This window comes from Nomascus leucogenys, chromosome 17 (assembly GCF_006542625.1).
Source record: "Nomascus leucogenys isolate Asia chromosome 17, Asia_NLE_v1, whole genome shotgun sequence".
Lineage (NCBI taxonomy): Eukaryota > Metazoa > Chordata > Mammalia > Primates > Hylobatidae > Nomascus > Nomascus leucogenys.
Window position 1 is genome coordinate 91,819,976 of NC_044397.1, and position 67,745 is coordinate 91,887,720.

Genomic DNA, 67,745 nt, shown 5'->3' on the forward strand with positions numbered 1-67,745 from the left:
TAGGCTCACTGCAACCTCCGCCTCCCGGGCACAAGCGATTCTCCTACCTTAGCCTCCCGATTAGCTGGGACTACAGGCGCGCCACCATGCCCAGCGAATTTTTGTATTTTTAGTAGAGACGGGGCTTCACCATGCTGGCCAGGCTGTTCTCTAACTCCTGACATTGTGATCCGCCCTCCTCGGTCTCCCAAAGTGCTGGGATTATAGGCGTGAGCCACCGCGCCCGGCTGTTTGAGAAACATTCACAAGGCAGCAATCCCACTTCTGGGCATATACCCAAGAGATTTGAAAAGATAGACTCCGACGGGTGCGGTGACTCACGCCTCTAATCCCAGCACTTTGGGAGGCTGAGGCGGGGAGATTACCTGAGGTCGGGAGTTCGAGACCAGCCTGACCAACACGGAGAAACCCCATCTCTCCTAAAAATACAAAATTAGCCGGCGCCAATCCCAGCTACTCGGGAGGCTGAGGCAGGAGAATTGCTTGAACCCAGGAGGTTGAAGTTGCAGTGAACTGAGATTGTGCTACTGCACTCTAGCCTGGCCACAGAGCGAGACTCTGTCTAAACAAACTCACACCACAGCAGGCCAAATGAACATCATGTTGGCATCTGTGTCCCAAGTCCTCCAAGTCCCATGGGGCAGTGCAAAGGGCCCAGGTGCAAGCTGCTCACACAGCGGGTTTCCAGTGCCCTAAGGTACCCTGAGCTGGGGGAACCTGCTGCTTTTTTTCAGCTGATTTCAACCTCCTGCCCTTTCCACCTACAGTCTGCTCTCCTCACAGCAGCCAGCAGAGGGCGTGTGTGAGCACCTGAGTCAAACCCTGTCCCCCCTCTGCCCACCGCCCTCTATGGCTCCCACCTTCCTCGGGATAAAAGCGCCAGTCTTCCCTGAGGCCTACAAGGCCGTGCACGACCTGCCCCATCACCTCCCTGCTCTCACCTTCACTAGAATGTCAGCCCCACCAGGTCTGTGTCCCCAGTCCCTCAGTTAATGCCTGGCACATACAAAGTGCTCTGTAAGTATGTATGGAATGAATGAATACAACCTACGTAGCAACTCTGAAATAGTTTCTGCATTTCATAATTTTAAACAATTATGTTCAGCGCTTCTAAAGCACAGCACTATTGACAACTAGATAATTCTCTTGGGTGGGGCCGTCCAGAGCCGGGTGCTGAACAGCACCCATTCTGCCAGGGCAAGCACAAATGTCCCCAGACATTGCCAGTGTCCCCTGGGGAGGCAGGATGGACCTTGGCTGAGACCCCCTGGGTTAGGGGATTCCACGGACCTCCAGGAGACTCTGTGTCTCTTGATCCTCTGCCCTGCTGAGGTCCCAGGAGGCTGCACACATTGAAATTCACACCCTGAGTGGGGAGGGAGAGAGGAGGAGAATCCTGGGAGCTGGGGTCTCCCTGATATATGCCGTTCACCCCATCGGGAGTTTATTCTCGTGTCTCAATGTTTTTTCCAAATAATTGAGGCAGGATTTAAATAGCAACCTCAACATCATCAACATTTGGGGCCAGATCCTTCTCTGGGGTGGGGTTGTCCTGGGCACCTTTGGGTGCTGAGCAGCATCCCTGGCCTCCGCCCACTCTATGCCAGGAGCACCCCAAGTCGTGAGAACCATGCATATCTCCAGACACTGCTGAGTGTCCCCTTGGAGCAGAATCCACGTGGGAGGTTTGTCAGGTGCTCGGGTTCCTGCCTGTAACACCAGCTGCTCAGGAGTCTGTGGCAGGGGAACCAGTTGAGCCTATGGTTCCAGACCAGCCTGGGCAACATCTTGTGGGAAAAAAAACATCCCCTGGGGCGGCCAGGCACAGTGGCTCACGCTTGTAATCCCATCACTTTGGGAGGCAGAGGCAGACAGATCACTGGAGGCCAGGAGTTCAAGACCAGCCTGGGCAACATGGCGAAACCCCATCTCTACTAAAAATATAGAAATTAGTTGGCCGTGGTGGCGCGTGCCTTTAGTTCCAGCTACTTGGGAGGCTGAGGCAGGAGACTCGCCTGAGCTCAGGAGGTGGAGGTTGCAGTGAGCTGAGATTGCACCATTGCACTCCAACCTGGGACACAGAGTGAGACTCCGTCTCAAAAAAAGAGAATACAGCAGTGAGGATGCACAAATGCCAGCCACCCACAAAGTGGACAAATCCTTCTAGGTAACGTTGAGTGCAAGAAGAGGCTGGATCCAGAAGAGGCTGTGCTGCACCATCAAGGTGTGAGAAGCTCAAAAATAGGCCACACAAAAAAAATCTGTGTCAGGAGATAGGGTGATTATCCTTGGCAGGGCACAGGGTGTTTCTGGGGCCTGGTCACGTTGTGTGTTGTTAGATCTTGGTGCTGGGTATTGGAGTGTTTTCAGTTTGTGACAATCACAGGCTTTATACATTCCATTCATATTCTTTCTGTATATAGATTACGCTTTATTTTAATATTATTATTATTTGGCCGGGCGTGGTGGCTCACACCTATAATCCCAGCACTTTGGGAGGCCGAGGCGGGTGGATCACGAGATCAGGAGATCGAGACCATCCTGGCTAACGCGGTGAAACCCTGTCTCTATTAAAAATACAAAAAATTAGCCGGGCGTCGTGGCGGGCACCTGTAGTCCCAGCTACTCAGGAGGCTGAGGCAGGAGAATGGCGTGAACCTGGGAGGCAGAGCTTGCAGTGAGCCGAGATTGTGCCACTGCACTCCAGCCTGGGCGACAGAGTGAGATTCCGTCTCAAGAAAAAAATAAAATCACCTCCTTCATGATGCCCTCCCTGATTCCCCACGATAGATCTCAGTCCTCTCCTGTTTTTGTTTTTGTTTTTTCATTTTTATGAGATGAAGTCTTACTCTGTCACCCAGGCTGGAGTGCCGTAGGTCAATCTCAGCTCACTGCAACCTCTGCCTCGTGGGTTCAAGTGATTCTCCTGCCTCAGCCTCCCGACTAACTGGGACTACAGCTGCGTGCCACCACACCTGGCTAATTTTTGTATTTTTAGTAGAAACGAGGTTTCACCATGTTGGCCAGGCTGGTCTCAAACTCCTGACCTCAGGATATCCACCTGCCTCCGCCTCCCGAAGTGCTGGGATTACAGGCGTGAGTCACCGCGCCCGGCCTATCCTCCTGTATGATGCCCTCTCTTTACTCAGTCTCCCTCTCCCTCCTAGTGCAATTTGAGAGCTTCCATTTGTGCAGATACTTGATTGGCTATTTCCTCTCCAGCCCGCCATCTCTGGAGGGCAGGGATTTCCGAGTGTTTTAAAGCTGGGTCCCATGTTTGCTGAACTCACGAGTGCCAGGGTCTGAGGAATGTTAGGAACTGGGTTTCGGGGGAAGTTGAAAACCAGGGGAAAAACTGATGCTTGTGTTTGCGGGCAAGATGGGTGTGGCCCAGTGGAAAAAATCCCCTACTCCAGAGGCCCCCAGGCAGCCAAAAAAACAAAGAAATGCAAAACAGGTGGCTGAAGGCTCTAATGCACGTCCCTGAGGTTGCACTGGGAGCCCTCAGCAGAAGGGGGAGTCTGGACAGACCGAGACCCTCAGTTTAAGCCTCAGTAATCTGGGGCTGCATAAATCCGTATTCACCATAAAGGCTCTGCATAGCTATGTGATCAGAAGTACCAGCTTTTGCTTGGAGCTCCTATTCTTTTTTTTTTTTTTATTTTTTTTTCTTTTTTTTTTTGAAATGGAGTTTTTCTCTTGTTGCCCAGGTTGGAGTGCAATGACATGATCTCGGCTCACTGCAACCTCTGCCTCCCGGGTTCAAGCGATTCTCGTGTCTCAGCCTCCCGAGTAGCTGGGATTACAGTCACGTACCACCATGCCCAGCTAACTTTTGTGTTTTTGGTAGAGACGGGGTTTCACCATGTTGGCCAGGCTGGCCCCGCCCACCTTGGCCTCCCAAAGTGCTGGGATTACAGGCATGAGCCACTGCGCCCGGCCTTTTTTCTTTCTTTTCGGGGTGTGGAGTCTCCCACTATCACCCAGGCTGGAGTGCAGTGTCGTGATCTCTGCCCACTGGAACCTCGGCCTCCTGAGTTCAAGCAATTCTCTTGCCTCAGCCTCCTGAGTAGTTAGGACCACAGGCGCCCACCACCACGCCCGGCTAATTTTTGTATTTTTAGTAGAGATGGGGTTTCGTCATGTTGGCCAGGCTGGTCTCCAACTCCTGACCTCAAGTGATTCACCCACCTCCGCCTCCCAAAGTGCTGGGACTACAGGCATGAGCCACTGTGCCTGTTCTTACTACACAGACTCACCAGGCCTCCCTGAACCCATTTGTTTAATCATCCAAAAGAGAAAATCCACTTTTTTTTTTTTTTTGAGACGGAGTCTCGCTCTGTCACCCAGGCTGGAGTGCAGTGGCGTGATCTCGGCTCACTGCAAGCTCCGCCTCCCGGGTTTGCGCCATTCTCCTGCCTCAGCCTCCCGAGTAGCTGGGACTGCAGGCGCCTGCCACCACGCCCTGCTAATTTTTTGTGTTTTTAGTAGAGACGGCGTTTCACCGTGTTAGCCAGGATGGTCTCCATCTCCTGACCTCGTGATCCGCCCGCCTCGGCCTCCCAAAGTGCTGGGATTACAAGCGTGAGCCACCGCGCCCGGCCTAATTATTATTATTTTAATGGAGACGGGGGTCTCCTTATGTTGCCCAGGCTGGGGTCAAACTCCTGGGCTCAAGCAATCCTCCCACTTCGACCTCCCAAGTTGTTGGGATTACAGGTGTGAGTCACCATGTCTGACCTATTTCTATTCATTTCTTTAAATCTCACAAGAGCCCTATAAAACCGATTCTGTTACGATTTAATATATTACATGTAGCACTCGTGGTGCAGAGAGGTTGAGTAACTTGCCCAAGGTCACACAGCCAGAGAGGGAAGAAGCCAAGTGTAAACTCAGTGCGTCTGGCTTTGTTTTCCTTATTTTGACAGTCTCACTCTTTCACCCAGGCTGGAGTGCAGTGACCTGATCTTGGCTCACTGCAACCTCCACCTCCCCGGTTCAAGCAGTTTTCTTGCCTCAGCCTCCCGAGTAGCTGGGATTACAGGTGCCTGCCACCAAGACTGGCTAATTTTTGTATTGTTAGTAGAGATGGGGTTTTGCCATATTGGTCAGGCTGGTCTCAGTCTCCTAACCTCAGGTGATCTTCCCGTTTCTGCCTCCCAAAGTGCTGGGATTACAGGCATAAACCACCATGTCTGGCCCGTTTTCCCAAATCTGAAATGCATCTGGACAACAGTTGCAGGACCGGGTTCTTTCCTGATTAAACCACTCCTTGAGTCGGATTTGGCTGCACCTTTACTAGCTCTGTGAACATGGGCAAATGACTTAACTTCTCTGAGTCTCCATTTTCTCAGGCGTAAAGGAGGCCACCCGAAGCCCAGGGTGTGGGTAGGTTAGCTGAAGTATTTGATTTAAAGGACCGTGAGGTCAGGTCCTAGTAAACGCTCAATAAACTGTTAAAAGACAGTGTTGGCCAGGTGCGGTGGCTCACGCCTGTAATCTCAGTGCTTTGGGAGGCCAAGGTGGGCGGATCACAAGGTCAGGGCTTCAAGACCAGCCCGGCCAACATGATGAAACCCCGTCTCTACTAAAAATACAAAAAAATTACCTGGGCGTGGTGGTGTGTCCGGAATTGGTGGGTTCTTGGTCTCACTGACTTCAAGAACGAAGCCGTGGACCCTCGCGGTGAGTCTTACGGTTCTTAAAGGTGGCCTGTCCGGAGTTTGTTCCTTCTGATGTTCGGATGTGTTCGGAGCTTCTTCCTTCTGGTGGGTTCGTGGTCTCGCTGGCTCAGGAGTGAAGCTGCAGACCTTCGCGGTGATTGTTACAGCTCATAAAAGCAGTGTGGACCCAAAGAGCGAAAGAACAAAGCTTCCACAGTGCGTAAGAGGACCCAAGTGGGTTGCCACTGCTGGCTCGGGCAGCCTGCTTTTATTCTCTTATCTGGCCCCACCGACGTCCTGCTGATTGGTAGAGCCTAGTGGTCTGTTTTGACAGGGCGCTGATTGGTGCGTTTACAATCCCTGAGCTAGACATAAAGGTTCTCTATGTCCTCATCAGATCAGTTAGATACAGAGTATCGACACAAAGGTTCTCTTTTTTTTTTTTTGAGACGGAGTCTCGCTCTTTCACCCAGGCTGGAGTGCAGTGGCGCAATCTCGGCTCACTGCAGGCTCCGCCCCCCGGGGTTCACGCCATTCTCCTGCCTCAGCCTCCCGCGTAGCTGGGACTACAGGCGCCTGCCACCTCGCCCAGCTAATTTTTTGTATTTTTAGTAGAGACAGGGTTTCACCCTGTTAGCCAGGATGGTCTCAATCTCCTGACCTCGTGATCCGCCCGCCTTGGCCTCCCAAAGTGCTGGGATTACAGGTGTGAGCCACTGCGCCTGGCCAGACACAAAGGTTCTCCAAGGCCCCACCAGAGCAGCTAGATACAGAGTGTCGATTGGTGCACTCACAAACCTCGAGCTAGACACAGGGTGCTGATTGGTGTGTTTACAAACCTTGAGCTAGATACAGAGGGCCGATTGGTGCACTCACAGACCCTGAGCTAGACACGGGGTGCTGCTTTGGTGTATTTACAATCCCTGAGCTAGACATAAAGGTTCTCCACATCTCCACCAGACTCAGGAGCCCAGCTGGCTTCACCCAGTGGATCCCGCACCGGGGCTGCAGGTGGAGTTGCCTGCCAGTCCCCCGCCGTGCGCTCGCACTCCTCAGCCCTTGGGTGGTCGATGGGACTGGGCGCCGTGGAGCAGGGGGTGGCGCTCGTCAGGGAGGCTCGGGCAGCACAGGAGCCCATGGAGGGGGTGGGAGGCTCACGCATGGCGGGCTGCAGCTCCCGAGCCCTGCCCCGCGGGAAGGCAGCTAAGGCCCGGTGAGAAATCGAGCGCAGTGCAGGTGGGCTGGCACTGCTGGCGGACTTAGTACACCCTCTGCAGCCGCTGGCCCGGGTGCTAAGTCCTTCATTGCCCGGGGCCGGCAGGGCTGGCCGCCTGCTCCGAGTGCGGGGCCCCCCAAGCCCACGCCCACCCGGAACTCCAGCCGGCCCGCAAGCGCCCTGCGCAGCCCCGGTTCCGCTTGCGCCTCTCCCTCCACACCTCCCTGCAAGCTGAGGGGGCCGGCTCCCGCCTTGGCCAGCCCAGAAACGGGCTCCCACAGTGCAGCGGTGGGCTGAAGGGCTCCTCAAGTGCCGCCAAAGTGGGAGCCCAGGCAGAGGAGGCGCCGAGAGCGAGCGAGGGCTGTGAGGACTGCCGGCATGCTGTCACCACTCAGTGGCAGGCGCCTGTAATCCCAGCTATTCGGGAGGCTGAGGCAGGTGAATCGCTTGAACCCGGGAGGCGGAGGTTGCAGTGAGCTGAGACCGCAGCACTGCATTCCAGCCTGGCAACAGAGCGAGACTCGGTCTCAAAAAAAAAAAAAAAAAAAAAAAAAAAAGGCAGTGTCTAGAGGCCTGCACTGGCGACTGTTGGTCAGCAGGGGCCGCTACTGCGGTCTCTGAGCCCTCCTGGCGCCGCAGCAGGCGCATGCGCAGCGGAGCTTCTCTGCAGAGGTGAATTTTTTATTGGTCCCCACCCTTTAAACGCAGCCTATATTTATTATTGTACTTATTACAGCTGACCTGGTTGTGGCTGCTTGTGGTACTCCAGGATTCTGCTCTTCGTGGATGTGGGGATGACAGTGGGAGACATCCTTCTCTGCCAATAACCTGGCTCCATCCCTGCAGCTGTGGGGTTGAAAATTCCCCTTTTTCCCTTAAGCTCTCCCCCTAGTTCTTTAAATTACATGATATTAGAATTTTTTAATAAGCAATCCATGCACTTGAGAAGAAATTCAACCCCTCTTTTATTAAGTTCCGGGATACCTGTGAACAACCCCTCCCCCCCTTTTTTTTTGAGACAGTCTTATTCTTAGTCGCACAGGCTGGAGTGCAGTGGCGTGATCTCAGCTCACTGCAACCTCCGCCTCTCGGGTTCAAGCGATTCTCCTGCCTCAGCCTCCCAAGTAGCTGGGATTTCAGGCGTTCACCACCACGCCGGGCTAATTTTTTTATTTTTAGTAAAGACGGGGTTTTTCCATGTTGGGTAGGCTGGTCTGGAACTCCTGACCTCAGGTGATTTGCCTTCCTGGGCCTCCCAAAGTGCTGGGATTACAGGCGTGATCCAACGCACCCAGTCTAACCCCTCTTTAATTTTTTAAATTTTAAAAAAATTTTTTGAGACGGAATCTCGCTCTGTTGCCAGGCTGGAGTGCAGTGGCGCGATCTCAGCTAACTGCAACCTCCGCCTCTCGCCTAACCCCTCTTTTAATGAAAACCTTTCCATTACATCTCCGAAATGCTCCCACTTTGCAAGGGAAAAACGCCCGCGAAGCGCCCAATGGGAAACGCAACACGTAGTAGGTAGGTGCTCAGTGCATTTAAAGATTTTGAAGAATTTTATTATTAATAATGCGAAACCGAATACCCCTCTGCTAAAAACTCATGCCCCAAATGGCGCATGCGCTTGACTTGTAACTTAACATTAAACGCGTCACAGGCACAGGTGTAGGTGGTTAGGGACCCCGGGCGCTCACATCTGCTCCCTGCCACGCCCTCTGCCTTTCAGAGCCTCAATCCTTTCAGAAGATACTTTTCAGTTTTCCATTGGGTTAAATGGTGATAGCAAGAGCAATCATCCGTTAAATGAAACCCAAGGTTGAGACAGCGCTTTGTAAAGCAAAGTGCCCGAAGCATTCGTGAGGAGGAGGAGTGTACAGGTTTATTTTAGATTCCAGGCTGGAATTTGCATTGCTTTTTGTGGATCCACACCTCCCCCTCTCCCAGCCCAGGAAAAGCACTGCAGTGGCTCTCCTGTTTCACAAAGTGAGTTTAAGGAAAGATGTACCGCAGGGGGTTCATTTGCACTGTGAGAACATCATTCATGCAAGAAATGCTGAGTACCTACTATGTGCTAAACAGCGGGTTGGGCTCTTCATGAGGAATAGAGATACTCAATTGAATGCCAATTCATGAGATATGAAATACATTCAACTGTTTCTTAGGGTCAGATTAGGACACAAATGCTAAACAGTCTTCCTGCGCCTCCCCCTGGAGAGGAAATGAAATAGAAAATGAAATTGTGCCAGTAAACCGCTTAGCCGGGTGCCTGGGACATGGCAAACCAGTCCCGAAATAAATAACTGTTTTATTAATAGCAATCTTAGCTAATTAAAATAGATAGCATTTATTGAGCGTTGGGTATCAGGCACGGTCCTAATTCTTTTAGATGTCTTCAGTTCATTGTATACTCCCCTAAACAGTAGGGTGGTATTGATCACCTCCGAGCAGGTGAAATTGAGGCACAGAGAAATCCTAGTAGCTGGTAGAAGAACACGCAGTGTGGTCAAGCTAGCAAGGTGTTTGGTCCACTGCTATATCTACAAAACTCCTAACAATGCCTGGTGCATAGATGCTCAGTATACATTTGTGGGATCAGTGATTCCGATACCTGCTTCTTTTTTTTTTTTTTTTTTTTGAGATGGAGTCTCGCTCTGTCGCTCAGGCTGGAGTGCAGTGGCGCGATCTCGGCTCACTGCAAGCTCCGCCTCCCGGGTTCACGCCATTCTCCTCCCTCAGCCTCCCGAGTAGCTGGGACCACAGGTGCCCGCCACCTCGCCCGGCTAATTTTTTGTATTTTTTTTTAGTAGAGACGGGGTTTCACCATGTTAGCCAGGATGGTCTCGATCTCCTGACCTCGTGATCCGCCCGCCTAGGCCTCCCAAAGTGCTGGGATTACAGGCGTGAGCCACGGCGCCCGGCCTGACGCCTGCTTCTTATAAAGCTTTTTACTTTCAAATAATTACAGGTAAGGAGTTGCAAAAACAGTATAGTGGTCGCCAGTGTCGTTTTTCCCTCGGCCTCTCCCAGGGGTATCGTCTTACGTAACAATGCCCAAACAGGGAAATTGACTCGGGTATAATCCACAGACTCTATTCACCTGGTAAATTGGTTTTAATAGAAGTACTGGACAATTTGTAAGCTAATATCGTTGCTATGGTTCTTGTTCTCAGCTAAAACGGCGCTCTTTACTTTGTGCACCTGAACACTGCACACCGAGGGCGACCACCGCCCCCGAGATGCCCAGCTTGTATCCTAGGGCGCCGCACCGGCGCCGAATGGGTTAACGGGGTGGGGCACACGCCTCCGTGCGCTTGCGCGGCGTCCCTTCGCCCCTCCTCCGCAGCGCAGTCACATGACCCACCCAACCGGCGTCCGCCTATAAAAAGCTGAGTGTTGACGTCAGCGTTCTCTTCCGCCGTCGTCGCCGCCATCCTCGGCGCGACTCGCTTCTTTCGGTTCTACCTGGGAGAATCCACCGCCATCCGCCACCATGGTGAGTAACCCTGCCTCGCTGGTGCCCCGGAACTGCGGCGGGGCCTCCGCGGGGCCGACGCTGCCTAGCTTGGGACGCTGGGGCCCCCCGTGCCAGGAGGAGACGTAGCGGCTGCGGGGCCGGAGGAGCCGGGGCTGGGGAAGCGGCCGCCGCCATGTCTGTGCGCCGCGCTGTTCACCGAGCCCCTTCTCCGCTTCCGAGGGCGCCGTAACCTTGCCCAGACCTGGCTGGAGCTGGGGTGTTAGCGGGGGTGGGGGTGGGGGTGGGATATGATGATGTGGCAGGCGTAGTAATGGCGGGCACCGCGGTGGAAACGGGGAGACAGGGAGGCGCCTTATGTAACCCGCGGGCCGCGAGTTTGAGATCGATTTTCTGCCGGGGGACTAGGGGCAGCAGGGAAATGGCAGAACGAGCAAAGCGACACCTGAAAGGCCCCCTTTTTCCTTCCAAATACCTTTTCCTGATGCTGTTAACTGTCGACCCTAGGCACTTGTCCTTCTTGTGACTCCTAAATATACAAAGACTGTTTCTGAGACACGAGATGTAGGCTTGTGGCGGTTAGGGCCTGTCCGGCTCCCCGTTATTTCCTGGGGTGGGTGGCCTTGTCTGATCCGCTTTGCCGAGGGGTGACCTTGCATTTTATGCTGAAGCTTCTTGCTAGGGGAAGTTTGGGTGGCCCGGTGACAACGTGGAGGAGGTTTTAGGAGAGGGTTCATTCCTTAGGTGTTTGGCCCCAAAGGAGACTTTAGTATTTGTATCTGGTATCAAGGAAATCTGTCGCCACTCAGTTTTATTCCTGAGCACTTTTATTTCCGGGTTGTCAATCGAATGACAGCTACTATCAGTGGTTTGGAGATTCTGGGGTGGCCCTTAAAGGGTGTTAGGCTGGCAAGATTGGGTGGGCTTGGGGCACCCCAGCACCAACCCCCTTCTGGCCTTGGGCACGCTGGTTCGTTTGGACTGCATGCTCCGTGCCAAGCTGTGTTCCTGGAAATCGAGAGCTGGTCTGAGCCTCCTTCTCTTACCCAGGTGAACTTCACGGTAGACCAGATCCGCGCCATCATGGACAAGAAGGCCAACATCCGCAACATGTCTGTCATCGCCCACGTGGATCACGGCAAGTCCACGCTGACAGACTCCCTGGTGTGCAAGGCGGGCATCATCGCCTCAGCCCGGGCCGGGGAGACACGCTTCACTGATACCCGGAAGGACGAGCAGGAGCGTTGCATCACCATCAAGTCAACGTGAGTTCCCCGTGCCCTCTGTACCCAGGCAGGGAGGTGCTGGCCTGACAGCTGGAGGCCACTGGGCCAGGGTGGGCGGGGAGAGACTTGACAACGCTTCTTTCCCCTGGTTTCTTAATTCATGGGAGAATGAGTGAGGTTCAGTCCAGCGAGACAGGATAGAGAGGCACAGGGATTGGGGGTACTGCGAGCTGGAAGGTTTTGAGGAGGGGGCTTCACTCAGTGGTTCTCCCTCCCTGGGGAACTTGCTCCCACTCCTACAATATCTGGAGAGGTTTCGCTGTCACACCTGGGAGGGGAGGGTGTTGCTAGTGCTCGGGATGCTGGGAAGCTCCTGTGTTGCACTGCATGGCGTTCATTCCACATCAATTTCTGGCCCCTGATGTGAGTAGAGTGAGCGCAGAGCACAGTGACCCCAACTGCTTTTTGTCCTGGGTTGGTCCCATGGTGAGGGACTCTGGCTAAAGCTCTTCATTTCCGCTGGAGCAGGGGCAGAAGTGAGGAGGGGAGGGTCGGAGTCTCTGGAGGCTTTTGCTGTCCTGCTGGGTCTTGTAGTTGCTACTTTGAGTCAGGTGTGATGAATCTTGGGACCAGGTCGGTGGGGCAGGATGTCTGGTCAGAAGGGCTCTGAGGAGCTGGTTATGGGGCTGGTACCAGGAGTTCCCTGTCGTGGGGGTGGCATGTCTTGGACAGGGGCAAAGGACAAGGGTGGGTTGGCCGTTGTGGGAGCCTCTCCAGGGATGAGTCATGGAGGGAGGAGCAGCCTGGCTTCTGACAGCATCCCAGCCTCCCTGGGTCAGGTGTGTGGCTCCTGTCCCACTGACGGGTCCCTCCCTCCATCAGTGCCATCTCCCTCTTCTACGAGCTCTCGGAGAATGACTTGAACTTCATCAAGCAGAGCAAGGATGGCGCCGGCTTCCTCATCAACCTCATTGATTCCCCTGGGCATGTCGACTTCTCCTCAGAGGTGACCGCTGCCCTCCGAGTCACCGATGGCGCATTGGTGGTGGTAGACTGCGTGTCAGGTAAGCAGTGGGTTCCCTGAGGCAGAGCCTGGAACCCAGGGCCATCCTTGCTTGAGGATGACAGCGCCGCCCTGTGCACTGCGTCCCCAGGCGTGTGTGTGCAGACGGAGACAGTGCTGCGGCAGGCCATTGCCGAGCGCATCAAGCCTGTGCTGATGATGAACAAGATGGACCGCGCTCTGCTGGAGCTGCAGCTGGAGCCCGAGGAGCTCTACCAGACTTTCCAGCGCATCGTGGAGAATGTGAACGTCATCATTTCCACCTACGGCGAGGGCGAGAGCGGCCCCATGGGCAACATCATGGTACGGCCTCTCTGGCTGGATGCTGGGCTGGCCACTGCGGGATCCGCAGGAGACCGTGGGGAGCGGAGTTGAGCTGAGGGGACTGGAAGTGTGTGTTTTTGCCAGGAATGTTGGGGTGACAGAGAAGGGGGCTGGAATGTTCTCATCTGGCTTGACCCAGCCCTTGAACTTTGGGCAGCTGGAAGAGATGAGCTCAGGGAATGGTGCTGTGGGTGGCGGAGGGGCTGGCCCCCCTCTTCGTGATGACTGATCATTTCTTCACTTTGACCTGATACCTACTGAAGAAATCCAGTGTCTGAGGCCCATGCCCGAGGCACCCAGCCCGTAGCTTCAGGCTCTGCGCAGGGGCCCTCCTCACGGCTGCTTCTCGTTTCTCACACTTCCAGATCGATCCTGTCCTTGGTACCGTGGGCTTCGGGTCTGGCCTCCACGGGTGGGCCTTCACCCTGAAGCAGTTTGCCGAGATGTATGTGGCCAAGTTTGCCGCCAAGGGGGAGGGCCAGTTGGGGCCTGCCGAGCGGGCCAAGAAAGTAGAGGACATGATGAAGAAGCTGTGGGGTGACAGGTGAGCCCCGCGGCATATAGTCGGGGATTCCTGACACCTGGGGGGGAGTGGCAGCGACGCAGGGGCGTGGTGCGCTATTCACAGCATGGCTCAAGCCCACCAGTCACCCTATAGAGTCTTGCCCAAGTATGTCCACTTGGCGACCACACCCCCCCAGTCATCCCCTGGAGGCCCTAACTTGATTTGGCTTGGCCTCTCCCTGCCAGGTACTTTGACCCAGCCAACGGCAAGTTCAGCAAGTCAGCCACCAGCCCCGAAGGGAAGAAGCTGCCACGCACCTTCTGCCAGCTGATCCTTGACCCCATTTTCAAGGTGAGTGAGGGCTGCGCCAGACACCCTCCCAATGTGACTATTGGTTCCGGCCGGTAGCCTGTCAGCTTGACTGGGCCCATCTCCCTGTGGGGCAGGTGCGAGATGGGAGGAGACACAGTTTGTAACTGAGGTGGAGTCAGGGCTCCTGTCTTAAGATCTGGACTGCACAGCCAGAGCCTTGGGACCTTTCCTGCATGGAGGGGGTTGGATAACTTGTGGCTTTGGTGACAGGTGGCGGTTCAGTGCTTGTGAGTCAGAACTTGTCTCCTTGTCTGAATGAGAGTGGCCTTTTTCCTCTGCTGCACCACGAGGTTTCTTCCAGCTCCCGACCCGCTCAGCTGGCTGGGCCCTGTGCTAGGCAGGCCAGGCCTGCTCCTGCTCCCGTGCTGCGTCCCCCTGCACTGACCTGAGTCTTCCAAGCAGGAAGCAGTGCCAGGCTTCCTCTTGCTGTTCCCAAATGGGCTTTCCTGTTTCTTGGTGGGGAATGTAGGTGTTTGATGCGATCATGAATTTCAAGAAAGAGGAGACAGCAAAGCTGATAGAGAAACTGGACATCAAACTGGACAGCGAGGACAAGGACAAAGAAGGCAAACCCCTGCTGAAGGTGCGGCCTGGGCCCAGCCCTTGGGATGGAGGGATCACAGGCTGCCGCTTCCGGATGCTCTGACAGCCCAGGCCTGGGGGCTGAAGTCCTCAGCTGGGCAGGGACAGCTGTTGCCCCTTTCGCTTTAGACTCTGGGTGCTGCTGGAGACACATCCCAGCAGCCAGCCCCATCTGGGACAGGTGTGGGCGAGGGCCTTGGCAGGAATGTGCATAGCTTTTGCCGCTTTCCAGAAGGGGCCGTGCTTTGGAGAACGTTACTCCTGACTTTGGCTTCCTTGGCTTCAAGAGAGGAAGTGTGCACGGGGCTATCCTGGGCTCCCCAGGTGTCTCATGTGCTGCTCTCTGCCCCCGCAGGCTGTGATGCGCCGCTGGCTGCCTGCTGGAGACGCCTTGCTGCAGATGATCACCATCCACCTGCCCTCCCCTGTGACGGCCCAGAAGTACCGCTGCGAGCTCCTGTACGAGGGGCCCCCGGACGACGAGGCTGCCATGGGTACGTGTTCCTGGCGGCCGGGCCCTGAGTTGCAGCCGGAGGACTTTGTGTTGCCCAAGGTTGCGGGTTGCAGGGTTCCAGAAGGCTGAGCTGCATTGGAATAAAGCTTGCGGGTTTTCTCTGTTCTTCAGGTATTAAAAGCTGTGACCCCAAAGGCCCCCTTATGATGTATATTTCCAAAATGGTGCCAACCTCCGACAAAGGTCGGTTCTACGCCTTTGGGCGAGTCTTCTCAGGGCTGGTCTCTACCGGCCTGAAGGTCAGGATCATGGGGCCCAACTATACCCCCGGGAAGAAGGAGGACCTCTACCTGAAGCCAATCCAGAGGTGAGCCGCTGGGTGATGGCCAGGCCCCTCGGCACTGCTGCGGGCCCTGCCCTACTCCAAGTCTTGGGCTCCTCAGTCGGGAGCTAGAAGTAAGGAGCATAGAAGGAATATAGGGTGACACTTGTGCCAGCCACAGCTTTTATCCTTAGCCCAGTGAGGGCGTTCCTGGAGAAGCTCCAATCCCCAGGGCACAGCAGACCCCCGCTCATCTGTGTCCCGGGGCACAGGTGGGTGGCGTCTGTCAACCCATACCCAGGGAGAGGGCAGTGATTCCGAAGAGGATGTTTCCTGGCAGCCCCCACGGGGCAGTCAGGGCCTTGCGGAGGCCACCAGTCTGCTCTGGGACCAGGCAGGAGGGCCACCAACTTCAGGAGGGACCTGCCCTGGCCCTCCAGGATCCAGCACAACCATCCCTGCGGCCTGCTGCCGCTTTTTGCTTCTTCCAGAACAATCTTGATGATGGGCCGCTACGTGGAGCCCATCGAGGACGTGCCTTGTGGGAACATTGTGGGCCTGGTGGGCGTGGACCAGTTCCTGGTGAAGACGGGCACCATCACCACCTTCGAGCACGCGCACAACATGCGGGTGATGAAGTTCAGTGTTAGCCCTGTTGTCAGAGTGGCTGTGGAGGCCAAGAACCCGGCCGACCTGCCCAAGCTGGTGGAGGGGCTGAAGCGGCTGGCCAAGTCCGACCCCATGGTGCAGGTGGGCACGGAGTGCACCTGCTGGGAGCAGACACCCTGGGGGGGCGGGGGCGGCTTGTGGCCTGAGTTGTGGCTGTGTGGGTTGCTGTGGTTGTCGGATTGGGGTGACTGGTCATGAAAGGAGGGGTTCTTGGCTGTGGCTGTAAATGGAGACTCCCGCCCAGGCAACCACCACCCTCTCCTAGGCTGCCCTGCGCGTGTTTACTGTAGCTTGTGGGTCTTAAATTTCTTCAGGAGTTTGTGCTGGTCCCAGTTTCCCGGCACCTTCCCTGAAATCTTGTCCTGGCGGGGTCGCTCGCTAAAGGGAAGCTGGGAGCCTGGTCCTGCCTGTTTAGAGCCCGCTACCCCTTTGGTGCTGACCCACATACGTCCCTTTCAGTGCATCATCGAGGAGTCGGGAGAGCACATCATCGCTGGCGCCGGCGAGCTGCACCTGGAGATCTGCCTGAAGGACCTGGAGGAGGACCATGCCTGCATCCCCATCAAGGTGAGGCTCCAGTGACCAGCTGTCCCCACGCCTCACCCCGGACACCCGCCCTCTGCTTTAAAGCTGAGCTGAGCTGGGCTCTGCAGGCGCCTAGACTTGATCTCGGCCTTGGTCTCAGCTTCTTAGGTTCCTCAAGTTTCTTCTTTACAGTCTGCCACAGGCATGCGGGGCTGTTTTTATTTTATTTTTTTGAGATAGAGTCTCGCTGTGTCACCCAGGCTGGAGTGCAGTGGCGTGATGTCGGCTCGCTAGAACCTCCACCTCCTGCGTTCAAGCAATTCTCCTGCCTCACTCAGCTTCCTGAGTAACTGGGACTATAGGCGCGTGCTACCACGCCAGGCTAATTTTTTTTTTTTTTTTTTGTATTTTTTAGTAGAGACGGGGTTTCACTGTGTTAGGATGGTCTCGATCTCCTAACCTCGTGATCCCCCCGCCTCGGCCTCCCAAAGTGCTGGGATTACAGGTGTGAGCCACCATGCCTGGTCCAGGGCTATTTTTTTTTTTTTTTTTGAGACAAGCGTCTCTGTCGCTCAGGCTGGAGTGCAGCGGCGTGATCTCGGCTCACTGCAAGCTCTGCCTCCCAAGTTCACGCCATTCTCCTGCCTCAGCCTCCTGAGTAGCTGGGACTTCAGGCACCCGCCACCATGCCCGGCTAATTTTTTTGTATTTTTTAGTAGAGACGGGGTTTCACCGCGTTAGCCAGGATGGTCTCGATCTCCTGACCTTGGCCTCCCGAAGTGCTGGGATTACAGGCGTGAGCCACCACGCCCGGCTTCCGGGGCTGTTACTGAGTTACTCGGAGACAGCTCATCCTGCTCTCTTCTGTCCACAAACACAAATGCTTTGGAGGGGTCGGGGCAAGCCTGCTCCAGACCTTGTTTCTTTGCTGTTAATGCTTAAGATTCCACAAGCCCGTGGTTTCTGCGCCGGAGAGCTCAGTGGAGCCCCTGCTCCTTGTCCTTGCCTGGTGTGAGATGTGCTTGGCGATGCAACACTGACTCCACTTCATTCTCATTGAAGTGGCTCTGCCAGGCTGTATTAGGTCCTTAAAAGCTCTGCCAGGCTTTTAAGGATGCTTCTGCGTGTAAGGTCACCTCTTCCTCCAGGCAAGTGTGGGACTTTCCTCTTCTCTCTGCAGAAATCTGACCCGGTCGTCTCGTACCGCGAGACGGTCAGTGAAGAGTCGAACGTACTCTGCCTCTCCAAGTCCCCCAACAAGCACAACCGGCTGTACATGAAGGCGCGGCCTTTCCCTGACGGCCTGGCCGAGGACATCGATAAAGGCGAGGTGTCCGCCCGCCAGGAGCTCAAGCAGCGGGCACGCTACCTGGCCGAGAAGTACGAGTGGGACGTGGCTGAGGCCCGCAAGATCTGGTGCTTTGGGCCCGACGGCACTGGCCCCAACATCCTCACCGACATCACCAAGGGTGTGCAGTACCTCAACGAGATCAAGGACAGTGTGGTGGCCGGCTTCCAGTGGGCCACCAAGGAGGTGAGGCACGGCTCAGCACATGGCGACCACACCTGTTTCCAGGCTCTGGAGGGACCTCAAGGTCCTGCCTCCCGAGACAGAGACCCTAATGGGGCCAAGGCGGGCAAGGCCCCAGGTCCCCCTGGTGGAGACCTGCAGGACTTGGCAGGTGGAGGGCAAGCAGCTGAGGTGCATCCGGCCCTTGACGGTGGCTCTCCCTCTCCCCCAGGGCGCCCTGTGTGAGGAGAATATGCGGGGTGTGCGCTTCGATGTCCACGACGTGACCCTGCACGCCGACGCCATCCACCGTGGGGGCGGCCAGATCATCCCCACAGCGCGGCGCTGCCTCTATGCCAGTGTGCTGACCGCCCAGCCGCGCCTCATGGAGCCCATCTACCTTGTGGAGATCCAGGTGAGGTCTGCCCACCCACCGCTGACCCTGCCACTATCCTGCCCAGCGGCCACTGACAGCTTGTCATTCTCTTTTGGCAGTGTCCAGAGCAAGTGGTCGGTGGCATCTACGGGGTTTTGAACAGGAAGCGGGGCCATGTGTTCGAGGAGTCCCAGGTGGCCGGCACCCCCATGTTTGTTGTCAAGGCCTATCTGCCCGTCAACGAGTCCTTTGGTGAGTGCCTGCCTGGCATGGCCTACAGAGCCTGGCAGGCTAGTTTGGGGGACAGAAACCTAGTTAAGCTTAGCAGGGTGTTAAAGGAGGTGTCTTGATGGGAGCAGGTGATGGACTTAGCAGGCGGCCCAGCTTCTGACAGCTTGTGGACCTCCAAATCACTGAATTCCCAGGGGAGGGGCTCTCCTATCCCTAGCGTGAGAAGGGCTCTGGGCCCGGAGCTCTGAAGGCCTAGGCCCTGGGCCAGTAGAGCAGCCGAGCTGGAGCACAGGGTCGTCCCGAACAAGCAGGGGCATGAGGCCCATGAGCGGCTTGCTAGGCCCTTGGTGAAGTGCTGGGCACCAGGCCGAGTGTCTGGTCTGCAGGGTGACTCAGGCTGAGGAACTGAGTCCTGCCACTTTGTTGTCTCTGTGAGCTTCTCGCTTCCCTCTGCAGGCTTCACTGCTGACCTGAGGTCCAACACGGGCGGCCAGGCCTTCCCCCAGTGTGTGTTCGACCACTGGCAGATCCTGCCCGGAGACCCCTTCGACAACAGCAGCCGCCCCAGCCAGGTGGTGGCGGAGACCCGCAAGCGCAAGGGCCTGAAGGAAGGCATCCCAGCCCTGGACAACTTCCTGGACAAATTGTAGGCAGCCCTTCGTGCAGAGCCTGCCGCCCCGGGGACTCGCAGCACCCACAGCACCACGTTCTTGCATCCTCAGATGACACCTGGAGACTGTCCGACACAGCGACGCTCCCCTGAGAGGTTTCTGGGGCCTGCTGCGTGCCATCACTCAACCTTAACACTTGATGCCGTTTCTTTCGATATTTATTTCCAGAGTCCAAAGGCAGCAGACACGCCCTCTTAAGCAGGGACTTACTGGGCCGGTTGGGGAGGGGGAGGCGGGATGGGACACCCAACACTTTTTCCATTTCTTCAGAGGGAAACTCAGATGTCCAAACAAATTTTAACAAACGCATTAAGAAGTTTATTTGGGTACATGGCCCGTAGTGGCTTTTGCCCCAGAAAGGGGAAAGGAACATGTGGGTAGATGATTTCTAGCAGGCAGGAAGTCCTGTGCAGTGTCACCATGAGCACCTCCAGCTGTACTAGTGCCATTGGAATAATAAATTTGATAAGGTGGTGACTCTGTGCTGCATTTTTCACGGTGTCTTTGCAGGGGAGCAGGGCTGCCCAGTACAGGGCTCCCCAGAACCTAGAAGGGGACCCAGGACCTAGTTAGTTGCAGCCTGGGGCTGCCTCAGTGTTAGGTGGAATGTTCTGGAATGGTGGGAATGCCCTACCGGTGTGTCATTTGAGAAGCAGCTGCCAGCTGCGTGGGTCTACTGAGCATTTGAAGTAGGATCAGTGCGGCAAGGAATTACAAGATGTCACTTCAAATGCATTTGGATGGCCCTGTGGAGCGAGGGGCTCCGGATTGAACTTTGCAGGCTTCAGCAACCTTCCGAATTGCTGACGAGCTCACAAGTTCTATCTGCCATCAGGATTTTCTGTGGTCACCCCAGTCCGGAGTAGTTTGCTAGAAACCCATTTGCTTGCTGTTAAATTTTTTTTCTTTTTTTGAGACGGAGTCTCACTCTATTATTTGCTAGGCTGTAGTGGAATGGCACCATCTCTGCTCACTGCAACCTTCACCTGGGTTCAAGCAATTCTCCTGCCTCAGGCTCCCGAGTAGTTGGGACTGCAGGTGCCCGCCACCACGCCTATCTAATTTTTTGTATTTATTAGTAGAGATGGGGTTTCACCGTGTTAGCTAGGATGGTCTTGATCTCCTGACCTCGTGATCCGCCTGCTGCGGGCTCCCAAAGTGTTGGAATTACAGGCGTGAGCCACCACGCCCTGCCACTTTTTTTTTTTCTTTGAGATGGAGTCTCCGTCCGTCACCCAGGCTGTAGTATAGTAGCAGGATCTCGGCTCACTGCAACCTCCACCTCCTGGGTTCAAGCACTTCTCCTGTGCCTGCCTCCCGAGTAGCTGGGATTACAGGCATGTGCCACCAGGCCTGGCTAACTTGTATTTTTAGTATAGACAGGGTTTCACCATGTTGACTAGGCTGGTCTTGAACTCCTACCTCAAGTGATCTGCCTGTCTTGGCTGCCCAAACTTGGGATTACGGGCGTGATCCACCATGCTTGGCCAACCCATTGTATGTTGAAAATATAAATAAAAAATAAAAAGGCTGGTTTGTGGGTCACATCTGTAATCCCAGCACTTTTGAGAGGCCGAGGCCGGCGGATCAGACCATCCTGGCCAACATGGTGAAACCTTGTGTCTACTAAAAATACAAAAATCATCTGGGAGTGTGGCGTGCGCCTGTAGTCGCAGCTACTCAAGAGGCTGAGGCAGGAGAATCGCTTGAACCCAGGAGGCAGAGGTTGCAGTGAGCCGAGTTCGCACCACTGCACTCCAGCCTGGATGATAGAAGGAGACGGTCTTAAAAAAAAAAAGCCAGGCGAGGTGGCTCATGCCTGTAATTCCTGCATTTTGGGAGGCCAAGGCGGGCGGATCATGAGGTCATGAGATCGAGACCATCCTGGCTAACACAGTGAAGCCCTGTCTCTACTAATAAATACAAAAAATTAGCTGGGCGTGGTGGCGGGCGCCTGTAGTCCCAGCCATTGGGGAGGCTGAGGCAGGAGAATGGCATTGACCTGGGAGGTGGAGCTTAAAGTGAGCCGAGATTGTGCCACTGCACTCCAGCCTGGGTGACAGCGAGTCTCTGTCTCAATAATAAAAAAATGCATTTAGGCCGGGCACAATGGCTCACGCCTGTAATCCCAGCACTTTGGAAAGCTGAGGTGCCGGATCACCTGAGCTTAGGAGTTTGAGACCAGCCTGGGCAACGTGTTGAAACCCCGGCTCTACTAAAAATACAAAAATTAGCCGGGCATGGTGATGGGCACCTGTAATCCCAGCTACTTGGGAGGCAGAGGCACGAGAATCGTTTGAACCCGGGAGGTGGAGGTTGCAGTGAGCTGGATACCGCCGCTGCACTCCTGCCTGGGTGACAGAGTGAGACCCTGTCTCAAAAAAAACAAACAAAACCTGTTACCTCCCAGTGTTGTCAGTTGGCACATACTATGTTTCAATAAAACGCTTGCTGTTATTCTCTATTTTGAGACGAAGAGGGACCCTGTGAATGACAACCCCAGACTGACCTCATTTGCATTTTTAAGTATTTAGAATGTGGGTAACAGTTTTCAGTAGAGGAAACTGCCACATAGGGACTAAAGCAGTCCCAGGGTCCACTCCAGGAGCTGCCATGCGCTCTCAGCCACAGGTGAGCCATCCATTCGCGCAACCGGTGCTCCAGGAAGGCCGGAAGCGGGATGCAGGGCTTCAGCTTCGCTCCTCGCAGCTTCAGCACCAGGGTCAGAGGAGAGGCGGGCGGGGCGATCAAGGGACCGGAAGTTGGCGTTTTTTCCGTTCGCTTGACCAGCGTCGACTGCAGCCAATGAAATCAGGGATGGCGAGTGTTCAGCCAATGGCGAGGCTGCATCCGGGTGTGGGGGCCGAAAAGGCAGCTGGGGGCGAGGCGTCGAGGTGCGGCACGAGTGGCGGGCGGACCGGCCAATAGGCGGTAGGGTTCGTTTCCCGGGGGCGGGCACTGGCGGGCGCGGTGACCTCGGCGCAGGCGCGTCGCGGCGGCAGGAGAGCGGGGCTTCTGGAGGAGGTGGCGGTGGCCAGCGCGGCGCCTCCGGCCGTGGACTCCGGGCTGCGGAGGGTAAAAAGCGGGCTCGGGCCGAGGCTGGAGGGCTGAGTGGGGCCGGGGCGGCGCCCCGGGGGCCCGCGGAGGACGAGGGAGGGAGAGAACCTGAGGAGCTGGTAGGTTTGGGGACCCATCTGGGTGACCGGCCGGGGAAAGGGCTCGGCCGGGCCTGCGAGGGGCGTAGCGGCCCCAGGGATGCTGGAGCGGAGCCTTAGGGATGGGCAAGGCCTTGGGGGCGGGGGGGGTTCTGCAAAGGGAGCCACTGGGGTCTGCCTAGGGGCTTGTGCGGAGATTGCGGGCGAGAGGAGGCAGAGAACGGTGGAGGAGACTCAGATGGGGCCCTTTTTGGAGGCCCATTTTGAGGGATAGGGGAGACGGCGGTTGGGGGACTTTGATACATGGAGCGTGGAGGAAGAGGTTATTGCGAGGACAGTGGAGGTCAGCGGGGGAGGGAGGCAAAGTGGGTTTGCAGGAGCGTGGAAGGCGTCGTCCGGTTCCTGGAAAATTTAGAATTGGAGGGAGTCAGAGATGGTTAGGGGTGGGCGGGGGTGTTCTATCGATGAGGGTCTTAAAAGACCTGCCGTGGGCAAGGACAAGGAGGGGTTAAGGTAGTAACTTAACTTGGGAATTTTGATCGGAATGGCAGCACTTTGGGAGGCCTGGGACGATCGCTTGAGCCTTGGAGTTCCAGGCTGCAGTGAGCCATGATCGCACCACTGCATTCCAGCCTGGGCGACAGAGCAAGACTCTTTCTCAAAACAGCAACAACAAAGAAAGAAGTAGACTTGAGAACTTCGTTCAGACTTTGGCCGGGGAGTAAGGTAGCCCTGGGATTTGAGGTTGAGGAGAACGTGCAGGAATGGTGGGGGATTTTGGCTGAGCAGGTTGGGAGAAGTCTAGGAGTGAGAGTCAAAAAAAGACGCAGGCAGCGTCAGGGAAATCAGAATTATGTGTCTGGAGAGAGTTTTGCGGGGTCAAGGTGGCCCAGTGGGGCTGTTACCAACCTTTTGAGTGGTTATGGGGCTCTAAAAGAGGTGACATGACAGGACCCAGCCCACTAAACACAGCACCTCTTTTTGTCGAGTTTAGAGCTTTAGAGTGGAGAGGTGGGAGGCTTGTGTTTGCTGGACAGGTCTGTCTATCAATCTAGGAGAAAAGGGTGGTGTCTCAGTTCCTCACTTCTCTCTTTCCCTGTCTTCTCCAGGGTCACCATTAGGGGACTCCTGAGGTCCTATCTCCAGGCTGCGGTGACTGCGCTTTCCCTGGAGTGGAAGCTGCTGGAAGGCGGACCGGCCGCCATGTCCACGTTCAGGCAGGAGGACGTGGAGGACCATTATGAGATGGGGGAGGAGCTGGGCAGGTGAGCTGTCTGCCCCCACGTCTGGGCTCCAGGGACAGGAGAGAGGTGCTGTGGGGTTTTCTGAACAGCAACTCTCCTTTCCTGTTCTTTATCCTGTATCCGGAGAAGGAATGAGTCAGTATCATGTGCTGGGGGAACGAATTTGGGCTGTGGAGTCAGACAGCCCTGGCTGTGAATTCCTGCTTAGGAATCCTCTGTGTTTCCTGTGGGGAGAAATGTAATTGAGCCGTTACAGCAGCCAAGACCGTGCCTGACATGGGGCACCAGAGCAACAGATGCCAGCTGCTTTTGTTATTAAAAGATCTGTCTTCTGCCTGGGCAAAGTAGCAAGACCCCATCTCTACAAAAAATAAAAATGAAAAAAAATTAACCAGGTGTGGTAGCTCATGCCTGTAGTTCCACCTATTAGGGAAGCTGAGACGGGAGGATGGCTTGAGCCCAGGAGTCGGAGGCTGCAGTGAGCTATGATCGTGCCACTGCACTGCAGCCTGGGCAACAGAGTGAAATGCCATTTATTAAAAAAACAAATTCTCCCTGTTAATCCTCTTTTGTGGGAGGCACTTTAGTTTTTTTCCCAGCTCTTAGATGTTTAAAGTAGGGGGAGGGAGGGGCGTGTCTCCCAGCTGGGCCCACACCTCGGTCAATTGTTTAACATGCTTGTGGGAAAAAGCAGAGGTTTCCTCTTCCAGGGAGGCAGCTGATTTCCTGCCTGTCTGGGCCTTGGAGGGTCCCCTGGGACCCCGCCCCCTCCAGACTAGCGAGGCACCGCTAGGCCCTGCCTCCTTTTGTAGAGCCTCCAACCTTATTTGGTGAGTTTGCTACTGGCCAGCCTCCCTGGAGCCGCCTCGTGATGTCACCAGAAGGGAATGTAAATAAGTGAGCTCCGTGTCAGGCCGGGGAGAGTGCTGCAGGCTCTTTTGGGATCCTGAGGTCCCTCCTTCAGGAATTTCCTCCTTAGTGGCAGAGAAGGCGTGCCCCCTCCTCCCCCTTCTCATGCTTCAGTGTTGACCCGTCCTGCTAGGGGTCGTTTGGCAAAAGTCAGCAAAATTCAGCCAAATCGATGATGTCTATTTCTTTTAACCTGCTGATTTCGCCTCTAGGAATTAATTCATTGGAAAACTGTACATACATGGATGGAATGACTTAAGACTGGGGTAGTTGCTAGAACGTTTACCAGAACACCAGCCTTTTTTTTTTTTTTCCTTGACACTATCTCATTCTGTCACCCAGGCTGGAGTGCAGTGATGCGATCTCGGTTCACTGCAGCCTCAGCCTCCTGGGTTCCAGGGATTCTCCATCCTAGCCTCCCGAGTAGCTGGGATTACAGGCGCTTGCCACCACCCCTGGCTAATTTTTGTATTTTTAGGAGAGACAGAGTTTCACCATGTTGGCCAGGCTGGTCTCGAACTACTGACCTCAGGTGATTCACCTGCCTTGGCCTCCCAAAATGCTGGGATTACAGGCGTGAACCACTGCGCCCCTCTGGGAACAGCAGCCTCTTAAATGGCCTTCCCCAAACCACTGCACCAGGGCTGGAATAGGATGCAGCTTTTTTTTTTTTTTTTTCGAGACGGAGTCTCGCTCTGTCGCCCAGGCTGGAGTGCAGTGGCGCAATCTCGGCTCACTGCAAGCTCTGCCTCCCGGGTTCATGCCATTCTCCTGCCTCAGCCTCTACGAGTAGCTGGGACTACAGGCGCCCACCACCACGCACGGCTAATTTTTTTGTATTTTTAGTAGAGACGGGGTTCACCGTGGTCTCAATCTCCTGACCTCATGATCCGCCCACCTTGGCCTCCCAAAGTGCTGGGATTACAAGTGTGAGCCACCGCGCCCGCCCTGGATGCAGCTTTTAAAAAGAACCAGGCAGGGCCGCGTGCGGTGGCTTCTGCCTGTAATCCTAGCGCTTTGGGAGGCTGAGGCGGGAGGATCGCTTGAGCCTAGGACTTCAAGACTAGCCTGGGCAACATAAGTTGACCCCCTTCTCTCAAACAAACAGAAATTCATAATTTAAAAAAAAAAGTATTTAGCCTTCTGTTTTTGCCGTGAAGCCTTGGAGGTCTGGTGTGTATTTCATGTCACAGTTCTTCTCGGGACTGGCCACACCTCACGGGTTTGACAGCTCCGGGTGGCCAGTGTCTACTGGTCTGACAGCACTGCTTCAGGTAGTGGTCTGGAACATTCTCAGAGATACATGAAATGCAAGATGAAGGCCCAGAATCTAGCAATTTTTTTTTTTTTTGAGATGGTGTCTGGTTCTGTCGCCCAGACTGGAGTGCAGTGGTGCGATCTTAGCTCACTGCAACCTCCACCTCCCATGTTCAAGTGATTCTCATGCCTCAGCCTCCTGAGTAGCTGGGACTATAGGCACCTGCCAACACACCTGGCCAATTTTTTTGTATTTTTATTAGAGGTGGGGTTTCAGCATGTTGGCCAGGCTGGTTTTGAACTCCTGACCTCAAGTGATCTTCCCGTCTTGGCTTCCCAAAGTGCTGGGATTACAGGCGTGAGCCACCACGCCCGGCCTAATTTTTTTAAACTGCAAGCATGGATTGACTGTGCACCTTCATGTCTGCTGTCCTGATTTATTTACTGAGTAGTCAGCACACTGCGGCCTGTGGGCCAAACCCAACAGGGGCAAACACTTCTTTTTCCCCGACCCTTAATTTTTTCTGGTCTGCAAGTTAGGAATGCTTTGGAATTTTAATTTTTTTTATTTTTATTTTTTTGAGACAGGGACTCACTTTGTCACCCAAGGCTGGAGTGCAGTGGTGAGATCTCCACTTACTGCAGCCTCAACCTCATGGGTTCAAGCAGTTCTACCACCTCAGCCCCCTAAGTAGCTGGGACTACAGGCACCCGTCACCACGCCACGCCTGGCTAATTTTTTGTATTTTCTGTACAGAGGGGGTTTCACCATGTTGGCCAGGCTTGTCTTGAACTCCTGACCTCAGGAGTTCAATCCGCCCTCCTCGGCCTCCCAAAGTGCTGGGATTATAGGTGTGAGCTACTTTGCCCAGCCCACATTTTTAAAAAAAATTGAATTGGAATCTGGCTCTGTTGCCCAGGCTGGAGTGCAGTGACTCGATCTTGGCTCACTGCAACCTCCGCCTCCCAGGTTCAAGCGATTCTCCTGCTTCAACCTTCCAAGTACCTGGAATTACAGGTGCCCGCCACCCTGCTTGGCTAATTTTTGTATTTTTAGTAGAGACGAGGTTTTGCCATGTTGGCCAGGCTGGTTGCGAACTCCTGACCTCAAGTGATCTGCCTGCCTCTGCCTCCCAAAGTGCAGGGATTACAGGTGTGAGCCACTGTGCCTGGCCCCAGCCCACACTTTTGTTTTGAGATGGAGTCATGCAGTGTCGCCCGGGCTGGAGTGCAATGGCTCAATCCCAGCTCACTGCAATCTCCGTCTCTGAGGTTCCAGCGATTCTCCTGCCTCAGCCTCCCCAGTAGCTGGGATTATAGATGCCTGCCAGCACGCCCGGCTAATGTTTTTGTATTTTTAGTAGAGACGTGGCTTTCACTGTGTTGGCCAGGCTAGTCTCGAACTCCGACATTGTGATCTGCCCGCTTTTGCCTCCCAAAGTGCTGGGATTACAGGTGTGAGCCACTGTGCCTGGCTTCCTAGCCCACATTTGTAAACATCACAAACCCTATCAGTAGAAATCGTTGGTGTGTAGGCCACACTTGGGTCGTGTCTGGGTTGTGGCAGGCACTTAGGAAGTGGTTTGGGAGTGACACTTGAGACCATCATTGAGGAAGGCTTGTTGTGCCCCCACCTGCGCTGGGGGCTGGGGAAGTTACAGAGAAGCGAAGGGGGTGGGCTCGGCTCTCGGGGAGTTTCTTTCCTGGTTGGGGAGATCAGGCACCTTTCACGTCCTGTAGAGGAACTGAGAGCGTGCCTGTGGCCTTGCTGCCAAGGAGCAAGTCTGTCTGTGGCCAGCGAGACCGGGAGCTGTCTGGAGGTGGGCGGCTGTGGTCTGCTGTTGCTGTAGGAGGACTCAGTGGCAGAACCGGAAATCCCGTTGGCAATAGCAAAACAGGGAAAGGCGTGGTTTACGGAACCGGGTTGTCCAGGTGTGCCATGGCCACAGGTGTGGCTGGATGCTGGTGAATGCGGTGCCTTGTGTCCCCGGGGCCGAGGTCCACTCCAGCGTGGAGGAGGCGCCCTGGTAGAGTGAGTGACGGGGCTTACGTGCCACCTGCAGCGCCTGGTGGCCCTCCTCTCCTGGCCTGGTCTGTTCTTAGGCAGCCTTCTACATGGTGGCGCCTGCCGCGACCCCAAATCCAAGCCCAGCAGAGGGAGAGAGAGATCCTCTCTTCCCTGCAGGTGTTCAGAGCCGTGTGGACTGGACCGGTCTCTTTGGGCTGGAAGGCGTGGTTTTCTGCTTGCCCAGGTCCAGTCATGTCCCCTTCCACCCCTTTCCTGGGCCACTGAGTCCCACAGACTGAGAGTGAGCGGTGAAGGCTGCCCTGGGATAGCTGCGTCTGTTAGCAGGAGACAGGGTGGAGCCGGGAGCTGGGCAGGCAGGAACCCAGTGCCCAGCACCAGGTGCCTGCTTCCTGTTAGAGCACCTGGACTCTGGAGCCTGCAGCACCTGGTTTGAAGGTTTGAATCCTCCTGCCACTGACTGATTGCATGACCTCGGGCTAGCTGCTTTCCTTTTCTCAGCCTCAGTTTCTTTAAAATGCGGATAGTGGCCAGATGTAGTGACTCCACCTGTAATGCCAACACTTGGGGAGGTGGAGTGGGCGGATCTCTTGAGGCCAGGAGTTCCAAACCAGCCTGGGCAATACAGCAAGACCCTGTCTCTACAAAAAATAAAATAAATAAATCAGGTGTGGTAGCGTGTGCCTGTAGTCCCACCTACTTGGGAGGGATTGCTTGAGCCCAGGAGTTCGAGACCAGCGTGGGCAACATGAGACCTCATCCTTACAAAAAGAAAAAAAAAAATTAACTGGGTGTGGTGGTGTGTGCCTGTAGTCCCAGCTGCTTGAGAGGCTGAGGCAGGAGGATTGCCCTAGCCCAGGAGGTCGAGGCTGCAGTGAGTCATGATTGAACCACTGCACTCCAGCCTGAGCAACAGAGCCAGACGCTGCCTCAAAAAAAAAAAAAAAAAAAAAAAAGGAAAAAACCCTACTGGCGCTTGCCTTGTAGGGTTAATTCGGAGATGGATGGAAATGACACCAAGACAGTCTGGAACTCAGACCCTCCAGTGATCAGCCCTGGGTGGGGAGGAAGCATGGACCAGATCCACCCCCCAGTGGGGAGGAAGCGTGGACTGGATCCGCCCTGGGTGGGGAGTAAGTGTGGACCAGAACAGCCCTGGGTGGGGGGAAGCATGGACTGGATCCACCCCGCAGTGGGGAGGAGGTGTGAACCAGATGATCCCTGGGTGGGGAGGTAGTGTGGACCGGTTCCACCCTGCAGTGGGGGAGGCAATGTGGACCGGATCTGCCCCGCAGTGGGGGAGGAAGCATGGACCAAATCAGCGGTGGGTGGGGAGGATCAGCTGTGGGTAGGGAAGAAGTGTGGACCTGGTGGCCCAGAGGCTGGCCTCCCCCAGATTCTCAGCCTGGGGCTCCTACGTGGGTGACTGTGATAAGCTCTCAGGTTCAGAGACATGAATGAGCTGGGATTCAGTTCTGAGCGGAACTTCGTTCTCCGGGCTTTTATTATTGACTGGCTTTGGGGAATTAGCTGCTGGAAATCACTGTGACAAGGCTGGGAGCAAAGCAGAACCACGTCCACTCATCTTAGGGCCACCGGCTACTGGTGACCTGACTCACTGGGGGTGAAGGACCATGGGCGCACTTCTTTTGTGCCTATGTGTGCACGCTAATTATGTTTTGTAGAGATGGGGTCTCACTGTGTTGCCCAGGCTGGACTCGAACTCCTGGCCTCAAGCGATCCTCACATCTCAGCCTCCCAAAGTGTTGGGATTACAGGCATAAGCCTCTGCACCCAGCCTCCTCTTTATTTTTATTTTTTTATTTTTTTTGAGACGGAGTCTTGCTCTGTCGCCCAGGCTGGAGTGCAGTGGCGCAATCTCGGCTCACTGCAAGCTCCGCCTCCCGGGTTCACGCCATTCTCCTGCCTCAGCCTCTCCGAGTAGCTGGGACTACAGGCGCCCGCCACCACGCCCGGCTAATTTTTTTTGTATTTTTAGGAGAGACAGGGTTTCACTGTGGTCTCGATCTCCTGACCTCGTGATCTGCCTGCCTCGGCCTCCCAAAGTGCTGGGATTACAAGCGTGAGCCACCGCGCCCGGCCTCCTCTTTATTTTTTAGTTCAGTTGGAATAACACTAGAGGGGTAAAATCTGCATATTTAAAAAGGAGGCAACCCGGCCAGGCATGGTGGCTCACACCTGTAATCCCAGCACTTTGAGAGGTCAAGGTGGGTGGACCACTTGAGGTCAGGAGTTTGAGACCAGCCTGGGCAACTTGGTGAAACCCCATCTCCACTAAAAATACAAAAATTAGCTGGGCATGGTGGCGTATGCCTGTAATCCCAGCTACTCGGGAGGCAGAGGCAGGAGAATCACTTGAACTCAGGAGGCAGAGGTTGCAGTGAGCCGAGATCGCGCACTGCACTCCAGCCTGGGCGATAGAGCGAGACTCTGTCTCAAAAATAAATAAATGAATTAATAAATAAATAAGTAAAAAGGAGGCAACACATCCAGGGATTCCCGCAGAGTTCCTGGCACGTGAGTAACACTGGATTTGGATGCTGTGACTGTGGGAGTCCTCCTGCAATAGGAGGTGAAAGTATTACCATCAGCCAGGTGGGTGCAGGCAGAGGGGAAGAAGGAAGGAATTCCAGGTGCAGGGAGTGTTATAGCAAAGACGGTGCCAGGGTGGGAGCAGAACGCCAGGGTGGGAGCAGAACGTATGCAGAGGACGTCGTGTCACACGCGGGCAGGGCCGGGTGGGGCGAGTCTGATGAGGACCGCCTCGCTTTCCTCCCACCTCTGCCCTTGGCTGTCAGTCAGCGCGAGGCTCCTGCAGCCGCTGTAACAAACGCCACAAGTGAGTGCCCTGGGTGACCATGGCTTCCCTCGGGGGTTCCGAGTCTACAGTGGACCTGCAGGGCTGGGCCCTCCTGGAGGCTCCAGGGGGGAATGTGGTTCCCGCCTTTCCCAGCGTCTAGAGGCACCTGCTGGGCTCTCGGGGACTCATTCCTTCCCCTTCACAGCCACAGCGCAGCCTCTTCCAGTCTCTCTCTGACTCTCACCTCGTGAGGATGCTACGAGGACACTGGGCCCCGGATTACCGAGGATGCTCTCCCGTCTCCAGATCCTTAACCTCATCCCATCTGCCGAGCCCCTTTTGCTGTTGAAGACGCCATCTTGGCAGGTCCCGGGGGTTAGCACGTGGATGATGTCTTTGAAGGGGCTGTTAGATTTAGTCTGCCCCACGATCAGTAATAATTTGGCACCTCCCCTTGCTCACCTCTAATGTCCCTGCCTCTGACCCCCTGGCGTGTGTGCAGAGCATGTCCCTGGTGGCCCACCATGGGAGTTTTGTTACCAGCACACTCTGACCTGGGTCTTATGGAGGTGGCAGTGAGCACACACTGCTTATCTGTGGCCCTCCGCCGTGCTAGGATGTGAGGCCCGGAAGGACAGGCCCACGCCTAGACCATGGCAGCAACTCCAGCGCCTGGAGCAGGGCTGAAGGGCTTGGGCCTTTTGAGTCTGGCGTGATGTCCTCAAGGTTCATCCATGCTGTGGCCCGTGGCGGAGCTTGTTCCTGTTCATGGCTGGCTCAGGCTCCCGTGTGTGGATGGGCCACCCTGTGTTGGCCATGCTTCCGCTGATGGGCGTTTGAGCTGTTTCTACCTGCGGCTGCTGTGGCAGTGCTGCTGTGAGTGTCCCTGTGGAAGTTACTGCGTGGACAATGTGTGTGCGTTTCTCTCGGGGAGATCCCGCGAGTGGAATTGTGGGTTACGTGGAAACTCTGTGTTGAAGCTTCCGAGGGGCCGGGCTGTTTCCATAGCTCCACCAGCGGCGTGGACGGCTCCAGCCCCACATCCTCACTCTGGTCTCTTGTCTCACAAACCTGCGCGTTTCTTTCCCTCTGTCCGCTGAGTAGGGAGCTCTTTCGAAGTCAGTGGCATAGATTTAAGAAAATGGTAAAATGGATTCTACTGTGACTAGTTCGGTCAGGATGGAATTGCACCAAATAAAAAGCAAAACCCTTCCTCTGCGCGCACGTCCTTAACCCCCTCCTGGGGGACCTGCTGTGGACAGGCTGCTGTGTAGCCTCCGTACCTTTCCAACCAAAAAGACCGTGTTCTCTGTGTCATAGGGTGGGTGACGTCATGAAGGTCTCTTCTTGTCCACACGTAAACAGCCAGCCCGTTCTTTCTTGTGACTGGGTAAAAGTCCCCTGGGTTTATCATAGTCTCTCCCAGTTCCCGTTTATTTATTTTCACTTCTTGCTTCTCTGGAAACGAGTGCCTCTTTTTTTTTTTTAAAGAGACAAAGTCTCGGTCTTTCGCCCAACCTGAAGTGCGGTGGTGTGATCACAGCTCACTGCAGCCTTGAATTCCTTGGCTCAAGTGATTCTCCTGCCTCAGCCTGCCGAGCAGCTGGGACTGCAGGTGCCCACCACACCTTGCTCATTGTTTGTTTGTTTTTGTTTTTTTGAGACAGAGTCTCGCTCTGTTGCCCGGTCTGGAATGCGCTGGCGCAATCTCGGCTCACTGTAACCTCCGCCTCCTGGGTCCAGGCAATTCTCCTACCTCAGCCTCCCAAGTCGCTGGGACTACAGGCGCGCACCACCACGCCCTGCCAATTTTGTATTTTTAGTAGAGATGGGGTTTCACCATGTTGGCCAGGCTGGTCTTGAATTCCTGACTTCAAGTGATCTGCCCGCGTTGGCCTCCCAAAGTGCTGGGATTACAGGCATGAGCCATTGCGCCCAGCCACCTTGCTTATTTTTTAATATATATATATATATATATTTTTGAGATGGAGTCTCGCTCTGTCACGCAGGCTGGAGTGCAGTGGCGTGATCTCGGCTCACTGCAAGCTCCACCTCCCGGGTTCACGCCATTCTCCTGCCTCAGCCTCCGGAGTAGCTGGAACTACAGGCGCCCACCACCACGCCCGGCTAATTTTTTGTATTTTTAGTAGAGATGGGGTTTCACTTGTGTAAGCCAGGGTGGTCTCGATCTCCTGACCTCGTGATCCACCCGCCTCAGCCTTCCAAAGTGCTGGGATTACAGGTGTGAGTCACCGCGCCCGGCCAATATTTCTTTTTTGTAGAGATGGGGTCTCACCGTGTTGCCCAGGCTGGTGTCAAACTCCTGAGCTCAAGCAATCCTCCCTCCTCAACCTCCCAAAGTGCTAGAATTACAGGTGCGAGCCACTGCACCTGACTCAGTTATCTCTTTATTTTTTAAATTTATTTTTATTTTTTTGAGGCAGGATCTTGCTACGTTGCCCAGGCTGGAGTACAGTGGCACGATCTCAGCTCACTGCAACCTCTGTCTCCTGTGTTCAGGTGATTCTCCTGCCTCGGCCTCCCAAGTAGCTGGGATTACAGGCGCCCGCCACCACGCCCAGCTAATTTTTTGTATTTTTGGTAGAGACAGGGTTTCACCATGTTGGCCAGCTGCTCTTGAACTCCTCAGCTCAAGTTATCTGCCTGCCTTGAACTCCCAAAGCGCTGGGATTACAGGCGTGAGCCACTGCACCTGGCCCTCTCAGTTCCCTCTTGATATGCATTGAACTGTTCATTCTTTCACTTTTCAAAAATATGCCGGTGCCATGGTGTAACGTGTGGTTCTGCACTCGCCTCCACACACCTGCTGGGCATGGCCCTGGGAGGGGTGGGAACGCTGCGTCTGATGGTGCAGGGCGCTAAGGAATTGCTCTCTGAGAAGGCGCAGAGTCTGCACCCCCGCAGCGGCTGGCTCATGTCCTTCAATGTGCCTGGTGCAGGGCTGCGCCCAAGAGGAGCAGGTGGAGGTGACGGGGAGCCAGCCACCCCCACTTACTCCCTCCGCCTCCTCCACCCCCACTCACTCACTCCCCCTCCTCCAGCGGCCAGTTTGCAATCGTGCGGAAGTGCCGGCAGAAGGGCACGGGTAAGGAGTACGCGGCCAAGTTCATCAAGAAGCGCCGCCTGTCATCCAGCCGGCGTGGGGTGAGCCGGGAGGAGATCGAGCGGGAGGTGAACATCCTGCGGGAGATCCGGCACCCCAACATCATCACCCTGCACGACATCTTCGAGAACAAGACGGACGTGGTCCTCATCCTGGAGCTGGTCTCTGGCGGGGAGCTCTTCGACTTCCTGGCGGAGAAGGAGTCGCTGACAGAGGATGAGGCCACCCAGTTCCTCAAGCAGATCCTGGACGGCGTTCACTACCTGCACTCCAAGCGCATCGCACACTTTGACCTGAAGGTGAGCCCTGTAGGGCCCTGTGGGACCGACCTGGCCAGTGTGGGGGTGGGCATGGGGTAGGGAAGAGCCTGGAGGGCACCTCCTGTGTGTGGGGGTGAGGTTTGGGGAGCGTCGGGGTGAGGTTGGTGGGAGCGTGGGGGTGAGGTGGGGGAGCGTGGGGGTGAGGTTTGGGGAGCGTGGGGGTGAGGTTTGGGGAGCGTGGGGGTGAGGTTTGGGGAGCGTGGGGGTGAGGTTGGGGGAGCATCGGGGTGAGGTTGGTGGGGCGTCGGGGTGAGGTTGGTGGGGCGTCGGGGTGAGGTTGGGGGGAGGATGGGGGTAGCGTGGGGGGTGAGGTTGGGGGAGCGTCGGGGTGAGGTTGAGGGAGCGTCGGGGTGAGGTTGGGAGTGTGGGGGTGAGGTTGGGGGGAGCGTGAGGGTGAGGTTTGGGGAGCGTGGGGGTGAGGGTGGGGGAGGCCCGTGCTTTCCCTCCTGAGCCCCCTCCCACCCCAGCCGGAAAACATCATGCTGCTGGACAAGAACGTGCCCAACCCACGCATCAAGCTCATCGACTTCGGCATCGCTCACAAGATCGAGGCGGGGAATGAGTTCAAGAACATCTTCGGCACCCCAGAGTTTGTGGGTGAGGCCCTGCCCAGTGGGCAGCCCCAGCCTGGGGAGGGTGGTCTGGGACTGCCTGCTGGGCTTGGGGTGGGTCACGCCCGGCACTGGGTGCAGTGTCCTCGGCCCTGAAGCCACCCCTCTTGGGCCCAGCATTGCGGGAGGTCAGGGCCTCCATTTGGTGCAGCCCAGCCGTCCTACCCATCAGGCCCTGAGGGCCAGCTCTGCCGCATTCATGCCCCCAAGGGCTGCGACGTGTGAGAACCTTGACCCCATGCCTGTGTCCTGAGCCTCTTCCTTGGCCAGCATGTCCCCAGCGCCTGACCCACATCTCCCTGTTCTGCAGCCCCAGAGATTGTGAACTATGAGCCGCTGGGCCTGGAGGCGGACATGTGGTGAGTGTGCCACCCGCTCCTGCTGGGCCTCCCTGCTGTCCTGGAGCGCAGGCCAGTGCTGCAGCTGGGGACGAAGCGGGGCCTTGCTGCTGTTGGAGTATGGGGGGACCGTTGCCCTAGAACGGGGCCCTGGACGCCACAGTCCTGGGAGGGTGGGCGGCCCTGTGCTGGGAGGGTAGGCGGCCCCATGCTGCGCTGACCCTTGCCTCTTGTCTGTTCCCAGGAGCATCGGCGTCATCACCTACATCCTGTGAGTACCTGGCAGGGCCCCCTCGGCTGTGCAGCACAGCTGGCACGGGTCCCAGGCTCCGTGTGTTTCATGCGGACGCCAGGGGTCCCCAGCCTGGCTGTGACCCGTCGCGGGTGCTCAGGGGATACCGGGTGAACGGATGAGTGATTCTCTGTGGCTGCTGTCACAGAGGCTTCTGGAGAGTTCGGAAGGCAGGATGCTTACAGAGCGGCTGAGCAGGCCCCGGGTTGGGGGTCGTGTATGCTCCTGTCCCTCTGGCTGCTAGGGAGCCCAGCCTTCTCTCGAAGTGCAAGGAAGGGATCCGACCCCAGGCTGGGTTTTGACTCCTCTCCCTGGACCACACATGGGCCTGCTGTTGTTTATTATTTTTATTTGTTGAGACGGGGTCTTACTCTGTTGCCCAGGCTGGAGTGCTGTCCTAGCTCACTGCAGCCTCCACCTCCCAGACTTAAGCAATGCTCCCACCTCAGCCTCCTGAGTACCTGGGACTACATGTGCACACAGCCATGCTCGGCCTTTTTTTTTTTTTTTTTTTTTTTTTATGGAGTTTCGCTCTTGTTGTCCAGGTTGGAGTGCAGTGGTGCAATCTCGCCTGCTCACCGCAACCCCCACCTCCTGGGTTCAAGTGATTCTCCTGCCTCAGTCTCCCGAGTAGCTGGGATTACAGGCGCCCACCACCATGCCCGACTAATTTTTGTATTTTTAGTAGAGACGGGGTTTCACTGTGTTGATCAAGGCTGGTTTTGAACTCCTGACCTCAGGTGATCCGCCCGCCTCAGCTTCCCAAAGTGCTGGGATTACAGGCGTGAGCCACTGCACCCGGCCGGCTAATTTTTTTTTTTTTTTTTTTTTGAGATGGAGTTTCGCTCTTGTTGCCCAGGCTGGATGGAGTGCCAAGGCCCCATCTCAGCTCAGGCTCACTGCAACCTCTGCCTCCCGGGTTCAAGCGATTCCCATGCCTCAGCCTCCCAAGTAGCTGGGATTACAGGTGCCTGCCACCATGCCTGGCTAATTTTTTGTATTTTTAGTAGAGACGAAGTTTCACCATGTCGGTCAGGCTGGTCTTGAACTCCAGACCTCAAGTGATCTGCCCGCCTCGGCCTCCCAGAATGCTGGGATGACAGGCGTGAGCCACCGTGCCCAGCTGGCTAATTTTTCAAAGTTTTTGTAGAGGTGGAGTCTCACTATGTTGCCCAGCCATATTGAATAGGCATAGCTCATTCAGTAAGCAAGGGAATAAACAATGGTGTGGGCCCAGCCTGCTGTAGCGCATGAACGGACCCAAAGGCTTCAGATGGGCTAGACGGTTTGTATTCTTTTTAAATGTTCAGATAATTCAAACTTACAGAGGAGCAACAGAAACAGCAGAGATGGGCCGGGTGTGGTGGCTCACGCCTGTAATCCTAGCACTTTGGGAGGCCGAGGTGGGCGGATCACGAGGTCAGGAGATCAAGACCACGGTGAAACCCCGTCTCTACTAAAAAAATACAAAAAATTAGCCGGGTGCTGTGGTGGGCGCCTGTAGTCCCAGCTACTCCAGAGGCTGAGACAGGAGAATGGCATGAACCCGGGAGGCGGAGCTTGCAGTGAGCCATGATCGCGCCACTGCACTCCAGCCTGGGCAACAGAGCGAGACTCCATCTCAAAAAAAAAAAAAAAAAAAAAAAAGAAACAGCAGAGATGTCCCCTGCAGCTTCCCCCTCCTCATTCAGTTTACGTTTTTCATGAACGCAAACGTTATGAACACCAAGACGTTAGCCTTGGTGCTACGCTAATAACAAAAGTGCCAGATATGCCGGGCGCGGTGGCTCACACCTGTAATCCTAGCACTTTGGGAGGCTGAGGCGGGCAGATCATGAGGTCAGGAGATTGAGACCATCCTGGCTAACACGGTGAAACCCCGTCTCTACTAAAAATACAAAAATTAGCTGGGTGTGGCGGCAGGCGCCTGTAGTCCCAGCTACTCGGGAGGCTGAGGCAGGAGAATGGCGTGAATCCAGGAGGTGGAGCTTGCAGTGAGCCGAGATCATGCCACTACACTCCAGCCTGGGTGACAGAGCGAGACTCCATCTCTAAAAAATTTTAAAAATTTTAAAAAGTGCCAGAGGTGGTTAGACACCCCCAGGTTTTCCACTCCTGTCCTCTCTGAGGTCCAGGGCCCCATCCAGGAGCCCACATGGCATTTAGCCGTTCAGCTCCTTCGCCGCCTCCAGTCTGAGGCTGTTCCTCTGTCTGGCTTTCATGACCTTGACTGACGAGCGCCCACGGGTCAGGTGTTTTGCAGAAGGCGCCTGAGTCCACGTTAGTCCGGTGCGCTCTCACGATCAGACAATCAGACGGGGCTTCAGTGTCTCTGCTCAGAACCTCAGGGATGACATCGTGTCGCCCTGCCAGCATCAGGCTGGGAGGCAGACGCTGTTGGGGCCTCTCACTGCCGGGCTGTTGACCTTGATCCTTTGGCTAAGGTGGTGTTGGCTTGGGGTGCCCACTGCAGTTACCCTCCCTTCGGTGTTACTGAGCACTGGGGGCTTTCGGGCTCTGCGTTTGCACAGATACTTCGAGTCTCCAAGGAGACTTCTGCCTGTTCATTTCTGCTGCCGTCAGTGGCGGGGTGGGGGGGTGGATTTTGAATGCCTCTTGGGTGGTTGCTGGGATCGTTGCAGGAAGGTTCTAGGGGCTCACGAGTGTGAGTGGCCCAGGCACCTGCCATCAGCCTGTCCACTGTGCTCTGCCTGTCGTGGGCAGGATGGAGTTTGGGGCAGCCAGGGAGGCGATGCGGTCGTGGTGGGAGCCCAGGATCCCACTGAGCCCCACGCCCGTCTCGCAGCCTGAGCGGCGCATCCCCGTTCCTGGGCGAGACCAAGCAGGAGACGCTCACCAACATCTCAGCCGTGAACTATGACTTCGATGAGGAGTACTTCAGCAACACCAGCGAGCTGGCCAAGGACTTCATTCGCCGGCTGCTCGTCAAAGATCCCAAGTACGAGGGGCCGGCAGGGGGCACGGGGTGGGACATGGGACGTGGGCCCACTCCACCCACGGAGGCTCCAGAGGACTCTCCTCCCAGCGCCACCTCCCTGCGGCTGGGGATCAGACATTGCTTCCCCCTCGGGCTGGAGAGAGTAAACTGATAAACTGATGGCCCAAGTTGGCCATTGCCATGGTTTTTTTTTTTTTTTTTTTTTAGTAGAGATGGGGCTTCACCATATTGCCCAGGCTGGTCTTGAACTCCTGACTTCCAGTGATTTGCCTGCCTCGGCCTCCCAAAGTGCTGGGATTGCGGGTGTGAGACACCGTGTCTGGCTGCTTGCCGTGTTTTTAGCAAACTTTTAATTAGTTGCCAGTGTGTCAAGTAAGGTTCCATGTAAAATTCCAGGTCACTTGTTTTCCTGTAAACACTTAGAATCCTGGCAGTGCTGAGGTCTCAGCTTTCTCCACCACCCCCCAGAAAACCCCACACTCCCTCCAGTACTCTGTTCAGCTCCTGTGGTTGGCTGAGCAGAGGCTGGGGAGCGACTTTAGGGCTTTTGGGGGTCCTGGGAGTCAGTTGTTCACGGGAGGACGGGACAGATGGTACAGGTGAAACTAACCAGAGCGGGGGTCTTCTAGGCGGAGAATGACCATTGCCCAGAGCCTGGAACATTCCTGGATTAAGGTAAGTGGGGAGATGGGGGGAGTTCCCTGGGCTTCCCGCCTTGGCCTTCTCACTGGGGTCTGGGTGGCCTTCAGCATTTAAGGCTTGTGGATGTAACAACCCCCAGTGGCTGGGGAGGGTCCCCAGAGAAGTGAGCCTGGGTGGCGGGGGTTGGGTCCTGGGCATGGGACGTCCGGCACCCGATAGACCTGGTGGCATCCTTGGCTGGTGTGTGTCCAACGGGGCTGAGACTCCCAGGGCCAGGGCTGCGGCAGCAGCGTTTTTCTCCAGTGAGCACTCTCGGCTTTGTGTTGGGCTGGGCAGTCTCTGTCATGAGGCATTGACTCGGCTGCCGGATGAGCCCCTGAACCTCAGTTCACACTGGCAGGTGGGGGCTGGCGGGGCTGGGTGGCATCGCGGGGACCCCCCTCAGGCCTGCCTCCCTCCTAGGCAATCCGGCGGCGGAACGTGCGTGGCGAGGACAGCGGCCGCAAGCCTGAGCGGCGGCGCCTGAAGACCACGCGTCTGAAGGAGTACACCATCAAGTCGCACTCCAGCATGCCGCCCAACAACAGCTATGCCAACTTCGAGCGCTTCTCCAAGGTGCTGGAGGAGGTGGCGGCGGCTGAGGAGGGCCTGCGCGAGCTGGAGCGCAGCCGGCGGCTCTGCCACGAGGACGTGGAGGCGCTGGCCGCCATCTACGAGGAGAAAGAGGCCTGGTACCGCGAGGAGAGCGACAGCCTGGGCCAGGACCTGCGGCGGCTGCGGCAGGAGCTGCTCAAGACCGAGGCACTCAAGCGGCAGGCGCAGGAGGAGGCCAAGGGCGCGCTGCTGGGGACCAGCGGCCTCAAGCGCCGCTTCAGCCGCCTGGAGAACCGCTACGAGGCGCTGGCCAAGCAGGTGGCCTCCGAGATGCGCTTCGTGCAGGACCTCGTGCGCGCCCTGGAGCAGGAGAAGCTGCAGGGCGTGGAGTGCGGGCTGCGCTAGGCGCACTGGGGTGGGCCAGACCCCAGGACAGCCGGAGCTCGGCCTGCGGTGACGCTGCGCCTCCCATCGCGCGGGTCCCTGCCCTTGCCCAGCACCGCCAGGCTGGAGGCGGAGTGGGAGGAGCTGGAGCCAGGCCCGTAAGTTCACGGGCGGGGGTGGGCGTGGGACGGGACTGCTTCTCTACACAGCCTCCACGCTGGCCTTCACCTTCGCTCCTGCATCGTCGGTGACGCCGGGACCCTCCAGGCAGCGCGGCCTGTGGCGCTGTGAGGGTTGGGACCCAGGATGGGACTGGCCACCGAGGTGCATCTGCGGCCCGAATGCAGCCCTGGTCCAGGCCCGGAGGAGGGTTTGCAGGCAGTTCCACGGGCAGTTCGGCGGGGTGCTGCCCGTTGCTGCCACTAGCCCGGGAGGAGGTCGTGGGACGGGGAGGGTGGGGTGGACGGCGGACAGGCAGTCCCTATGCTGCTGGGTGGTGCCGGGCTTGGTGGGGTCTTCCACCGTGTGCCTTCTTCGCCGAGACCCATCCCCCGGGTGTGGGGTCCCCTGCTGCGGACTCCTCCGCTAGCGCCATCGTCGCGCCTGTGCACGCCTAGGCAAGAGCGGCCCTCTGCAGCCAAGAGAAATAAAATACTGGCTTCCAGATAGGCGGCGTGTTGTGTGCTTCAGGCCTTGGCAGGGGACAGCCAGCTCTTGGCCACGGGGCATGTGCCCTCCGAGGCGTTCATGTTTCTCTCTGTGTTCCTTGCCTGCCATGTGCTCGGGAAGAAGGGGAGAAACCTGGGGGGCCTCGCAGACCCTCACAGTGTCCTGGGAGCTGCCGGATCTTGGTCTCCGGGTGTTTTCATTGCAATGAGGTGGAAGCTCCGGGCAGCTGAGGTGGGTCAGAGGCGTTTCATGTTCCCTTGTGTCTTACGGGATGCTGCTGCGTTCCACGTGGGAGCCCCCTGCCCTGCCTGGAGCCACATGCAGGTGGCCTTGGAGGAGGAGCGGCTCAGCTCAGCTGCTGGGGCTCACACCTAGTTTCAGAGAGGGGCCCCGACCCTGCCCATCCTCCCTGGAGGAAGTTTTTTGTTTTTTTTTTTTTTTTTTTCTTTTTTTGAGACGGAGTCTGGCCCTGTCGCCCAGGCTGGAGTGCAGTGGTGCGATCTTGGCTCACTGTAACCTCTGTCTCCTGGACTCAAGCACGTCTCCTGTCTCAGCCTCCCAAGTGTCTGGGATTACAGGCATACACCACCACACGTGGCTAATTTTTTTTTTTTTTTTGAGGTAGAGTTTTGCCCTTGTTGCCCAGGCTGGAGTGCAATGGTGTGATCTTGGCTCCCCACAACCTCCGTCTCCCATGTTCAAGCGATTCTCCTGCCCCAGCCTCACGAGTAGCTGGGATTACAGGCATGCGCCACCACGCCGGGCTAATTTTGTATTTTTTTAGTAGAGGCAGGGTTTCACCATGTTGGTCAGGCTAGTCACGAACTCCCGACCTCAGGTGATCTGCCCGCCTCAGCCTCCCAAAGTGCTGGGATTACAGGTGTGAACCACTGTGCCCTGCCACAATTTTTGTATTTTTAATAGAGATGGCGTTTCACCATGTTGGCCAGGCTGGTCTCGAACTTCTGACCTCAAGTGATCTGCCCTTTTTGTGCTCCCAAAGTGCTGGGATTACAGGCGTGAGTCACCGCATCTGGCCATTTTTTTTTTTTTAACTTTTTTTTTCTTTCATTGAGCTATGATTCACACACCCTAAAATCTTTCTTTTAAAGTGGACAATTCATTGGTTTTAGTACATTCACAGAGGCAGGAAAAGGTACATCCACACAAAAATTGTATGTGAGTCAGGCGTAGTGGTGTTGCCTGTGGTCCCAGCTACTCAGGAGGCTGAGACAGGAGGATCACTTGAGCTCTGGAGGTGGAGGCTGCAGTGAGCTGTGATCCCGCCACTGCACTCCAGCCTTGGTGACAGAGCAACACCTTGTCTCATAAAGAAATGCACGGTGCACCAGGCACGGTGGCTCACGCCTGTAATCCCAGCACTTTGGGAGGCTGAGGTGGGTGGATAACGAGGTCAGGAGATTGAGATCATCCTGGCTAACACTGTGAAACCCCATCTCTACTAAAAATACAAAAAAAAAAAAAAAAATTAGCTGGGTGTGGTGGCGCCTGTAGTCCCAGCTACTCGGGAGGCTGAGGCAGGAGAATGGTGTGAACCCAGGAGGTGGAACTTGCAGTGAGTCGAGATCGCACCACTGCACTCCAGCCTGGGCGACAGAGCGAGACTCCATCTCAAAAAAAAAAAAAAAAAAAAAGTGAAAGTGGTGCATTGTATGTGTATTTTATTTATTTATTTATTGAGATGGAGTCTGCCTCTGTCGCCCAAGCTGGAGTGTAGTGGCGTGATCTAAACTCACTGCAACCTCTGCCTCTCAGGTTCAAGCTTTTCTCGTCCCTCAGCCTCCCGAGTAGCTGGGACTACAGGCACCCACCACCACACCCAGCTAATTTTTTGTATTTTTATTTTTTATTTTATTTTATTTTATTTTGTATTTTTAGTAGAGACGGGGTTTCACTGTGTTAGCCAGGATGGTCTTGATCTCCTGACCTCATGATCTGCCCGCCTCGGCCTCCCAAAGTGCTGGGATTACAGGCGTGAGCCACCGCACCCGGCCAATTTTTTGTATTTTTGGTAGAGACGGGGTTTCGCCACGTTGGCAAGGCTGGTCTCGAACTCCTGACCTCAGGTGATCCACCCGTCTCGGCCACCCAAAGTGCTGGGATTACAGGCGTGAGCCACTGCACCTGGCCTGCTATGTGTACTTTAACCACACTAAAAACATACTTCACAAGCTGGGCGTGGTGGCTCATTCCCGTAATCCCAGTGCTTTGGGAGGTGGAGGTAGAGGATCACTTGAGCCCAGGAGTTCGAGACCAGCCTGGGAAACATAGTGAGACCTTATCTCTACAAATAACAATAATAATAATAATACATCTAGTACATCCAATCTGGTTAATCGTCGCAGCCCTCAGCACTCTCTACCAGACCCCCTAGGGCTTCTCATCCCCTAGCACACAAAGCATCAAGCCCTGGCCTCTCGGAGGCCTCTGGGGTCCCACTGGAGGCCAGGACCATCACCCCTCGGCCCCCAGAAGACCAGGAGGCCCCTCAGGTCAGCCCCTCTGGTCAGACAAGGAAATTGAGGTCCACGGAAGCACAGCAGGGCCCCAAGCTCACACTCCCAGCCCTTTTCCTGGAACCGGCAGAACATGAACCCTGCTGGGGAGGGGCAGACCAACTACACCAGGAGACCAGGACCCCCGGGGGCTCCCATTGCTGGGAGCATGCAACCACACTCTGGCCCAGCCTTCCTCAGTGGGGTGACCCTGAGCCCCGAGTCCCCAGCCCCGTCTCTGGCCTCCCTCTGGGCATCTGAGATGGGGCTGGTACCCGTGGAGTGGTCAGTCTTGTCAAGGACACCCCAGAGCCCACGTTGGCTGGCAGTGGCGGGCAGCAGCCTCAGGGGCTCGCGGTTCTACTGGGTTCCCACTCCATAGCAGCGTGAGGCTGAGTCCACTGCAGAGGGTCAGGTGGGGACACCCTGTCCCCCCTCAGGGTGTCCGGTGAGAGCTCAATTGGTGTCCTCCACAAAAATACTGAAGTCCTAACACCTGGTACCAGGGAATAGGACCTTATTTGGAAATATGGTAGATGTAATTAGTTATGATGCAGATACAGAGGTAATTAGTTAGAATGACGTCATTGCTGAAGTAGGGTGGGCCCTAGTCCTTATAAAATGATTGCATGGGGGCTGGGTATGGTACGGTGGCTCACAGCTGTAATCCCAGCACTTTGGGAGGCCGAGGGAGGCAGATCACCTGAGGTCAGGAGTTCGAGACCAGCCTCACCAATTTGGTGAAACCCCGTCTCTACTAAAAATACAAAAATTAGGTGTGGTGGCAGGTGCTTGTAATCCCAGCTACTCGGGAGGCTGAGGCAGGAGAATTGCTTGAACCTGGGAGGGGGAGGTTGTAGTGAGCCGAGATCATGCCACTGCACTCCAGCCTGACGACGGAGTCAGACTCCGTCTCAAAAAAGAAAGAAAAGACTACATGGGGGCTGGGCGCGGTATGTTTTCTCACAGCTGTAATCCCAGCACTTTGGGAGACTGAGGAAGATTGCTTGAGCCCAGGAGTTCAAGACCAGCCTGGGCAACATAGTGAGACCCCCGTTTCTACAAAAAATACAAAAATTAGCTGGGCATGGTGGCACACGTCTGTAGTCCCAGTTATTTGGGAAGCTGAGGTGGGAGGATCGCTTGAGCCTGGGAGGTTGAGGCTGCAGTGAGCTATGATCGTGCCACTGCACTCCAGCCTGGACAGCAAAGTGAAGCCCTGTCCCCCCACCCACCGAGAAAGGCCATGTAAAGATGGAGGCAGAGGCCGGGCACAGTGGCTCACACCTGTAATCCCAGCATTTTGGGAGGCCGAGCTGGGTGGATCACAAGGTCAGGAGTTCGAGACCAGCCTGGCCAATATGGTGAAACTTCGTCTCGACTAAAAATACAAAAATTAGCCGGGTGTGATGGCAGGCACCTGTAGTCCCAGCTACTTGGGAGGCTGAGGCAGGAGAATCACTTGAACCCAGGAGGTGGAGGTTGCAGTGAGTTGAGATCGTGCCACTGCACTCCAGCCTGGGTGACAAAGTGAGCTTCCATCTCAAAAAAAAAAAAAAGACGGAGGCAGAGATTGGAGCGATACGGCCAAGGAGCCAAAGACCACTGGCCACCACCGGCATCTGGAGGGGTAGGAGGGAGCCTTTCCTGCAGCCGTCTGAGGGAGCCTGGCTCTGCCGACACCTTCCTTCTGGCCTCCTGAACTCTGCAGCTCTGAGAGCCTCTTGAGCAGCGTGGTGTCTGGCTTACACGGGCATATCATGACCTGTTCCGTGACTATACCTGGCATTGGCAGGTCCCTGGCGGTTTCCAGCCCTCAGCTCCCACAGGCCGGGACGGTCACTGGTTTGATTTCCAGGTCAAGAAAACACCCATGGCCCGCCCTGGGGCGAGCCATGGTCTCACCTCCCCTGCAGAATCTGGCCTGTCAAATTCTGCTTTCAGGAAGGGTGGCAGCTGGAGGCCCTGCCGGGAGGCTCCGTGTATGGGCTGACAGCCTCTTGGTCATGCCAGTAGCCAAGGAGTGGCTGGGACGGAGTGAGGCAGAGAGAGGAGTGGGGGGCTGGGGGGTCTGTGTGGTGGGAGCAAGTTTTCTTGTTTTTTTTTTGAGACATAATGATTCTCCTGCCTCAGCCTCCCGAGTAGTGCTGGGATTACAGGCGCCCGCCACCACGCCCGGCTAATTTTTGTATTTTTAGTAGAGACAGGGGTTTCACCATGTTGGCCAGGCTGGTTTCGAGCTCCTGGCCTCAGGAGATCCGCCTGCCTCCGCCTCCTAAAGTGCTGGGATTACAGGCGTGAGCCACTGCGTCCAGCCGGTGGGAGCAAGTTTTCAAAGACGTCCCTGGGACAGGGCTCGGCGCCAGGGAGAGCCAGTGAGGGCTTGGTGTGTTTCTTGCCTGGTGCCCATCCCTGTGCATCCAGCGATGACTGCAGCTGCCTGCATCCTGGGCGTCCGTGCTGCCACTCTTGGGCAGGGTTGTCACGTGCAGGTCCCCCCTCGCGGCGCCCGCCCCCGCAGCTCCTGGGCCAGGCGCGCCCTCCAGGACAAGGCAAGCTGGGTTCAGGCCATAGCTTGGCTGTGACTCAACCCTGGGGCGTCAGAGAAAGGTCATGGGGCTGATGGAACACAGGACCTCAGGTGCTGGACAGATGAGATAGACGGCGCGGGGGAGGGAACACCCCATACCACGCAGGGTCCCCCCCAACCCCGGGCTGTGCTCAGGAACACAGCACACAACCAGGGACCATGGGAGGCAGGCTTCGCAGTAATGAGAGGGTGAGGCGGCCTCTGGTTCCCCAGAGAAGAGGCGATCGGCTTGTTGAGAAAATTTCAGGCCGGGGAGGCTGAGGCGGGAGGATTGCTTGAGCCCAGGAGTTGCAGACCAGACTGGGCAACCTGGGGAGACCCTGTATCTACAAAAAATTGGAACATTAGCTGGGTTTGGTGGCTTATGCCTGTAATCCCACCTACTCAGGAGGCTGAGGCAGGAGGATCATTTGAGCCCAGGAGGTCAAGGCTGCAGTGAGCTGTGATTATATCACTGCACTGCAGCCTGGGTGACAGAGTGAGACCCTGTCAGAAAAGAAAAGAGAAGAGAGAAAGAAAAGAGGGGAGGCGAGGGGAAGAGAGGGGAGGAGAGGGCAAGGGAGGGGTGGAAGAAAAGAACAGAAAAAAGAAGGCCGGGCACAGTGCCTCGTGCCTGTAATCCCAGCACTTTGGGAGACCAAGGCAGGTGGATCACCTGAGATTGGGAGTTTGAGACCAGCCTGACCAACATGGAGAAACCTCGTCTCTATTAAAAATAAAAAATTTATTTGGGCGTGGTGGTGCGTGCCTGTAACCCCAGCTATTTGGGAGGCTGAGGCAGGAGAATCACTTGAACCCGGGAAGTGGAGGTTCTGGTGAGCCGCGATTGCACCACTGCACTACAGCCTGGACAACAAGAGCGAAACTCTGTCTCAAAAAAAAAAGAACAGAACTGGCACTTTGGAAGGCCGAGGCGGGTGGATCACCTGAGGCCAGAAGTTCGAGACCAGCCTGAACAACATGGTGAAACTCTTGTCTCTAATAAAAATACAAAAAAATTAGCCACGTGTGGTGGCAGGCGCCTATAATTCCAGCTACTCCAGAGGCTGAGGCAGGAGAATCACTTGAAGTCAGGAGGCGGAGGTTGTAGTGAGCCGAGGTTGCACCACTGCACTCTAGCCTGGGCGACAGAGCGAGACTCCCATCTCAAAAAAAAGAAAGAGGCCGGGCGCGGTGGCTCACGCCTGCAATCCGAGAACATTGGGAGGCTGAGGCGGGTGGATCAGAAGGTCAGGAGATCGAGACCGTCCTGGCTAACAGGGTGAAATCCCGTCTCTACTAAAAATACAAAAAATTAGCTGGGCATGGTGGTGAGCACCTGAAGTCCCAGCTACTCAGGAGGCTGAGGTAGGAGAATCGTTCTGAACCCGGGAGGCAGAGGTTGCAGTGAGCCGAGGTTGTGCTGCTGTACTCCAGCCTGGGCAACAGAGTGAGACTGTCTCAAAAAAAAAAAGAAGAGAATAGGAGAGAGGAGAAGGGGAGAAGAGGAAAAGAGAAGAGTTCCAGGGCTAGCATGGGACAGAAGCTACTCAAGGAGAAGCAGGACCCGGCCCAGCCCCCTCTGAGGAAGGAGGGCTCTTTGCCTAGGGGACGCACCTGCAGGAGCAGAGGAGGCCATCGGGGCCCTCCCGGTTTCCCAGGCTGAGCAAAGGCAGCACAGGACACACAACACCCATTTGAGGCCTTGCGCCGCGGCTTGGATTTAGTTACACACCGTCTGCAAAATGTGTCCTGAGTTGAAGCACATCCTGGCTGTGCTCCTGGTAAACGGTGCTGCCTCTCTGCCATTTCCCCCTCCCCAGGGGACAGTGATTCCATCTGCCTCCCAAGATGGTGGTGAGGGCGGAAGGAAGGGGTGCAGCGGGGCCTGGCACCCTCTGGAGGGCCCGCAACTACGAGTCTTGTTTGATTCTAGGGTCTCAGACTTAGTCATTGCCAAGTCATGTTAGGTGGGGCGAGCGCTGCCCGGCGCCTCCAGGTCAGGGCCCGAAGCAGGTGTTGGGAGGAGGCCTGAGTCCAGCAGAGCCCGCAGCTGCCGTGGCTTGACCATACACGGGCATGAAACTGCGGTCACTATTAATAACCACGGTGTCTTTGCCCAGGTCCGGGGTGACGGCCGCTATAAAGCCAGGCCTGCCAGCGCCAAGCGGCTCCTTCAGCCCCCGAGAACCTTAACCCCCCTGTTGTGAGACAAAAAGAAAAGTAAGTACCAAAACCATCTCTCCCCCCCCATCCCCCCCGCCGGTCAGCCTTGTGCAGAACACGGGCCTCCGCTCGGCGGCTGGCTCGGCGGCTGGAAGTCAGACACAGAACAGTGGTGAAATGAGATCCCCCCTCAAAGGACGTCCGAAGCACAGATCCAGGGTGGTACCTACTTGTCCCGGGCGGTTCAGTGGCCTCCAGGACAGCCCAGGCCCAGCCCTGCCTAAGGAGCAGGAAGATGGCTGTGGGGAGGAGGAGGAAGAGGAGGAGGAGGCAGCGGCTGAGCTGTTTGGGGGCTGGGCCTGCTCACTGCTTCTCCTTATCTACGAGGGGGCAGAGCCGGGGATCCTGCTACAGGCCAGGCGACCCCAACAATGCATGTGTGTCTTGTGATGATGTGGCCACAGCCGTGGCTCCCTCAGTGGGGGGAGGTGAATGGCGAGGACGGAGGTGGGGGCTCCCTCCCTCCGGCCCCCTCCACACCCCCACCCCTACCCCTAGCTGTCTTGGGGTCTCGCACCCCTCTCTGGGGTTTCATAGTTTGAGGGTCCCTTTAGGGGAGAACTTATAGGCCGTGTCCTCAATGAGCCCTGTTTGGATTGACTGCACCTCACGGGTTCCCTGCTTGGAGAGCCGCCGGACCCCCACCTTGTCACCCCCTCCCCTACCTTGGAGGGGGCTGGGCCCTCATCCTCCCTGAAGCTCAGCGGTTTCTTGACCTCGTTGAACTTGAACGCTGCAGAAGCTTAATGGGGGCAGAGAGGAGACAAGGCGATTTCTCAGGAGCCCGCAGCTCCCCCAGAACGAGCAGGGTGGATCCTGTCTGGCCCCTTCAGCCTGCTTCTCCCCCAGGCCGTGGCTGGGCCCACAGCTGGCCCCAAGGACACCCCCTTAAGGCCCTGGCAGCGCTCAAGGTCCGGGGCGCTCAAGCTCGGTGGCCTTGGAGGTGACAGCTTTGGCCCCGGTAGGGCCCTGGGGTAGGGGGCGGGGGGCGGCGCCAGCGGAGTAACTGCTGATTAAGGGGCCGCCTGACTACTACTTGATGTGAGTGGCAGATGCTTGGGGGTGGGGTGGGGGTGCCTGAAATAGAGTTGGGGGGAGGCCGGCACTAAAGCCCCATCTCCCCACCTCCCAGGGCCTCTCTGTTCCATCGGGGTGGGTCTCAGCCTCTCTCTTTCCATGGCCGGCAGGACTTCTGGGGAAGGGCCTGAGGGCAGAGTCCCAGGGCTGGGCGGTCCCAGGGGAGAGGGCAGGGCAGGGCAGGGAGTTCAGGTTCTCCATGGAAGGGACTGTCCATCTGTCTGCGCACACACCCTCCAGTGCCTCCCAGGCAGGGAGGGGGCTGCAGACGGGCTTCCCGATGACGGAGGTGGTTCACGCCTGTAATCCCAGCACTTTGGAAGTCTGAGTTGGGAGGCTTCCTTGAGCCCAGGAGTTTGAGACCGGCCTGGGAAACATAGATCCCGTGTCTACATAAAATAACAAAATTAGCTGTGTGTGGTGGCACGCCCTGTAGTCTCAGCTACTTGGGAGGCTGAAGCAGGAGGATTGCTTGAGCTCAAGAAGTTGAGGCTGCAGTGAGCGATGAGGGTGCCTCTGCACTCCAGCCTGGGTGACAGAGTGAGACTCTGCCTCAAAAAAACCCCCCAAAGATTGCCTTCCCAGCTGGAGAAGCCACTGAGCCAGGGGCACAGCGGGGTCCTGCCTGTCTGCCGCAGGCCCCGGGAACCCTGAGACACCCCTCCCCAACCCCTCACAGGGGAAGGCCTCAGAAGCCGCGAACCACGTACCCCACTGTGGGCACAAGAGTCCCACCCTCACATGGGAGCTCGGAAGGTCAGCTTCCAACGAGGTCTTCTGCCCTCCACAGACTCCATGGGCTGCCTGTTACCTGGGGTCCTGCAAGGGTCAAGGAGTGAGGCCCCCAGGCAGGGGACTTTCAGCAGAGCCAGGCTTCCCTCAGCCAAGTTCCTCAAGCTCCAGGAATGACTTGGCCCAGAGAAGTGTCAGCCACGCGACGACATGGGGGCCTGTGTGTGAGGGTTGGTGCCCGCCCTGGACTCTCAGTCCCTTCCCGGGCCCACGATGGGTACCTCAAGGGAGCAGGGCAAGATTTTTTTTTTTTTTTTTTTTTGAGACCGAGTCTGGCTCTGTCGCCCAGGCTGGAGTGCAGTGGTGCGATCTCGGCTCACCGCAACCTCTGCCTCCCAGGTTCAAGCAATTCTCCTGCCTCAGCCTCCTGAGTGGCTGGGATTACAGGCGTGCACCACCATGCCTGGCTAATTTTTGTATTTTTAGTAGAGATGGGGTTTCCCCATGTTGGTCAGGCTGGTCTCGAACTCCTGACCTCAAGTGATCTGCCCGCCTCGGCCTCCCAAAGTGCTGGGATTGCAGGCGTGAGCCACCGTGCCCAGCTCAGGGTAGGATTGGAGCCCATTCTCTGCCCTTAGAACAAGTTTCTTCCCTGGGACACTGTATATTTGGGGTTGTTCTCTGGGGTGGGGCCGTCCTGGGCACTGCAGAGGTCGAGCAGCATCCCTGGTGTCCACTCACCCCTTCCCAAGGTGTGAGGACCACAAATGTCTCCAGACATCGTCCAGTGTCCCCTGGTTGGCGGGGGCAGAATCACTCCCAGGTGAGAACCACTGGCCTGAGATTGTTCTTGGCCAGGAGCATTTCAGGAAGGTGAAGGCAAGGATGATTTTAGATGATACGAGTTCTGTGGCTTTTTGCATTGTTTTTGAGACAGGGTCTTGCTCTGTCGTCCAGGCGGGAGTGCAGTGGTATGATCATAGCTCACTGCAGCCTCCATGTCCTGGGCTCAAGAAATCCTCACACCGGCTGGGCGTGGGGGCTCACGCCTGTAATCCCAGCACTTTGGGAGGCCAAGGTGGGCAGATCACGAGGTCAGGAGATCGCGACCATCCTGGCTAACACGGTGAAACCCCATCTCTACTAAATATACAAAAAAAAAAAAAAAAAATTGGGGGGGAGGGACAGCATTAGGAGATACACCTAATGCTAAATGACGAGTTAATGGGTGCAGGAAATCAACATGGCACATGGATACATATGTAACAAACCTGCACATTGTGCACATGTACCCTAAAACCCTAAAGTATAAAAAAAAAAAAAAAAAAAATTAGCTGGGGTGGTGGCAGGCGCCTGTAGTCCCAGCTGCTCAGGAGGCTGAGGCAGGAGAATGGCGTGAACCCGGGCGGCGGAGCTTGCAGTGAGCCGAGATTGTGCCACTGCACTCCAGCCTGGGCAACAGATCGAGACTCCATCTCAAAAAAAAAAAAAAAAAAAAAAAAAAAAAGCCAGGCACAGTGGCTCACGCCTGTAATCCCAGCACTTTGGGAGGCCGAGGCGGGCGGATCACGAGGTCAGGAGATCGAGACCATCCTGGCTAACATGGTGAAACCCCGTCTCTACTAAAAAAAGTACAAAAAATTAGCCGGGCGTGGTGGTGGGCGCCTATAGTCCCAGCTACTCGGGAGGCTGAGGCTGGAGAATGGCGTGAACCCGGGAGGCAGAGCTTGCAGTGAGCCGAGATCGCGCCACTGCACTCCAGCCTGGGTGACAGAGCGAGACCCCATCTCAAAAAAAAAAAAGGTCCTCACACCTCAGCTTCCCCAGTAGCTGGGACCGTAGGCACGCATCCCCAAGCCCAGCTAATTTTTTATATTTTTTGTAGAGACAGGGTCTTGCTATGTTGCCCAGGCTGGTCTTGAACTCCTGGGCTCAAGTGATCCTCTGGCTTTGACCTCCCAAAGTGCTGGGATTCCATGTATGAGCCACCGAGCCCCTCTGTGGTTTAACGTGGATCAGAAAATTCAGGTTTCCTCATGTCATGTCAGAAAGGTTCCTCTTCAGAGGAATTTAGTTAAAAATCAATAAAATAAGTGGGACTTGTAAAGTAAATACAGGCCAGGCACGGTGGCTCATGCCTGTAATCCCAACACTTTGGGAGGCCAAGGCAGGAGGATCACCTGAGGTCAGGAGTTTGGGACTAGCCTGGCCAACATGGTGAAACCCCCATCTCTACTAAAAAATACAAAAATTAGCCGGGCGTAGTGGTGCACGCCTATGATCCCAGCTACTCGGGAGGCTGAGGCAGGAGAATCACTTGAACCCAGGAGGCGGAGGTTGCAGGCAGGGAGCCGAGATTGTGCTACTGTACTCCATCCTGGTCAACAGAGCAAGACTCTGACTCAAAATGAAGAAAGAAAGAAAGCAAATACACAAACTTGTGTTGCGAGGGTGTCTGTGGCCCCCATCGTGAGTGCAGGAGGAGAATGAGGGACTTCAGAAGGATCCGCCAAGGGGGTGGTTGCTGGGGACTAGGGCCTCTGCTGAGGGGACCAGAAAGCCCTGGGGGACTGGCGGGACCCTGAGGGGATTCCAGGAAGTTGGAGGTGATGGAGGGGGGTCCCACACAGGAGCAGGAGGGGTCTCCTCTGGGGGAACGAGGATTCCCGAGGTGACGGTACCCTGACACTGGGCCCAGGCACGGGACAGTAGACCTGGCTCCAGTTCCCAGGCTCGGCCACCTGGACTCAAGTCCTGATTCCACCTTTTTTCCTTTTTCTTTTTCTTCTTTTTTTTTTTTTTTTTGAGATGGAGTTTTGCTCATGGTGCCCAGGCTGGAGTGCAATGGAGTGATCTCAGCTCACCGCAACCTCCGCCTCCCAGGTTCAAGCGATTCTTCTGCCTCAGCCTCCCAAGTAGCTGGGATTACAGGCATGCACCACCATACCCGGCTAATTTTTGTGTTTTTAGTAGAGACAGGGTTTCTCCATGTTGGCCAGGCTGGTCTCGAACTCCTGGCCTCAGTTGATCCACCCACCTTGGCCCCCCAAAGTGCTGGGATTACAGGCGTGAGCCACCTCACCCTGATTCCACCTTTCATGTGTGGTCTTGGGCAAGCAAATCCACCTCCCGAGCCTCAGTTTCCCCATCTGCAAAAAGGAGTCAGTTGCACGCATCTCTCTTGGGGTGCTGGGGAAAATTCCAAGCCCTGCTAGACACCTGGCAGGTGGATCCCGCTCATTGTGCCCATCGGGCTGGCCCGCCTCAGTTTGTCACTGTGGTGCATAGCGACACCAGCCACCAACCCAGCAGCTGTGATAACTCCAAGCGCCTGGTGCTACGCTGAGCACACGAGGGAGGGAACTGAGGCACAGAGACAGCGTTTTACCTGCCTGGGGACAGCGGGCCAGGAAGTGGCAGAGCCTGCCTGGGTTTGGGCCGAGCAGGCTGGGTCCTGGAGCTGCCCGCCTGCAACCGGGGCTGCCTGGTCTCGGGGTGCCCTGTCTCTGTCGCTGACGGAGGGGTATTCCTAGGGGGACTAATTACAGGTGCATCTGCTGTGCATTTGGGGAGAATGAGTCACTGGTTCTGTTTGTGGAGGGCAGGGGCCGCGAGGCAGGCAGAGGTTAACCGACACCATCGCTGCACCCAGAATCCAGCTGTACTTGGACAGTGTTGGGTTGGGATTCTCTGGGCCCCTTAGATGGCTCTGGGAGGGGAGGGGGGTCTTCCTAGCAGGCGAGTGTGAAGACGAAAGGCCACATGGGGCTGGAGAAGGTCAGGGGGTTGGCATTCAACAGACCTGAGTTCAAATATCAGCTCTGCTGGGTGACCTTGGGCAAGTTTCTTTCCATCTCTGAGCCCTATAAGAATGGGTCATGGAATAATCTGACTTCTCAAGCTGGTTGGCTCCCATAAGGGTGACTCATCCTCCTGTTTCTCCCGGGAACACAGGACTTTGGGTGCTAACACCAGGAAAGTTCTGGGCAAACTGAGATGAGCTAGCTACTCTAGTGCTCTCGTTCCTATTTTTTTTTAACTTTTAGCAAAACACACAAAGCAAAATTTGCCATCTTAATCATTATTATTATTATTTTTTTTCCCGAGACAGAGTCTTGCTCTGTTGCCTAGGATGGAGTGCAGTGGCGTGATCTCAGCTCACTGCAACCTCTGCCTCCCCGGTTCAAGCTAGTCTTCTGCTTCAGCGTCCCAAGTAGCTGGGATTACAGGTGTGTGCCACCATGCCCAGCTACTTTTTGTATTTTTAGTAGAGATGGGGTTTCACCATATTGGCCAGGCTGGTCTCAAACTCCTGACCTCATGATCCACCTGCGTTGGCCTCCCAGCCAAGTTTTTTTTTTTTTTTTTTTTTTTTTTTTTTTTTTTTTTTTGAGCGGGTTCTCCCAGTGGAGTGCAGGGCTCCCACTGCCCCGCCCCCCCCCCCCCCCCCCCCCCCCCCCCCCCCCCCAATAAGTAGACGGGGTCCGACCACCTGCACCCGCCAAAGTATAAGGTTTTAATTAAAAATATTTTATTTTACTTTTTAAATTTAAATTTAATTTTTTTTGAGATGGAATCTTGCTCTGTCACCCCATCTGGAGAGCAGTGGTGCACTCTTGGCTCACTGCAACCTCCGCCTCCTGGGTTCAAGTGATTCTCCTGCCTCAGCCTCCCAAATAGCTGGGATTATAGGTGTGCACCACCACACCCAGCTAATTTTTGTATTTTTAGCAGAGACAGGATTTCACCATGTTGGCCAGGCTGGTCTCGAACTCCTGACCTCAGGTGATCTGGCTGCCTCGTTCTCCCAAAGTGCTGAGATTACAGGCATGAGCCACTGTGCCTGGCTAAGAATAACATTTTAAATTAAAAAAGAAACAGGGTCTCACTATGTTGCCTAGTCTGGTCTCAAACCCCTGGGCTCAAGTGATCCTCCTGCCTTGGCTTCTCAAAGTGCTTGGATTATAGGCGTGAGCCACTGATCTGGCCCCACAATATATTTTTTTTAAAGTAGAGACAGGGTCTTGCTATGTTGTCCAGGCTGATCTCAAACTCCTTGGTTCCTCCTATCTCAGCCTCCCAAAGTGCTGGGATTCACAGTTGTAAGTAACTACGCCTAGCTTGCTTTCTTTCTTTCTTCTTTCTTTCTTTCTTTCTTTCTTTCTTTCTTTCTTTCTTTCTTTCTTTCTTTCTTTCTTTCTTTTCTTTCTTTTCTTTCTTTCCTCTTTCTTTCTTTCTCTCTTTCTCTCTCTCTCTCTCTCTCCTCTCTCCTCTCTCTCTCTTCTTTCTTTCTTTCTTTCTTTTTTCCGAGATGGTGTCTTGTTCTGTTCCCCAGGCTGGAGTGCAATGGTGCAATCTTGGCTCACTGTAACCTTTACTTCCTGGGTTCAAGTGATTCTCCTGCCTCAGCCTCTCAAGTAGCTGGGACTACAGGCACGCCACCACCATGCCCGGCTAATTTTTGTATTTTTAGTAGAGACGGGGTTTTGCCATGTTGACCAGGCTGGTCTTGAACTCCTGACCTCAGGTGATCCACCCCTCTCTGTTTCCCAAAGTGTTGGGATTACAGGGGTGAGCCACCATGCCCGGCCTTGGCTTATTTCACTGAGCGTGACATCTTCAAGGATCATCCTGTTGTGCCCTGTGTCCAGATCCCCTTCCTTTTCATGGCTGAGTAATATGCCATTGTATGGATGGAGTACATTGTGTTCATTCATTCATCCATCTGTGGACACTTGCGTTGCCTCTACCTTTTGGCTGTTGTGGGTTGTGCTTCCGTGAACATGGCTGTGCAAGGATCTCTTGGAGTCCCTGCTGTGAATTCCTTGGGGCCTTGCCCAGGAGCAGGATTGCTGGGCCCTATGGTAATTCCATGTTTAATTCTGAGAAACGGCCAGACTCTTTCTCACCGTGCTCACTGTGTTCCATTTTCCACCGCAGAGCATAAGGGTTTTGCTCTCTCCACATCCTGGCCAACCCTTATCATCTTCGTTTTTTTAGTTGGTTACCCTGTGGCTACTGTTGCCCTTCTTGTTTTGTTTTTTTTTTTTTTTTTGAGATAGGGTCTTGCTCTGTCACCCAGCCTGGAGTGTAGTCATGCAATCATAACTCATTGCACCTCAACTTCCTCCCACCTCAAGGCTCAAGGGATCCTCCCGCCTCAGCCTCCCAAGTAGCTGGGACTACAGACATGTGCCATCATGCCTGGCTCATTTTTTGTAGAAACAGGGTCTCACAGCCGGGCATGGTGTTTCACGCCTGTAATCCCAGCACTTTGGGGGGCCTAGGCGGGTGGATCACCTGAAGTCAGGAGTTCCAGACCAGCCTGGCCAACATGGCGAAACCCCGTCTTTACTAAACGTACAAAAATTAGCTGGGCGTGGTGGTGCATGCCTGTGATCCCAGCTACTTGGGAGGCTGAGGCAGGAGAATCGCTTGAACCTGGGAGGTGGAGATTGCTGTGAGCCAAAATCGCGCCACTGCACTCCAGCCTGGGCGACAGAGTGAAACTCCGTCTCAAAAATAAATAAGTAAAAATAAATACATAAAAATAAAAACAGAAACAGGGTCTCACTCTGTTGCCCATGCTGGTTTCAAACTCCTGGGCTCAAGCAATCCATCCGCCTCGGCCTCCTGAAGTGCTGGGATTACAGGCATGGGCTACCACGCCTTGCTAATATTGTATCATTTTTTGTAGAGACGGGGATCTATGTTGCCAAGGCTGGACTGGAACTCCGGGGCTTAAGTGATCTTCCCACCTCAATCTCCCAAAGTGTTGGGATTACAGGCATGAACCTTTCTTTTTTTTTAAACAATAATGCCCAAGGTATCTGGGCTGCCAGGCAGGGCTTCTGCTGTCCTGGAACCACCTCTGTCATGTCTCTGTCCTGTCCTGGACTATTTTGGGCACAGTGACTGGCAGATCATCCTTACCACACTCTGTGCTTATGGTGAAGGACAAGCCTTGGCAAGCCACCTCTTCCACGTCATTCTCCCATTCCATATCCACTCCTGCTTCCCCTCCAGCACACAGACCTCAGACCCTCCCTGTGGCCCTGGACTCGACCTGGCCTACACCACACCGTTCAGCACACATTTTGCACAGAGGGGCAAATAGCAAATATTTTTGGCTTTCCAGGCTTTGCAGACAGACCTTCTCTGTTGGGGTGACTCAACACGCTATTATAGTACTAAAGCAGCCACAGGGCTGACACATGCAAATGGCAGGGGCCAGGTGCCAATAAAACTTTATTTATAGGCATTGGGAAAAAATTTTTTTTTGAGACAGGGTATCACTTTGTCACCCAGGCTGGAGTGCAGGGACCTGATCATAGCTCACGGCAGCCTCAACCTCTTGGGCTGAATCAATCTTCCTGTTTCAGCCTCCTGTGTAGCTGGGGCTATACAGGTGTACCACCACCATGCCCAGCTAATTTTTAATTTTTTTTTTTTCTTTTTGAGATGGATCTCTCTCTGTCACCCAGGTTGGAGTGCAGTGGCGCGATCTCGGCTCACTGCAACCTGCGCCTCCCAGGTTCAAGCAATTCTCCTGCCTTGGCCTCCCAAGTAGCTAGGACTACAGGCATCCACCACCATGCCTGGCTAATTTTTGTATTTTTAGTAGAGACAGGGTTTCGCCATCTTGGCCAGGCTGGTCTCGAACTTCTGACCTCAGATGATCCGCCCTCCTCGGCCTCCCAAACTGCTGGGATTACAGGCGTGAGCCACCGTGCCTGGCCTGATGGATCTTAAACAGAACACGGTAGACACCAACAGTTAAAAAAACAGGACCCAGTTTAATATTTAAGCTGCAGCGAGGTTACAGAGGCATCTTGGGGCTCAGTCCCTGAGCTCCGGGATGCCCAACTGGGAGTGGGGCTCCACTCTCCTACGTACAGACCACCCCATAGGGAAACAGTCACACGATGTCGGGCTGGGACACCGCAGGCCTGGCCGTTCTGTGGCCGCATCCGCGTCCGGGTCCCTGTGGCCTGGCTGGGCGAGCCAGGGAGGGGGCTGATTCCTGGGAGTGGTTCAGCAGCGAGTTCTGAATGTCTTCCAGGACTTCACGGAAGAGTTCCTCTCGGGACTTCATGCCGTCCAGGTAGACTGAAATCAGAAAGGCCACGGTCAGGGCCGCTGGGAGGAAGGGGCCAGAGCACAGGGGGAGGAGTGGACGGCTGGGTCAGGAGCAAGGAGATCTGCAGAGTCGGGCTGCTGGAGTCAGTTTCCCGGACCGACAGCAAGAGGGGGCCGGGTGCGGTGGCTCACACCTGTAATCCTAGCACTTTGGGAGGCCAAGGCAGGCGGATCACGAGGTCAGGAGTTCGAGACCAGCCTGGCCAACATGGTGAAACCCCATCTCTACTAAAAATATAAAAATTAGATCGGTATGGTGACGCACGCCTGTAATCCCAGCTACTCAGGAGGCTGAGGCAGGGGAATGGCTTGAACCTGTGAGGCAGAGATTGCCGTGAGCCAAGATCGCGCCACTGCACTCCAGCCTGGGCGACAGAACAAGACTCCGTCTAAACAACAACAAAAATAGCAAGAGGGACTGGGGGCGAGACTCACGGAGAAACATCCAGGTTTCCAAAGGTCCTGAATGGAGAGAGCTGAAGGGTGTTTAAAATGGTGGCCAGCTGCAGTGGCTCATGCCTGTAATCCTAGCACGTTGGGAGACCGAGGAGGGCAACTCCTGAGATCAGGAGTTCGAGACCAGCCTGGCCAACGTGGTGAAACCCTATTTCTATTAATAATACACAAATTAGGGGCTGGGTGCAGTGGCTCACGCCTGTAATCCCAGCTACTTGGGAGGCCAAGGCAGGCAGATCACCTGAGGTCAGAAGTTTGAGACCAGCCTGGCCAACATGGGGAAACCTCGTCTCTACTAAAAATACAAAATTAGCTGGGCGTGGTGGTGCATGCCTGGGAGGCTGTGGCAGGAGAATGGCTTGAACCTGGGAGGCGGAGGTTGCAGTGAGCCAAGATCGTGCCACTGCACTCCAGCCTGGGTGACAGAGTGAGACTCTGTCTTGAAAAAAAAAAAAAAAAAGATGGAGAGGGGCTGGGCTCAGGGTCCCCCCAGGGCAAGGCCTGGTCATGTTCAGCAGCTTACCCACTTCCACAGCGTTGGCCTCCATCTCCTGCCTATACTTCTGGTACATGGGCCACACGTGGCCGTCGAAGAGGCCGGGGGGATCAGGGACTGTGTAGTTGCGGGTACTGCAGAGGGAGAAGGCAAGGATGGCTTAGAGCACAGAAGGGTGATGCCAAGAATATACCTCCGATGGGGGTCCGAAACCTGTCACGGTCAGGGACAGAAGCTGTGAGCAAGGGGACCCTTGGTCAGAAGCCCTGGGCTGGAGGCTCCAACCTCTGGCATGTTCACCCTGCGGGCCCGGGAGATGCCCTGGGCAGGGTTGGGGTGGGCCATGCTATCCAGGCCTCGGGCTCTGGGCGCCTGGCACAGAGCTCCAGCCAGCTAAGTGCCCAGTGCCTGTGGCGTTGGGATGTGGCCTGTGTCCAGTGGCGTTTTCTTTTTTTTTTTTTTTTGAGGTGGAGTCTTGCTCTGTCGCCCAGGCTGGAGTGCAGTAGTGTGATCTCGGCTCACTGCAACCTCCGCCTCTCAGGTTCAAGCCATTCTCTTGCCTCAGCCTCCTGAGTAGCTGGGATTACAGGAGCCCACCACCATGCCTGGTTAATTTTTAAATTTTTAGTAGAGATGGGTTTCACTCTGTTGGCCAGGCTGGTCTCGAACTCCTGACCTCAGGTGATCCGCCTGCCTCGGCCTCCGGAAGTACTGAGGTTACAGCCCAGAGCCACTGCACCCGGCCCCCAGTGGCATTTTCTAGGTTACTGCTGGTTCCACCTGGTAATTCAAAACAGGGCCCTCGGGAGCCCACCACACCCCAGACACCAAGCGCACCTTCTCCTCCACTTGCACTCTTCATACGGGACGGTCAGGAAGTACCGGCGGCTGTACAAGTCCACCAGGGGCCTGGGCAGAGCGGGGGAGACATGGTCAGCACCTGTGAGCTTTCCTTCAACTGTGGTCAAAATATCCAACCCCCCAGCCTTGGCTGTCAGAGGGTGGCGAGCACATGGGGTAGTCTGGGCCAGTGAGTTTAGGGGTCAGGGAGGGAAGCTGAATTGGCCATCCCTGCAGCAGCCCCCCACAAAATTGATCATGCTTCTTCTCCAACTTGGACGGGCACAGAGAGACAGAATGTCTTGCTCAGGGCCACACAGTGAAGCCGGAGGGCGCGGCCCAGGTTACTGGTCTGCCCGAGAAGTCTGAGGTTCCAGAAGAAAGACTCAGTTTCCCCAAGAAGGGTGGCTGTTTGTCCCAGACTTGAGTTTTTTAGTTTTAATTTGTTTTTGAGATGGAGTCTCTCTCTGTCACCCAGGCTGGAGTGCAGTGGCACGATCTCGGCTCACTGCAACCTCCATCCCCCGGGTTCAAGCAATTCTCTTGCCTCAGCCTCCTGAGTAGCTGGGATTACAGGCACCCGCCACCACACCTGGCTAATTTTTTGTATTTTTAGTAGACAGGGTTTCGCCATGTTGGCCAGGCTGGTCTAGAACTCCTGACCTCAGGTGATCAATCTACCTTGGACTCCCAGCGTGCTGGGATTACAGGCGTGAGCCACTGTGCCTGGCTCCAGACTTGGGTTGATCCCAGCTCTGCCCCCAACTCCTGACTTCCCGTGGTGGCTCTGCTCCTGGGTCTCCTGCCTATTAAAATAGAGATGTGAGCCAGGCGTGGTGGCTCACGCCTGTAATCCCAGCGCTTTGGGAGGCCGAGGCGGGTGGATGGCTTGAGGTCGGGAGTTTGAGAACAGCCTGGTCCAATAGGGTGAAACCCCGTCTCTACTAAAAATACAAAAATTAGCCGGGTGTGGTGGCACAGGCCTATAATCCCAGCTACTTGGGAGGCTGAGGCAGGAAAATTGCTTGGACTGGGAGGCGGAGGTTGCAGTGAGTCAAGATCTCACCACTGCACTCCAGCCTGGGCAACAAGAGCAAAACTCTGTCTCAAAAAACAACAACAACAACAACAACAAAAAAAAACAAGCAAACAAGAGATGGCTACACCTGCCCAGGGAGGACCATGCCTGGGCCAGAGCCTGCAGATGCTCACTTGTAGCTGTAGAGCAGGAAGCCTTCCAGGAGGAGGATGTGGGTGTCCGAGGCCTCTGGCTGGACGCTGACCCCGTGGGCACGGGCAAACTTCTGCGGGCTGCTCAGCCAGGCCTGCACCGTGTCCAGCATGGCCTCCATGTCCAGGGACTCCAGCACTGGGGAGAGGGGAGCAGGCATTGCAGGAGGGCGGACCCCAGGGGACCGTGGAAGGGGAGCAGGTATTGCAGGAGGGTGGACCCCGGGGGACAGTGGATGGGGAACAGGCATTGCAGGAGGGCGGACCCCGGGGGACAGTGGATGGGGAACAGGCATTGCAGGAGGGCGGACCCCGGGGGACCGTGGAAGGGGAGCAGGCATTGCAGGAGGGCGGACCCGGGGGACAGCGGAGGGGGAGCAGGCATTGCAGGAGGGCGGACCCGGGGACCGTGGAAGGGGAGCAGGCATTGCAGGAGGGCGGACCCCGGGGGACAGTGGATGGGGAGCAGGCATTGCAGGACGGCGGACCCCGGGGACAGCGGAGGGGAGCAGGCATTGCAGGAGGGCGGACCCCGGGGGACCGTGGAAGGGGAGCAGGCATTGCAGGAGGGCGGACCCGGGGACAGCGGAGGGGGAGCAGGCATTGCAGGAGGGCGGACCCCGGGGACCGTGGAAGGGGAGCAGGCATTGCAGGAGGGGACCCGGGGACAGTGGATGGGAGCAGGCATGAGGAGGGTGGACCCAGGGACCGTGGAAGGGGAGCAGGCATTGCAGGAGGGCAGACCCGGGGGACGTGGAAGGGGAGCAGGCATTGCAGGAGGGCGGACCCCGGGGGACAGTGGATAGGGAACAGGCATTGCAGGAGGGCGGACCCCGGGGGACAGTGGAGGGGGAACAGGCATTGCAGGAGGCGGACCCCAGGGACCGTGGAAGGGAGCAGGCATTGCAGGAGGGTGGACCCAGGGACCGTGGAAGGGAGCAGGCATTGCAGGAGGGCAGACCCCGGGGACCGTGGAAGGGGAGCAGGCATTGCAGGAGGGCGGACCCCGGGGACAGTGGATGGGGAGCAGGCATTGCAGGAGGGCGGACCCCGGGGGACCGTGGAAGGGGAGCAGGCATTGCAGGAGGGCGGACCCCGGGGGACAGTGGAGGGGGAGCAGGTATTGCAGGAGGGCGGACCCCGGGGGACAGCGGAGGGGGAGCAGGCATTGCAGGAGGGTGGACCCCAGGGGACAGCGGAGGGGGAGCAGGCATTGCAGGAGGGCGGACCCCGGAGGACAGTGGAGGGGGAGCAGGCATTGCAGGAGGGCGGACCCCGGAGGACAGTGGAGGGGGAGCAGGCATTGCAGGAGGGTGGACCCGGAGGACAGTGGAGGGGGAGCAGGCATTGCAGGAGGGCGGACCCCGGGGGACAGTGGACGGGGAGCAGGTATTGCAGGAGGGCGGACCCCAGGGGACAGTGGATGGGGAGCAGGCGTTGCAGGAGGGCGGACCCCGGGGGACAGTGGGGCTTGGGGGTGATGCTTGTCCTTACCGTCCCACTGTTTGAAGCCATCTTCCCCAACTGCTATTTGGTCTTGGGGCTGAAACAGAGGAGCCTGAAGCTCAGGCTCGGTGCCCAGTCCTGCCTCACCCCCGCCCTGGGTGATGGAGTCTTAGGGGGTCCCTTGCTGGAGCTGCTGAGGTCCCTGAGGGGTGGGGGCTCTGGCTGACCCTCACATTCTCCCCAGACCATCAGTCATCTCATTAGCCCTCACCCCCACCCACACCCACGCAGCAAGCTGGGCTCAGAGTCCATTTTGCAGATGGGAAAGCGGAAGTGGAGAGGAATAAAGGGTATTTGCCCAGAAAGCCACAGCCGGCTGGCCCTGTTGAGGAATGGTGGTTTTCCCATCCGTCTAATCGGGGTCCCCACTGTAGGGATGTCCAGTGAGAATGGGCTGGGTATGAAATAGGTGCTCAGGAAATGGGAACACGACACCCGTCTCTGGCTCTCCTGGCCCAGTTTATCCCAGAGACTCCAGGAGGGGTCAGGCAGGGAGCGGAGCTGGTGCCCAGCCCACACGGACACTGGGCAGTGGAGGGCGGGGCTGGCTGGGCCTGGCTGCCCACGCTGCGTCCCCTCCCGGCTCCACCTTCCCGGGCGAGGGCGGGCACCTTGAAGAAGTCATCCTGATGGATCACGCAGCAGTTGGGCAGGGCTCTGAGCAGGCTGTTGGTCAGCGTGGTCTTGCCGCCGTTGGTCATGCTGGGGAGACAGTGTGTGCATGAGACTGCCTGGGCTCCCCCCAAGAAGGTCAGGGTGCTCAGAAAGGGGCCTGAGGTGCAGCCTGGGCTCCCCGGGGCCTGTCCATGTCTCAGGGTCTTCCTGCAAATGAGCTCCCAGGATTTTTTTTTTCTTTTTCTTTTTTTTTTGAGACCGAGTCTGGCTCTGTTGCCCAGGCTGGAGTGCAGTGGCGCGATCTCAGCTCACTGCAAGCTCCGCCTCCTGGGTTCAAGCAATTCTCCTGCCTCAGCCTCCTGAGTAGCTGGGATTACAGGCGCCTGCCACCATGCCTGGCTGATTTTTGTGTTTTTAGTAGAGACGGGGTTTCTTTCTTTCTTTCTTTTTTTTTTTTTCCCAGAAGGAGTTTCACTCTGTTGCCCAGGCTGGAGTGCAGTGGTGCGATCTTGTCTCACTGCAATCTCTGCCTCCCAGGTTCAAGCAATTCTCCTGCCTCAGCCTCCTGAGTAGCTGGGATTACAGGCGCCTGCCACCATGCCTGGCTGATTTTTGTGTTTTTAGTAGAGACGGGGTTTCTTTCTTTCTTTCTTTTTTTTTTTTTTTCCAAGAAGGAGTTTCACTCTGTTGCCCAGGCTGGAGTGCAGTGGTGCGATCTTGGCTCACTGCAGTCTCTGCCTCCCAGGTTCAAGCAATTCTTTTGCCTCAGCCTCCCAAGTAGCTGGGATTACAGGCGTGCGCCACCACACTTAGCTAATTTTTGTGTTTTTAGTAGAGACGGGGTTTTGCCATGTCGGCCAGGCTGGTCTCGAACTCCTAACCTCAGGTGATCTGCCTGCTTCAGCCTCCCAAAGTGCTGGGATTACAGGTGTGAGTCACCGTGCCTGGCTTTTTGTTTGTTTGTTTGTTTGTTTTTGTTTTGAGACACAGTCTTGCTCAGTCGCCCAGGCTGGAGTGCAGTGGCGTGATCTTGGCTCACTGCAAGCTCCGCCTCCCAGGTTCACGCCAGCCATTCTCCTGCCTCAGCTTCCTGAGTAGCTGGACACACGCCCGCCACCACGCCCGGCTAATTTTTTGTATTTTTAGTAGAGATGAGGTTTCACCGTGTTAGCCAGGATGGTCTCGATCTGACCTCATGATCTGGCCGCCTTGGCCTCCCAAAGTGCTGGGATTACAGGCGTGAGCCACTGCACCCGGCCCCCCCCTTTTTTTTTTTTTTTTTTTTTTTTTTTTTGAGACAGAGTTTCTCTCTGTTGCCCAGGCTGGAGTGCAGTGGCACCATCATAGCTCACTGCAGGCTCGAACTCCTGGGCTCAGGCGATCCTCCCACCTCGGCCTCCCGAAGTACTGAGATTATAGGTGTGAGCCACCACACCCAGTCCTAGGATTAGACTTAAATATAAAACACAACTGTAAAACTGTAGTGAAGACAGGACATTTGTATTCACAGAGGCTTTCTGGGCAAAGAAAAGAGGCAGAAAGCACAAACACACAAAAGCTAATGTACACAGACGTGGCGTGCACCCAGAATATTCTATGTCCTCCTCTGATGTGTGGGCTCATGTCATCCTTACTAAAACACAGGAGGTGGGACCATTCACCTTTTTTTTTTTTTTTTTTTTGAGACAGAGTTTCGCTCTTGTCGCCCAGGCTGGAGTGTAATGATGCCATCTTGGCTCACTGCAACTTCTGCCTCCTGGGTTCAAGAGATTCTCCGGCCTCAGCCTCCCAAGTAGCTGGGATTGCAGGCATGCACCACCACACCCAGCTAATTTTTGTGTTTTTAGTAGAGATGGGGTTTTGCCATGTCGTCCAGGCTGTTCTCAAACTCCTAACCTCAGGTGATCCACCTGCCTTGGCCTCCCAAAGTGCTGGGATTACAGGTGTGAGCCCGGCCCACCTATCTTTACAGATAAGGAAACTGATTTACTCTCAGCAGGGCTTAAAAAAAAAAATAAAACAGCACCGGCCATGCACGGTGGCTCATGCCTGTAATCCCAGCACTCTGGGAGGCCGAGGCGGGAGGATCGCTCGAGCTCAGGACTAGCCTGGGCAACATAGGAAGACCCCACCTTAACAAAAAATTAAAAACTAGCCAAGTGTGGTGGTGCATGCCTGTAGTCCTAGCTACTTGGCAGGCTGAGATGGGAGGATCACCTGAGCCTGGGAGTTCGAGGCTGCAGTGAGCTGTGATCACCCCACTGCAGTCCAGTCTGGGTGAGAGTGAAACCCTGTCTTTAAATAAATAAATAGATAATATAAACAATCTTAGCTGGTTGCGGTGGGTCATGCCTGTAATCTCTGCACTTTGGGAGGCAGAGGCAGGCAGGTCACCTGAGGTCAGGAGTTTGCGATCAGCCTGGCCAACCTGGTGAAACCCTGTCTCTAGTAAAAATACAAAAATTAGCCAGGCGTGGTGGTGGGTGCCTGTAATCCAAGCTACTGAGGAGGCTGAGGCAAGATAATTGCTTGAACTCAGGAGTCAGAGGTTGCAGTGAGCTGAGATCATGCCACCCCACTCCAGCCTTGGTGACAGAATGAGATTTTGTCTCAAAAAAAAAAAAAAAAATTAATAAATAAAAAATAAAATAAAAAAAGGACTGATGGAAAAAGAGGACCCCTATATCATATCCAGAAGGGGCAGGTTAGAAAAATGTCTAATGTTGGTCAGGTGTGGTGGCTCCCACCTGTAATCCCAGCACTTCGAGAGGCTGAGGCAGGAGGATTACTTGATCCTGGGAGTTTCAGACCAGCCTGGGCAACCTAGTGAGACTCCCATCTGTATTATAAAATTTAAAAACCAATTTTTAAAATGTAAGCCCTCAGGTATTAATAATTTTTTAAATAAAAATTAATACAAAGAAAGTGCCTGACATGAATCCAAGTTATCTTGTGCCCTGGGTGGGCTGTGACATTTGCAGCGCTGAGTGCAAAATGAAAATTCAAGGCGTCTTATTCTAAAAATATTAGGGGCCGAGCACAGTGGCTCACGCCTGTAATCCCAGCACTTTGGGAGGCCGAGACGGTTGGATCACTTGAGATCAGGAGTTCGAGACCAGCCTGGCCAACATGGTGAAACACCCATCTCTACTAAAAACACAAAGTTTAGACAGGCACGTGGTGCACGCCTGTAATCCCAGCTACTTGGGAGGCTGAGGCAGGAGAATTGCTTGAACCTGGGAGGCGGAGGTTGCAGTGAGCCGAGATCACTGTGCTCCAGCCTGGGTGACAGAGCAAGACTCTGTCTCAAACAACAACAACACCCCCACCCCCCCCAAAAAAAAACCCAAAAAACAAAAAATACGAAATTCAAGAGGGAGGCCGGCTAGCATTAGACCAAGCTCCCGTCCCTTCTGAGGCAGAGGTGTGAGCCCCACAAAGCCAGCCCTGCTGGTTACAGAGAGTTTGAATCTCCTCTAGCTTGAGGTCACCTGAGAGAGGCTCCAAATGCACAGTCATGTGGAATGACATTTTGGGGACCCCGCCCCACCTGCCCACGTGTCAGTCCCCGATTTAGCTAGGACAGCCCCGAGGCGGGAGGAGGGTTCACCAGAGCTTTAGTTAATTTTCTATCCCTACTGATTTTTTGAGCTGCAGTCTCACTCTGTCGCCCAGGCTGGAGTGAAGGGGCATTATCTCGGCTCACTACAACCTCCATCTCCCGGATTCAGGTGATTCTCCCACCTCAGCCTACCCAGTAGCTGGGATTACAGGCGCGCACCACCGTGCCCGGCTAATTTTTGTATTTTTAGTAGAGACGGGGTTTCACCATGTTGGCCAGGCTGGTCTCAAATTCCTGACCTCAGGCGATCCATCCGCCTCGGCCTCCCAAAGTGCCAGGATTCCAGGCCTGAGCCACCGTGTCTGGTCTATTTTTTTTTTATGCTGAGTATAATTGGAAGGTGACGGGAATAATTTCCATTTAAAAAATGAAATACTGGGCTCAGTGTCCAGCCCCCCTCCCCACTGGGGACACCGAGACCCCGAGGGCAGAAAATCCGCCCTGCACTCAGACCTCGGGCGGCGCGTCGGTGACCTCAGGCGCCGGGCATCCCTCCATTCATTCCCGGGCCTCCCGCTCTGCGCTCACACGGGGCTTTGCCCCGCGGGGCCGCCCACCAGTTCCCCCCGCGCTCACCCTCCGATGCCCACGATGAGCTTCATGCTGGCGCGGAGGGGCGGCGGGGACGACTTCCAAGGCAGCCCGGGTAGGGCGCGACCACGCAGTGCGCTCCGGAGCGCGTCCCGGCTTCATTGAGAAAACCTGGCGCCTTTATAGGTCTCGGCAGCCTGGAGGCCGCCCCGGGAGAGGTGGCCCGTGGGGGTGGGGCGGAGGCGCCGGCACCTGTTCCCTCCGCCGAATGGAAATAGCTCCAGGCTGCCTTTTGCCTAAATTAGTCACGAGCTGGCCGGGCCGGGGGCTGCCTCTTCCCTCCTCCCACCTCCCTGCCCTCTCTCCACTCCCTCCTCCCCTCCCCCCCTTCTTACCCCCTCCTTCCTCCTCTCCACTCCCACCCCCTTCCCTCCTCCTGGCCAGAGAGCTCAGATCAGCAGCCCCACACTTCCCTCCCTAAAAATATCCCACTCTGTGTCCTGTGGCCTGACCCTGACATTAAGACTGGTTCTCGTGGCGTCAAGGAAGGGAACTCACCCACCCCCGCCCGCACAGCAGCCCTAGAGGCCGGGGCCCTGCGGGGAGCTTCCTTTTCCAACGAGGTCGAGGCCAAGGTGGGCTTAAGATCCTTAGCAGTGAATCA

The 67,745-nt window shown here is 55.8% G+C and overlaps 3 protein-coding genes and 1 non-coding gene across 7 annotated transcripts; 3 read left to right on the forward strand and 1 right to left on the reverse strand.

The window, feature by feature from the left end:
* Positions 1-10,292: 10,292 nt before the first annotated feature.
* Positions 10,293-19,658, forward strand: EEF2 (eukaryotic translation elongation factor 2). The gene is made up of 15 exons (XM_030797349.1): positions 10,293-10,372; positions 11,402-11,616; positions 12,460-12,641; positions 12,732-12,943; positions 13,330-13,508; positions 13,715-13,820; positions 14,311-14,424; positions 14,779-14,917; positions 15,049-15,244; positions 15,691-15,949; positions 16,328-16,435; positions 17,574-17,927; positions 18,136-18,318; positions 18,399-18,531; positions 18,967-19,658. Exons 1-15 carry the CDS (start codon positions 10,370-10,372, stop codon positions 19,158-19,160), a joined length of 2,577 nt encoding a protein of 858 aa, XP_030653209.1. The 5' UTR covers positions 10,293-10,369; the 3' UTR covers positions 19,161-19,658.
* Positions 13,179-13,244, forward strand: LOC115831062. Its single transcript, XR_004026609.1, has one exon. It is a non-coding gene; the product is annotated as a small nucleolar RNA SNORD37 (small nucleolar RNA).
* A 2,502-nt stretch (positions 19,659-22,160) lies between the features above and the next one.
* On the forward strand, positions 22,161-40,525 carry DAPK3 (death associated protein kinase 3). Of its 2 annotated transcripts, none has more exons than XM_030797350.1 (9): positions 22,161-22,256; positions 23,446-23,601; positions 33,656-34,016; positions 34,505-34,634; positions 34,959-35,007; positions 35,231-35,257; positions 38,085-38,237; positions 38,867-38,912; positions 39,342-40,525. In XM_030797350.1, the coding sequence occupies exons 2-9, from the start codon at positions 23,540-23,542 to the stop codon at positions 39,876-39,878; spliced, it is 1,365 nt and encodes a 454-aa protein (XP_030653210.1). In that variant the 5' UTR covers positions 22,161-22,256; positions 23,446-23,539; the 3' UTR covers positions 39,879-40,525. The 2 variants fall into 2 exon arrangements, with proteins under 2 accessions (XP_030653210.1, XP_030653211.1); XM_030797351.1 differs by having other exon boundaries at positions 22,179-22,357.
* Positions 40,526-57,422: 16,897 nt separating this feature from the next.
* NMRK2 (nicotinamide riboside kinase 2) lies at positions 57,423-67,715 on the reverse strand. 3 transcript variants are annotated; one of them, XM_003277024.2, is made up of 8 exons: positions 67,640-67,715; positions 67,127-67,366; positions 62,925-63,015; positions 62,302-62,350; positions 60,790-60,946; positions 59,575-59,646; positions 58,765-58,871; positions 57,423-57,755 (listed from the first exon to the last, which is right to left on the reverse strand). In XM_003277024.2, the coding sequence occupies exons 2-8, from the start codon at positions 67,150-67,152 to the stop codon at positions 57,565-57,567; spliced, it is 693 nt and encodes a 230-aa protein (XP_003277072.2). In that variant the 5' UTR covers positions 67,153-67,366; positions 67,640-67,715; the 3' UTR covers positions 57,423-57,564. The 3 variants fall into 3 exon arrangements, with proteins under 3 accessions (XP_003277072.2, XP_012358887.2, XP_012358888.2); XM_012503433.2 differs by having other exon boundaries at positions 62,302-62,365; XM_012503434.2 differs by lacking the exon at positions 67,640-67,715 and having other exon boundaries at positions 57,425-57,755; positions 58,765-58,804; positions 59,640-59,646; positions 67,127-67,219.
* Positions 67,716-67,745: the final 30 nt, after the last annotated feature.

Excerpts from the sequence above, each read along its gene's own strand:
- EEF2 (XM_030797349.1), top strand. Across the intron at positions 13,509-13,714 it reads AAGAAGCTGTGGGGTGACAG|GTACTTTGACCCAGCCAACG; the intron begins GTGAGCCCCGCG and ends TCTCCCTGCCAG. Across the intron at positions 14,918-15,048 it reads GGACGACGAGGCTGCCATGG|GTATTAAAAGCTGTGACCCC; the intron begins GTACGTGTTCCT and ends TCTGTTCTTCAG.
- DAPK3 (XM_030797350.1), top strand. The coding sequence starts at position 23,540 with ATGTCCACGTTCAGGCAGGAGGACGTGGAGGACCATTATGAGATGGGG. Across the intron at positions 38,238-38,866 it reads CTGCTCGTCAAAGATCCCAA|GCGGAGAATGACCATTGCCC; the intron begins GTACGAGGGGCC and ends GGGGTCTTCTAG. Across the intron at positions 38,913-39,341 it reads TGGAACATTCCTGGATTAAG|GCAATCCGGCGGCGGAACGT; the intron begins GTAAGTGGGGAG and ends CCTCCCTCCTAG.
- NMRK2 (XM_012503433.2), bottom strand. The coding sequence starts at position 67,152 with ATGAAGCTCATCGTGGGCATCGGAGG. Across the intron at positions 60,947-62,301 it reads TGGCTTCAAACAGTGGGACG|TGCTGGAGTCCCTGGACATG; the intron begins GTAAGGACAAGC and ends CCCTCTCCCCAG. Across the intron at positions 57,756-58,764 it reads GGCCAACGCTGTGGAAGTGG|TCTACCTGGACGGCATGAAG; the intron begins GTAAGCTGCTGA and ends TTCTGATTTCAG.